Source organism: Schistocerca gregaria, chromosome 5 (assembly GCF_023897955.1).
Source record: "Schistocerca gregaria isolate iqSchGreg1 chromosome 5, iqSchGreg1.2, whole genome shotgun sequence".
Classification (NCBI taxonomy): domain Eukaryota; kingdom Metazoa; phylum Arthropoda; class Insecta; order Orthoptera; family Acrididae; genus Schistocerca; species Schistocerca gregaria.
The window spans coordinates 162,522,138-162,594,226 of NC_064924.1; the positions used below are offsets into that span (position 1 = coordinate 162,522,138).

Below are 72,089 nucleotides of genomic sequence, written 5' to 3' on the forward strand. Positions count from 1 at the left end.
ACGCAGAAAGGCACAGCTACTAAAAATAGCGCACCTTAGCCTCGGGGCTTTAATGCAAACAAAGCGAGGCGGAAGTCCGCCTTCGTCCATATTTATAAGCGCTGAGTCGCTCGTTGATACGCTGGTTCACGACTTTAATATTTCTCAGCGCGGCGCCAGTCGTGCGTTCCATTAATCAGCGTTTGCACTTAACCAAGCGTGGCAAGCGAGGAAATTTATTAGGCCAAATTAAGCGCATGTCCCGAAGGCGGAACGAAAGCAGTTTATCTCGAGATCGATCACCACTTCCCGGAAAGCTCCAAATGTTTTACGTTGATCTACGTCCCTCTCCAGGAACCGGCGGTTCACGTTCAGGGCCAAGGGAAGTAGCTGTCCTGCATTTAATTCTTAAAATCACAGTCGCGATACTATTACACTGAAGCGCCAAAGAAACTGGTAGGCATGCGTGCTCAAATACAGAGATTTGTAAACAGTCAGAATACGGTGCTGAGGTCGGCAACGCCTGTATAAGACAAGAGCCTGGTGCAGTTGTCAGATCGGTTACTGCTGCTACAATAGCAGGTTATCGAATGGGACAAATGGCTCTGAGCACTATGGGACTTAACTTCTGAGGTCATCAGTCCCCTAGAGCTTAGAACTACTGAAACCTAGCTAACCTAAGGACATCACACACATCCATACCCGAGGCAGGATTCGAACCTGTTACCGTAGCGGTCGCGCCGTTCCAGACTGTAGCGCATAGAACCACTCGGCCACTCCGGCCTGCGCAGGTTACCAAGATTTAAGTGAGTTTGAACGTCGCACGAGCGATGGGACACAGCACCTCTGAGGCAGCAGTGAATTGGGGATTTTCCCATACGAACATTTCACGACTGTATCATGAATATCAAGAATCCGGTAAAACACCAAATCTCCTACATCGCTGCGACCGGAAAAGATCCTGCAAGGACGGGACCAACGACGACTGAAATGAACCATTCAATGTGACAGAAGTGCAACCCTTCTGCAAATTGCTGCAGATTTCGATGCTGGGCCATCAAGAAGTGTCGGCGTGCGGACCATTCAATGAAACATCATTACGCTTCGACTGCGCCCTTCGACACCGCCATTGGACTGTTGATCACTGGATACATGTTGCCCTGTCTGACGAGTCTCGTTTCAAAGTGTATCGAGCGGATGGACGTGTACGGGTATGGAGACAAGCTCATGAATCAATCGAACCTGCATGTCATCTGGGGACTGTTCAAGCTAGTGGAGGCTCTGTAATGATGTGGGGGCTGTGCAGCTTGAATGAGGTGGGACTCCTGATACGTCTAGATACGACTCTGACAGGTGACATGTACGTAAGCAGGCGATCACCTGCATCCATTCATGTCCATTGTGAATTCCGACGGGGTTGGGCAATTCCAGCAGGAAAATGCGACACCCTTCACATCCAGAATTTCTGCAGAGCGGCTCCAGAAACACTCTTCTGTGTTTAAACATTTCCGCTGGCCGCCAAACACCTCAGACATGAACATGATTGAGCATACCTGGGAGGCCTTGCAACGTGCTGTTCAGAAGAGATCTCCACCCCTCCTACTCTTACAGATTTATGGATAGACGTGCAGTATTGATGGTGTCAATTCCCTCCAGCACTACCTCAGACATTAGTCGAGTCCACGCCACGGCGTGTTGCGGCACTTCTGCGTGCTTGCGGGGGGCCCTACACGGCATTAGGTAGGTGTACCGGTTTCCTTGGATCTTCAGTGTATTTCAGTGTACAGTGTACAAGGGGTGCTCATAGGGAGGGCCTTATCAGGTTTAGGCCAGTCTAGGAAATGTCAAATGTGTGTGAATTCCTAAGGGACCAAACTGCTGAGTTCATCAGTCCCTAGAGGTACACACTACTTAAACTAGCTTGTATTCACTTATGCTAAGAACACACACACACACACTCCATACCGGAGGGAGGACTCGAACCTCCGGCGGGAGGGATCGCGCAATCCGTGACATGGCGCCTCTAACCGGGCAGCCACTCCGCGCGGCCAGTCTAAGAGGACGAACAACTAAATAAGGGGGCAACGGAACGGGAGGCGGTTCACGTTAAGCTATGTTGGTGGCCATAGGCTCTGCCTCCCAAAAAAGACACCTGCGCTAGTCCAGGTCTGGATCACAAAGAGAGAGAAGCAACTGAGTTCTGCGCTGCACAATCCTACACTGTCCACACACGTGACCTGTATCCCACGCACGCAATTGGCTAAAACTGATGGCGTGAATTCACTACCAGTTTCAGCAGAGGACTCATGCCTCTCCTGTCAGCAGCTTACTGAAAGGCAGGATACTTGGATCACGTAGGCAGAGCCAAAGGTGCTGTGGGCGAAAACTTACAAAGATATGACGGAGCCTTTGAAATAAATTTTTAATGGTATTCCTTAAATACTCCTTGACTGGTGCCACCCTATTTAGCGGCCCTCGAGTCATCATGTGCCATTGGTGTCATATGGATGCGGCATGGATGGGCATGGGCTCAGCACACCACTATCCCGGCGGTTGTCTTCTTCCCAGCCCTTAGAGCAACTGCTTCTCACTCAAGTAGCTCCTCAGTTGACAACACGATGCTGGAAGCACTCCCTTCCCGTCCTCCCCGCTCTCCAAGGGAAAATCCCAGACAGTATCGGGATTGAAGCCGGGTCTTCCACATAGCAGTCAGACACGTTGACGACTTCACTACGGAGGAGGACGCCGAAAGCAAGTCCAGAGATCAAACTTCCAATTCTAATGCGCTCACAACAGTGATCCACATATACTTCAGAATGTATGACGTCGAATACATAATCACTTACAATTTTATATGTTGCGCTTGTGACCATGGGCAACGGCCTTGCCGCAGTGGATACACCGGTTCCCGTCAGATCACCGAAGTTAAGCGCTGTCAGGCGTGGCCGGTACTTGGATGGGTGACCATCTGGGCCGTCATGAGTTGTTGCCATTTTTCGGGATGCACTCAGCCTCGAGATGCTAACTGAGGAGCTACTCGACCGAATAGTAGCGGCTCCGGTCAAAGAAAACCATCATAACGACTGGGAGAGCGGTGCGTTGACCACACGCCCCTCCTATCCGCAGGATGACGCGGCGGTCAGATGGTCCCGATGGGCCGCTTGTGGCCTGAAGACGGAGTGCTGCTTTTTTGTAACCATGGGCAGTTAAATAGAAAACTTCAAAAGACTGTAAAAAATTTGAACTACGTTTTACTTCTCTGTAATTCTTGTCAGTGTAGCGCTCTGCATTACATACGGGAGCATGCTGAAAAGAAACACTTTTTAAATAAGACAATCGTTATTAACATTTTACATATTTATTTTTCATATCTGCACATTTACTTTTCAACATAGTCACCAAGGCGACGAACACATTTCTCTCAAAATGGTTCAAATGGCTCTAGGCACTATGGGACTTAACAGCGGAGGTCATCAGTCCCCTAGACTTAGAACTACATCTACATCCATACTCCGCAAGCCACCTGTCGGTGTGTGGCGGACTGTACCCTGAGTACCTCTATTGGTTCTCCCTTCTATTCCAGTCTCGTATTGTACGTGGAAAGAAGGATTGTCGGTATGCTTCTGTGTGGGCTCTAATCTCTCTGATTTTATCCTCATGGTCTCTTCGCAAGATATACGTAGGAGGGAGCAATATACTGCTTGACTCTTCGGTGAAGGTATGTTCTCGGAGCTTTAACAAAAGCCCGTACCGAGCTACTGTGCGTCTCTCCTGCAGAGTCTTCCACTGGAGTTTATCTATCATCGCGCGCTGCTCTCCGTTGGATCTTCTCTATCTCTTCTATCAACCCTATCTGGTGCGGATCCCACACTGCTGAGAAGTATTCAAGCAGTGGGCGAACAAGCGTACTGTAACCTACTTCCTTTGTTGTCGGATTGCATTTTCTTAGGATTCTTCCAATGAATCTCAGTCTGGCATCTGCTTTACCGACGATCAACTTCATATGATCATTCCAAACCTAAGGACACCACACACATCCATGCCCGAGCCAGGATTCGAACCTACGACCATAGCTGCCGCGTGGTTTTGGACAGAAGCGTGTAGAATCGCTCGGCCACCACGGCCGGCTACATTTCTCACAACGAGAGACCACTTTTTGTTGATAGCATCACTGTAGAGTGTAGAATGTCTGACTTTGTTGACGGAGTCACAACCTGAGCTCAGCTTGCACTGTTTCATCATTGTCAAAGTGAAGTCCTCGAAGGTGTTATTTAAGTTATGGAAACATATGAAAATCGGATGGGGCCAAGTCGTGAGTGTATGGAGGTTGATTGATGACAGTGAACCCAAGGCGCCGGATTGTTTCAAAAGTCGCCGCTTTCGTGTGTGGTCTGGTTCAAATGGCTCTGAGCACTATGGGACTGAATAGCTGAGGTCATCAGTCCCCTAGAACTTAGAACTACTTAAACCTAACTAACCTAAGGACATCGCACACATCCATGCCCGAGGGAGGATTCGAACCTGCGACCGTAGCAGTCGCACGGTTCCGGACTGCGCTCCTAGAACCGCGAGACCACCGCGGCCGGCTTTGACAACATAATAACAGTTGTCAGGATAATGCATCTTGCCAACATCAAAAAGTTAAATAATGCTATACAATACAATATTAAATATTAACTCTCAGAAAGAATATTAACCCTAAACACAACAATATTAGAGTTTAATTAGAAGTTTCTTTACAAAATTGTTCCTACACATACATTATGATGTTTGTAAGCACTACGAAAATCGTCCGATTCCGCTTCAAAGTTCGAAACTACACTCCTGGAAATTGAAATAAGAACACAGTGAATTCATTGTCCCAGGAAGGGGAAACTTTATTGACACATTCCTGGGGTCCGATACATCACATGATCACACTGACAGAACCACAGGCACTTAGACACAGGCAACAGAGCATGCACAACGTCGGCACTAGTACAGTGTATATCCACCTTTCGCAGCAATGCAGGCTGCTATTCTCCCATGGAGACGATCGTAGAGATGCTGGATGTAGTCCTGTGGAACGGCTTGCCATGCCATTTCCACCTGGTGCCTCAGTTGGACCAGCGTTCGTGCTGGACGTGCAGACCGCGTGAGACGACGCTTCATCCAGTCCCAAACATGCTCAATGGGGGACAGATCCGGAGATCTTGCTGGCCAGGGTAGTTGACTTACACCTTCTAGAGCACGTTGGGTGACACGGGATACATGCGGACGTGCATTGTCCTGTTGGAACAGCAAGTTCCCTTGCCGGTCTAGGAATGGTAGAACGATGGGTTCGATGACGGTTTGGATGTACCGTGCACTATTCAGTGTCCCCTCGACGATCACCAGAGGTGTACGGCCAGTGTAGGAGATCGCTCCCCACACCATGATGCCGGGTGTTGGCGCTGTGTGCCTCGGTCGTATGCAGTCCTGATTGTGGCGCTCACCTGCACGGCGCCAAACACGCATACGACCATCATTGGCACCAAGGCAGAAGCGACTCTCATCGCTGAAGACGACACGTCTCCATTCGTCCCTCCATTCACGCCTGTCGCGACACCACTGGAGGCGGGCTGCACGATGTTGGGGCGTGAGCAGAAGACGGCCTAACGGTGTGCGGGACCGTAGCCCTGCTTCATGGAGACGGTTGCGAATGGTCCTCGCCGATACCCCAGGAGCAACAGTGTCCCTAATTTGCTGGGAAGTGGCGGTGCGGTCCCCTACGGCACTGCGTAGGATCCTACGGTCTTGGCGTGCATCCGTGCGTCGCTGCGGTCCGGTCCCAGGTCGACGGGCACGTGCACCTTCCGCCGACCACTGGCGACAACATCGATGTACTGTGGAGACCTCACGCCCCACGTGTTGAGCAATTCGGCGGTACGTCCACCCGGCCTCCCGCATGCCCACTATACGCCCTCGCTCAAAGTCCGTCAACTGCACAAACGGTTCACGTCCACGCTGTTGCGGCATGCTACCAGTGTTAAAGACTGCGATGGAGCTCCGTATGCCACGGCAAACTGGCTGACACTGACGGCGGCGGTGCACAAATGCTGCGCAGCTAGCGCCATTCGACGGCCAACACCGCGGTTCCTGGTGTGTCCGCTGTGCCGTGCGTGTGATCATTGCTTGTACAGCCCTCTCGCAGTGTCCGGAGCAAGTATGGTGGGTCTGACACACCGGTGTCAATGTGTTCTTTTTTCCATTTTCAGGAGTGTACGTACCACCAAGTCACAGCTCTATCTTATTGAGAGGTTTGCAGCATCCCATGTAGGTAACTTTAAGATTTAGATTTTTAACTCTGGTCACTTCTGTTAACTATCTACATGGCTACTCTGTAAATTACACTTAAATAGCTGCCTGAGGGTTCATCGAACCACCTTCACACTAATTCTCCATTATTCTTCTCTCGAACAGCACACGGAAAAAGAGAACACCTATATCTTTCCGTGCGGGCTCTGATTTCCCTTTTTTTTTATTATGATGATCGTTTCTCCCTATTTAATTCGCCGCCAATAAAATATTTTCACATTCGGAGGAGAAAGTTGGTGACTGAAACTTTATGAGAAGATGCTGCCGCCAAGAAAAAGTCTTTGTTATAATGATTTACATCCCCCGTATTATGTCCGTGACACTCTCTCCCCTATTTCTCGATCATACAAAACGTACTGTCCTCCTTTGAAGCTTCTCGACGTGCTACGTTAATCCTGTCTGATAAAGATCCCACACCACGCAGCAGTACTCCAAAAGAGGATGTGCAAGTGTAGCGTAGGCACTCTCTTTAGTATATCAGTTGCATCTACATACACACTTCGCAATCCACCACACGGTGCGTGGCGGAGGGTACCTCGTACCACAACTAGTATCTTCTCTCCCTGTTCCACTCTCAAACAGAATGAGGGTAAAATTACTGCCTGTATGCCTCTGTACGAGCCCTAATCTCTCTTATCTTACCTTTCTGGTCTCTCCGCGAAATATAAGTTGGTGGCAGTAAAATTGTACTGCAGTCAGCCTCAAATGCTGGTTCTCTAAATTTCCTCAGTAGCGATTCACGAAAAGAACGCCTCCTTTCCTCCAGAGACTCCCACCCGAGTTCCTGAAGCATTTCCGTAACACTCGCGTGATGATCAAACCTACCAGTAACAAATCTAGCAGCCCGCCTCTGAATTGCTTCTATTGCCTTCCTCAATCCGACCTTATAGGGATCCCAAACGCTCGAGCAGTACTCAAGAATAGGTCGTATAAGTATTTTATAAGTGGTCTCCTTTACAGATGGATCACATCTTCCCAAAATTCTACCAATGAACCGAAGACGACTATCCGCCTTCCCCACAACTGCCATTACATGCCTGTCCCACTTCATATCGCTCTGCAATGTTACGCCCAAATATTTAATCGACGTGACTGTGTCAAGCACTACACTACTAATGGAGAATTCAAACATTACGGGATTCTTTTTCCTATTCATCTGCATTAATTTACATTCATCTATATTTAGAGTTAGCTGCCATTCTTTACACCAATCACAAATCCTGTACAAGTCATCTTGTATCCTCCTACATTCACTCAACGACGACACCTTCCCACACATCACAGCATCATCAGCAAATTGCCGCAGATTGCTATCAACCCTATCCAAAAGATCATTTGTGTGGATAGAAAACAACAGCGGACCTACCACACTTCCCTGGGGCACTCCAGATGATACCCTCACCTCCGATGAACACTCACCATCGAGGACAACGTACTGAGTTCTATTACTTAAGAAGTCTTCGAGCCACTCACATATTTGGGAACCAATCCCATATGCTCGTACCTTAGTTAGGAGTCTGCAGTGGGGCACCGAGTCAAACGCTTTCCGGAAGTCAAGGTATATGGCATCCGTCTGATACCCTTCATCCATATCATCTGAAAAAAGGGTGAGTTGCGTTTCGCAGGAACAATGCTTTCTATAAGCCGTGCTGATGCATGGACAGCAACTTCTCTGTCTCAAGGAAATTGATTATATTCGCACTGAGAATATGTTCGAGAATCCTGCAACAAACCGATGTTCAGGATATTGGTCTGTAATTTTGAGGATCCGTCCTTCTACCCTTCTTATATACAGGCGTCACCTGCGCTTTTTTCCAGTCGCTCGGGACTTTACGTTGGTCAAGAGATTCGCGATAAATCCAAGCTAAGTAAGGAGCCAATGCAGTAGAGTACTCTCTGCAAAACCGAATTGGAATCCCATCAGGACCTAGAGATTTATTTTCAATCCATTCAGCTGCTTGACAACCCCAGGGATGTCTATCACTATGTCCTCCATACGGGAATCTGTACGAGACTAAAACGGCGGTATGTTTGTACGGTCCTACTGCGTGAAAGATTTCTCAAATGCTAAATTTAAAATTTCAGCTTTCATTTTGCTGTCTTCCGTTGCCAGGCCAGACTGATCAGTGAGTGACTGGATGGAAGCCTTCGACCCGCTTACCGATTTTACTAAGACCAGAATTTCCTTGGGTTTTCAGCAAGATCTTTTACTAAGGTATGACGGCGGTAGTGATTGTATGCTTCGCGCATCGCTCTTTTTACAGCAGCACGAAGCTCTACTAACTTTTGCCTGTCCTCATTCTCCCGATCTTTCTTGTACCGCGAGTGCAACTGTCTTTGCTTCCTGAGCATTCTCCGAATTACGCTGTTAAATCAGGGTGGGTCTTTTCCGTCCGTAACCTACTTTTTCAGCACATACTTCTCCAATGCCTGATTTACAATGTGTTTAAAATTTGCCCATAATTCTTCCACGTCCATCGTAAGTGTTCTGCCATTATAACGCAGTCTTTGGTTCGCCTTCCCACATCTTCAGTGTGTTCTTTCCAGTTTAAGTTGTTCGTAACTGTAATTCCTGGGTATTTAGTTGGCTTTACGGTCTTTAAATTTGATTGATTTAACGTGTAGCTGAAGTTTAACGTATTCCCTTTAGCATTGACGAGGATGACCTCACATTTCTCATTATTTGGGGTCAATAGCTACTTTTCGCTCCATACAGATATCTTGTCTAAGTTGTCCTGCAAATAATGATTTTACTAGACGATAAACGGCGTCATCATTTGCAAACAAGCTAAGACGGCAGCTGAGATTGTTTCATAAATCGTTTATAAGGATAAGGAACGGGGACGCCAGAAATCACTTCTGTTTTACTCGATGACTTTCCGTCAATTTATACGAACTGTGACCTCCCTGACAGGAAATTATGAATCCAGTTGCATAAATGAAACGATATACCATAAACATGCAATTTGATTACAAGCCGCTTGTGAGGTACGGTGTCAAAAGCCTTCTGGAAATACGAAATCAATTTGAAATCCCTTGACGATAGCATAAGTGCTAAGTGTTAAGCACTTCGTGTGAGGAAAGAGCTAGTCGTGTTTCACAAGCACGATGTTTTCTAAACCCGTGTTGACAACCTGTCAACAGACTGTTCTCTTCGAGGTAATTCATAAAGTTCTAAGACAATGCATGTCCCGAAATTCTGCTGCATGCCGATGTTAATGATATGATCCTGTAATTTAGTGAATTACTTCTATTGCCTTTTTTAAATATTGGTGTGGCCTGTGCGACTTTCCAGTCTTTCAGTAAGGATCATTAGTGTGTTTTCATTTGGCGACTGTCCGCCCCCGGTAGCTGAGTGGTCAGTGCCTCAGATCGTCAATCCTAAGGGCCCGGGTTCGATTCCCGGCTAGGTCGGAGATTTTCTTCGCTCAGGGGCTGGGTGTTGTGTTGTCCTAATCATCATCATTTCATCCCCATCGACACGCAAGTCGCCGAAGTGGCGTCAAATCGAAAGACTAGCACCAGGCGAATGGTCTACCCGACGGAAGGCCCTAGTCACACGACATTATTTGGTGACTGACTGCCGAATGCTTGAAAATGAACATATGCCGAAATCGCAATAAATAATATTTTTACAGCCTAAAGTGGAATTAACTCACTGAAATATTTTACGAAGGCCGTGGTCCTCATCAAAATTCTTCGTCCTAGAATATTGCTCAAGTGTGTCGGACACATAGCAAATACGACTTGTAGAGGATGCTGAACGATTACAAAAAACGACAGCACGAATGGTTGTAGGTTTGTTTGACGAGTGTAAGAGTGTCACGAAGACAGTGCAAGAACTGAATTGGAAGACGCTTGAAGTAGTAAGTGCAAACTATCCCTTTTGAAAGTCTACTTACAAAGTTTCAATAACCAGCTATGTATACTACAGCCTCCTAATTACCGCTCCCGTAGGTATCGCGAAGGCAAGTTTAGTCTACGTATGTTACAGAGTTGCCAGAGGCGTGTAAGCAGCCGTTCTCCCCGTGCTCCACACGTGAATGGGTGGGGAAAAGGCATTAGTAGCATGGAACGTATCTTCTGCCTAGTACTTCACCGTAGTTTGCAGAGTATGGATGTAGAGGCGCAGCAGTTTGTATTAGCTACCGCCAACGCTACTGCCCGCTTGGGCACGGCAGTCACAGTTCTTTGAATGAACATATGCCGAAATCGGAATCGCTATAAATAATATTCAAAGAACTGTGACTGACACCCGAACAACAGGAACTTGCATTGAGAACAGAAAATAGTGCACTGAGAACGGCTAGCTACTAGCCGAAATCTGGATTTCCGTAATAAAATCTAAAAAAGGACGACTGATTGCTGCACTCTAATTTATGTCACATTGCAGTCGCTGAGTGCACCCACTTTCCGAATGAAAGGTAACCTGACTCTTTTCAGATATTTATATTAAGGTATCTTTTTTTTTTTAGGTATTTGGCCACACGGTGTTCAGTTGGGACATTAAGCTACGATTATAAAATTGGCAAATCTACTGCGGCGACTATAATACCACATGTATGTGAAAATATTTGGAGAAAATTGAGACCCATTGTCATGAGTGAACCAACGAAAGGAAAGTGATGTGAAATATCCACGATATTTGAAAAGAACTCTAAGTTTCCCAATTGTTTGGGGGCCTTGGACGGGAAACATATAGGTTAATCCAACCTGAACACACAGGGGCAATGTATTATAACTAAAAAAATTAGTTTTCGCTAGTTTTATAGGAGCTAGCGGATGCAAACTACTGTTTTGTATGGGTTGAGATTGGTGCCTACGGTAGAAACGGTGACTCAGGTATATTCAAGAATTCATCACTGTACAAGAATCTGACAGAAAGATCAATGAGACATACCTGAGCCAAAGGCGTTGTTAATACAAAATAGACCAAGAGTGTTGCCATATGTGGCAGTGGCTGGTGAAGCTTTTGCATGATGGAGAATTTAATGCGGCCTTACGGGGGAGTGTCACTAACATATGCTTAAAAATATATTTAATACCGGTTGACATTAGCACGCCGGTATATCGAATGTACTTTCGGCATAATGTGCAATAAATGGCGTATTTAACATAGGTCATTAGATGTTAACAACGGTTTCGCAGAAAATATCGTAAAATCGACATGTGCACTACTACACAACTATGTCAGAATGAGGGATGGCTACAATTGTGAAGATACTCTTCATATTACACCACCGGAAAATCTAGTCTCGCATTATAAGGGCGTGCTGTGCGACAGGCAGACAACGTTCGACTACATTTAACAAATTATTTCGTCAACGATTGGTTGGATCGCAATACTTAATTTGTCACACAGACTTATTAAAAATATAAATATATGTACTCACATAATAATTTCTTCTGTTCTTCATGGTCACCTCCTTCACAGAATATGAGAACGAGTTCTTCCCAAGCCCTTGTCCTTAAGTTCTTATCTGAATAACTGCTACTTGTCATGTTCCATATCGCAGGACGTTTCTCTGTTTCATCTATAAATAAATCGGTATTAAAAGCTTCCGTTTCCACTTCGGACGACTTCTGAATGAACGTAGCGAACCCTAAAACACGTCTATCCCCGTCAAAAGCTCGCGATCAACTGAACGGTAACATAGAAAACCAATAACCTCAAAGCGCAGGTTGACGTGCGCTGACAACAGTAAAGTGCTAGCGCAACGTTCATCGCGCGCTTTATTAAAACGCTCGTTAGCATGTGTACGGCCTGAATGAAATGTATGTAGTTGTAAGCACGCCTTACCAAAACGCGCGTTAAGCGCTCGTCACAGTGAACCTGCTCTAACTACACTACAAGGGCGGCTTTACACTAGCCACCTGGAAGCCCAACTCTGCAGAGCATGTAGGCGCTGCACGGCGCCACTTGAAAGGGAAGTGGCTCCTTTGTCGTCACACAGCGCCGCTTTCATTCGCAGCTGCTGCCACGCCGCAGGGTTTCCGTTCCCTCATGGAGGACTTAACAATTCATTTTGAATTGCCCTTTTTTATTAGTTCCTCTTTTACTACTCTTACTAAGAAAATCAAAAGGAGATAATTTGAAAGTAAATCCTTGGTGGCACTATTTGCAGAAGGGAGAAAAAAATGGTTCAAATGGCTCTGAGCACTATGGGACTTAACATCTTTGGTCATCAGTCCCCTAGAACTTAGAACTACTTAAACCTAACTAACCTAAGGACATCGCACACATCCATGCCCGAGGCAGGATTCGAACCCGCGACCGTGGCGGTCACTCGGCTCCAGACTGTAGCACCTAGAACCGCACGGCCACCGCGGCCGGCGCCGGAGAGAGAGTGGTTAAGGTTTACTAAACAGGCAGCCAATATACCCAACTGCATGGTGGCTACAAGTGGCAGACTTACAGGAGTCATCAAGGCATATGACTTCGGGTGACTTTATCGCAACAACAAAAACATTTTCTCGAAATTGTTGATGGCGTGACTCGGAAGGATGGAAGTCTAAGCATCCCGTGTAAGAAAGGTGGATTTACTTTCTTAAGGAAATCGAAAAATCCTGAACGAAAATGCCATCTGCTAAAATTATGCGAGTATTTGTTTTCTATCCCTGCACACAACGCCCCTGTGCAAACAGTTTTCTCGCTGATGTCGGCCCAGTGTACAGATGAAAGACATCGACAGCTGCCAGGAATCAGTCTTACAGTGCCAGTTTAACTACAAGCTGACATGGATGGAGTCTTACAAATATGTAAAAAGGGGAAAAGACTGCTGAAAAAAGGTGAAATCTTCCGAAAAATGTGATGTACCAATCACTTCTGCAGCAACAAGTTCCGTGGTAGAGCACTATCCCGCGAAAGCCAAAGGTCCCGAGTTCGAGTCTCGGTCTGGCATACACTTTTAATCTGCCAGGAAGTTTCATATCAACACACATATCAGCGCACACCCTGTTGCAGAAAGAGGTGACATCTTCCGAAATTCTGGAAAGCTGCATGTAACTAAGTTCTGCACAAAAAGTAATTGTGTTAAATAAATGTTTTACTTCATTTCTACGCTCCATATCAAAATGTCTCGGGGACGTCCCAGCTAGACACGGCAACCCTAGAAAGCGCCCATTTAAACCAATGCTTCACCGGCGGCAGCGCCATTGAGAAAAGCGCTTCTCAGTGGCTCCTTGTGAAGGCAGATTAAGAATGGAGCGACTAACGTTCGCCGCTAGGATTTCGCTACTCTTGTTGCGGATGCGCACAGGGCTCCATGCTCCTCACCCTTTGGACAACCGACGTCTTCTAGTAAGAGCGACCGTTGTCGCTAAACAATTATTTGAAAGGTATTTAAACCATCGTTGCAATTACTAAAAATGTACACATATTTTATCATACGTACATAAATACGTAACACTGAATTAAACTGCAGTTGTCCAATATTTCGTCTTTTTTTTACGTCAAGAAATGTCTAGTGCTTGCGAGACTCGTGAACTTGAATCAGAAATAGTGGATTTCAGCACAGAGCCGATTTTTCCGTGCAACTCATATGTTACATGCTGTGTACCTGGCTATCTTAGGAACCCTTCACCGCACTGTCTATTTTTTGTCAAAATAAGTTTCAGCAACCATCAGAAACATCGAGAATTTGGCAACGAACGCTGACGACACTGCCTATTGGTGCATGCCCCATCGACAACCATTATTCGAAGACAGACCATGGAATACCTAGAACGACTTCAAAACTGTGTGAAACCATGGAGAATCAAGCCGAACCCAATTTAAATTCAGAAACCTCCACAGCAAATCCAGACAAAGCCCACAACAACTCAACCACTACTTATGGAACTCCATAGACTCAACCTCTCAAGACACTTCAAAATACATAGGAGTACGCTTAGACAAATAGCTGAAGTGGAAGACACACGTAAAACATACAGTAGACAAAGTACGAAAAAGACGGAATCAAATCAGACTTGTCCATGGACGACTTCTTAGATGCAGCGCTATCACAGCAATCAATCATCTACGAGACGTTCATCAGACCAGTAACTCAATACACATCAGCTCCGCTCTTAGGTATGACTCGACTCTCCAGTGAAAGACTCTGCTCCACTGAAAGACGACTCCTACGCAGTATACTTCTGTTTCAATGAACCACCCCCAGAGCAGCAAAACATCTTCCCTTTAAAAACCAGACTGACAGAACTTCCTGCCAGATACGGTCGACAAATCCTCAAAACAGACCTGACATGCAACACAAGCTTGCACAAAAGCCCAGACACATAGCCAGACCCAAACATAAATACATGTACCCTCCCCTTGTGATAGCACTCAACATCAAGGATACGTAAAAGGACATCAGTGACGAGATGGACGAACTTATTCGAAACTTCACAATCCCACCTCACCTCACACCCATAATCTCAGACGAACCATACCCTTGTATTTAACGCCCAGAATGAACTTCCCAGAATCGATGTGACACCACAAATATACCTGTCTATGGCGCTGGTGACGTCTTAAGAAAACTGTAGTGGATCTTTACAACTCCACAATTTTTCAATACTGTTTACCACAAACCAAGCATTGCAACTTCCCAAAAGATAGAACTGCAACAATAACCATCGCCATCACAACATTGTACTTGAAATTTTAGAAATTAGAAAATAATCCCTATTTGTAAATACACCCGAAGTGGCATAAACTCTCCCTTATTATAAGCAGTTACTGTGCGACATTCTGACGCATAGTGGTCGCAACATCTAGAAACAAAGGCAAAGAAAGTGACTTACTTGTAAATATTTCTCCAAGTACCACAAGCACCTCCTTAGCATAAGTAATAGTGAAAGAAATTACTGTAAGACACTGTGTTTCAGAGTGGTTACAACATATAGAACAAAAAACTAAAGAAAAGACCAACAAATCTAAAAATGGTTCAAATGGCTCTGAGCACTATGGGACTCAACTGCTGTGGTCATTAGTCCCCTAGAACTTAAAACTACTTAAACGTAACTAACCTAAGGACATCACACACATCCATGCCCGAGGCAGGATTCGAACCTACGACCGTAGCAGTCGCACGGTTCCGGACTGCGCGCCTAGAACCGCGACCAACAAATCTATTGTAACTAAATATAAGCTTACTATACGGGACAATGTATACTTTAAAATTGTCAATAAAGGAAAGAAAATCCTAGGTTAAAGCATTGGAAATAATACACTTTTACGTACGTTTTCAAATATACGAAGAATGCATTCGACCTAATTTATGTTTTATTAAGTTATATTTTAGATATAACAAAATGGCGCAAGAAATGAAACAAAGGAAATGAGCGCATAGTTTTTGTGGCCGGGAGGCCGTTCAGTGGAGTTCGGCCGCCCGTTGCGAGCCTGTTTATTTAACGCAACTTCGGCAACTTGCGCGTCGATTATGACGAAATGGTGATGAGGACAGAATCTACGGCGAAATGATGATCAGGACAACATGCACATACAGTCCCAAGTGGAGAAAATCTAACACCGGGCCTTGAATCGAACCTGGGACCCCCAGATCGAGGGTCAGCAAAGCTAACCAGAAGACGTTGAAGAATTGCTCTTTCACAGTGGGAAGCAAGAAGTTGCTTCAAACATCAATGTAGGCCTGATCTTTGACAGTGTCACGCAAAGCAACAAGGGGTGCAAGCCCCCTCCATGAAAAACACCACCACGCCGGCCGGAGTGGCCGTGCGGTTCTAGGCGCTATAGTCTGGAGCCTAGCGACCGCTACGGTCGCAGGTTCGAATCCTGCCTCGGGCATGGATGTGTGTGATGTCCTTAGGTTAGTTAGGTTTAATTAGCTCGAAGTTCTAGGCGACTGATGACCTCAGAAGTTAAGTCGCATAGTGCTCAGAGCCATTTGAACCATTTGAACACCACCACACGATAACACCAACGCCTCCCAATTTTACTGTTGGCACTACACACGCTGGCAGATGACATACACCGCCTGTTCGCCATATGCACATACTGCCATCGGATCGCCACATTATGTTCTGTGATTCGTCATTCCACACAACGTTTTTTCGCTGTTCTATCGTCCAATGTTTACGCTCCTTACACCAAGCGAGGCGTCGTTTGGCATTTACCAGCGTGATATGTGGCTTATGAGCAGCCGCTCGACCATGAGATCCAAGTTTTCTCACCTCCCGACTAACTGTCATAGTACTTGCGGCGGATCCTGATGCAGTCTGGAATTCCTGTGTGATGGTCTGGATAGATGTCGGCCTATTACACATTACGAATCTCTTCAACTTTCGGCAGTCTCTTGTCAGTCAACAGACGAGGCCGGCCTGTACGTTTTTGTGCTGTTTCTGTCCCTTCACGTTTCCACTTTACTTTCACATCGTTAACAATGGACCTAGGTATGTTTAGTGATGTGGAAATCTCGCATACAGACGTATGACTCAAGTGACACCGAATCACCTGACCACGTTCGAAGTCCGTGAGTTCCGCAGAGGGCCACATTCTGCTGTCTCATAATGTCTAATGACTACTGAGGTCGCTAATAGGCGTACCTGGCAGTAGGCGGCAGCACAATGCACCATTAGGTGCACTGTTTTTGGGGGTGTCCGGATACTTTCCATCAAATAGTGTATGTAGCACTATTCGGTCACTGTGCATAATGCCTGCCCAAACCATAACGCCTAGACCTCCCAACGAATTTCATGAAGTTTTGAGTTTTGTGGTATGTAACGTGTTCCCCTCCCCCTTCTTACTAACTGATGGCCACATTCACTCCAACAGTGAAGCGGGATTCATCAGCGAACATCACTTTGGACCACTGCTGCTCAAATCAGCCGAAACATCACTTACATCTGGACGATAGCGTGTTTGAAATTGAATGCATTTAAGAGACTTATCAACACACAAACCAGGCTGATTTAACCGCGGCGGAGTGGTTCAGGCAGATACACAATTATTGGTATTGGTTGCAAGGTCTGTAGCGATCTACCTAGGAATGAGATATCTGTTCCTTTTCGCCACTTGGGTCATGTATCGATCCTCTTGCAGTGTGCTGCTCCATCTACGACCAGCGGCACGGTTCCGCGTAGCATTCCCATCTTCAGTGGCCTTTTTCAATTGCGACATGAATCTTTTGGACACGCCCATTAATGTGGGCACAGTAGTTATACTTTGACTGGCTTCGAGTTGTCCAGCTGCTCGTCCACGATCGTAAGCACCCAGATGATATCTTTCAGACATGTAGCCGTACCACACGGGAAGTCGCACTAATCAGTTTCGTAACAACCTTAATCTTCCAGTGCATACAGAGAGTTCGTGCAAAAGCTTCGCTGCAGTTAATCATGTCCCGCCCTCTACATTTCCTTTTACTATCGTTCGTCGAGTGTTCCGTAGCAGTTATTAGTTTTTCCGTAGTAACTGGCACATGTTCCTTTGTCAAGTATTACTTGTTCCTTAACAACTGTCAAGCATTGCAGTTCACGTAGTGCTCTGTGAATCCATTTAATGTTCCTTCCATTAATTTCTTAGTTTAGCCACAGTGTACCTTGACGTTAAGTTTGTCTACTACGCTTCAACGCATTCCTGTAAAATTTTGATGCACGCATTAGTATTTAACCCATTGAGAACGCCGGTATGCTCATTCTCTGACGCCAAATATCAGTGTTAGGCTTCCTGCTTCCAACACAGGGCGCAACGTAGACGAGTCCTTTCCAGCTAGTGTGTACCGACGTCTCAGTACGTGGCGCGCAACAATGAAGTGCGTTGCGAAACAGTGTTCTATCCAGACGTCTAAACTTTATACACATCTGAAACTTCGCGTTTTGCTTTTTAACGTGAGCTGTGATAATTCGTGATCACTTTCGACACGATCTGCGCTAATCAGCTACTGCATCGGATCAGTTCTTATTACTGGGAATTCGAGTGGTAGTAAAAATCTCCAACATCGGTTGCCGCATTCTTCTCACTTGGTGGACACAAGTAAGTTGGTCAGTGTCAGTGTATGTATGACCTAAATTGTCCTAAAATTTTGTTTCAGTTGCTATTCGTAAATAGTGATTTCTCCATCTTATGAGAACGGAGCTAATAAGAGAATGCTGTGACGGGTAATTTTAAAAAGGAAGGAAGATTAGAATTTAACGTTGTGATATAATTATACTCAACCCACCGCGCTTTTCGTAAGTCCGAGAAACAATGCGAGCAATCTATCTATTCCAAATCGACTCTTCAGATGAAAACTACTGTGTTCGTCATAACATAAACGCTACGTAGTAAAAGATGTTTTCGATCAGTGACGACTCGTGCTGTATTTTACCAGTGTGCTACTATGTAGTGGCCTACAGCCTTTTCACTTACAAAGCTAGTAGAATAACTAAATTGAATACATTAATTTGACTTTATAAATTGGAATGTTTCAATATATTCAAATTTTGTAATTAATAGTTTAACGTAGCGAGGAATGAAATGAAATGAACAAAGTAATTAATAACTGTGGGAATTGAATGGGGTCCACGAACTACCTGACTGTGCGTTAAACCATTTTTTTTTAATTCTTTGGAGGCTAGGTGAAAATGAAGACTGAAAGATCTGTGGTTTGACCGACATTCGATCGCGCGAACTCTTGGTTTCGAGACAAGCGCTTGCTTTACCGCCGGACCACCAGACGCCATGTCACGAACTGCGCAGCCTTCCTCTCTCTGAGGCTCGAATCCACTCTCGGGCATGGGAATGTGTGTTCCCAGAATGAAATTTTCACTATGCAGCGGTGTGTGCGCTGATATGACAACTTCCTGGCAGTTTAAAAGTGTGTGCCGGACCGAGACTCGAACTCGGGACTTTCGCCTTTCTCGGGCAAGTGCTCTGCCGTCTGAGCTACCCAAGCACTACTCACGACTCGTCCTCACAGCTTCACTTGTGCCAGTAACTTCGTCTCCTATCTTCCAAACTTCACAGAACCTCTCCTGCCAAACTTGTAGAACTAGCGCTCCCGGAGGAAAGTACATTGCGGAGACATGGCTTTGCCACATCCTGGGGGATATTTCCAAAATGAAATTTTCACTCTGCAGCGGATTATGCGCTGATATGAAACTTCCTGGCAGACTAAAACTCTGTACCGGACCGAGACTCGAACTTAGGAGTTCATGCATTGAAGGCTGCAATTCGTCGTTGCGTCTGTGTGAACAGAGTCATAAATATAAAAACCCTATGCAGTAATGCGGCATAGTGTTGAGGTTAGCGTATAAGCGTGCATGTAGATGGTCGTGGGTTCGAATATTGTCAATTATTTTTATTCAGTTAATTAGTTTAAATGTTTTGTTTATTTCTAATACTCTGCTGCGTCATTTTCATCATCGTATTGACTATTTATTTACTTTTATTTTTCCTCATATTATTGCTTTTGTACGTCTACATTTCGTTTGGAATCTGCCTGGGTCGCCTATTATCTGCAAGCAAGTTTCAATCAGGACAGCTCGTCAGTTGGTAACGCGTTGAGGATAGTTTCAGGTAAGTAATGACAGCGAGAAATTACAGTTTGTTTTTAGCGCTGAAACTGAAATTTTTCTGTCTTGCTCGTAGTGGTTATCTTTGATCGCTGTGAACAAAACGATAGTGATTTTAGATCTGCCACAGATTGTTGACCGCCGTTTTCTCGGAAACGTTGCACATCATGAGGTTGTGGTTAGGTTAGAACACGAGTTTAAAATCAGGGCTACAAAACGCGTCGTCTCCCGCAGTTCAGACGTTGGCCATTTAAAATCAGCTGCCGACAGAGCATCTTTCATTTCCGTCATACCTCGCGGTGGCCGCTTCCAACGTTACTCCGCATTACACAGTAGCAGCAGTTGTTAAGTGACCCTACAGAAAACCAGACTACCAGAAGTGCAACCAACGCCCTTGTTATGACACGGAAACAGACAACGACGGCAGTGCTCCGTGTGGCGTGGCATTGAATTTTGAATAGGAGAAATGTGGTGCCGAAATATGTCTTTTAGAAATACGAGTACTAAATGATAATATTTTTCATTTATACTTGATGGTTGGTACTGGTACTCTGGTGGTGAAAAGCACACATAAAAAAAAAGTTTTGCATCACCCCGGTTCCCAGAACTCCTGAAGATAGACGTTGACTGTGGATATTGTATCAGAGACACAGTCCCTTTGTTCAGAGATGTCACTAAACCCGCCCAAAGATATAAACAACAATCCATGAGCAGCGCGTGTTAGACGGAGGGGGTCCGAGAGGGGATCAGTTCCAGTCATTCCACCAGCAAGCAGGAACACGGCTCGTGTTGTCTGTAGTTCAACCATGCATAGACGGTCAATAACGCGGTTCGATCGCGTCCGCATTGTTACTTTGTGGAGGAAGGGCTCTCAACAAGCGAAGTGTCCAGGCTCTCGGAGTGAACCAAAGAAGCGTTGTTGTTCGGACATGGAGGAGATACAGAGAGATAGGAACTGTCGATGACACGCCTCGCTCAGGCCGCCCAAGGACTACTACTGCGGTGGATGGCCGCTACCTACGGATAATGGTTCGGAGGAACCATGACAGCAACGCCACCATGTTGAATAATGCTTTTCGCGAAGCCACAGGACTCAAACCGTGCACAATAGGCTGCACGATGCGTAATTTCACTCCCGACGTCCATGGCGAGGTCCACCTTTGCAACCACGACACCATGAAGCGTGGTACAGATGGGCCCAACAATATGCCGAATGGACCGCTCAGGAATGGCGTCACGTTCTCTTCACCAATGAGTGTCACATATGCCTTCAACCAGACAATCGTCGGAGACGTGTTTGGAGGCAACCCGGTAAGGTTGAACGCCTTAGACCCACTGGTCCAGCGAGTGCAGCTAGGTGGAGACTCCCTGCTGTTTTGGGGTGGCATTATGTGGGACCGAAGTAAGCCGCTCATGGTCATGGAAGGCCCTGTAAACGGCTGCACGAAACGTGAGTGCCATCCTTCGACCGAGAGTGCAACATATCAGCAGCATATTGGCGAGGCATTCGCCTTCATGGACGACAATTCGCGCCTCCATCAAGCACATCTTGTGAATGACTTGCTCGACTAGAGTGCCCAGCATTTTCTGCAGACATGAACCCTATCGAACATGCCTGGGACAGATTGAAAAATGCTGTTTATGGAAGACGTGAGCCACGTACCATTCTGAGGGATCTATGCCCGAATCGCCATTGAGGAGTGGGAAAATCTGGACCAACAGTGCCTTGATAAACTTGTGGATAGTATTCCACGACGAATACAGGCATGCATCAATGCAAGAGGACGTGCTACTGGGTATCAGAGGTACCGGTGTGTACAGCCATCTGGACCACCACCACCTCTGAAGGTCTCGCTGTATGGTGGTACAACGTGCAAAGTGTGGTTTTCATGAGCAATAAAAAGGGTGGAACTCCTGTTTACGTTGATCTCTATTCCATTTTTCAGTACAGGCTCCGGAACTCTCGGAACGGAGTTAATGCAAAACTTTCTTAGATGTGTGTATATTTATTTGTAAACCCAATATTGCAATTTCGACCATGTGCCTGTTATCAAGTGGAAATTATGTTCCTGGTTACGACCATCTGTGCATATGGCACTCTTTGAATTGCACGGAAATATATTGCTCGTATTTTAGCTCTCATCTGTAATACTTCATGGGGTAAATGATTCCATATTTGTTTTTGTTTCATATGGAACAGAGACTGGTTTCGTCACATGGTATTCTGTGGACTCAATGTCTGTTTGTTGCTGCTTACGACTACGTGTATGAATTGCTTATTTTAAATGTACTGTAAGTTTATTGCTCGTATTCTACGTAATTTTTGTTACCAACTGTTTTTCGTGCTCTCACATTTAATGGAGACCACCGGAATTTTAATTGACTTCTGCTGAAATGTTCTGTTTGTAGTACCGTACCTATTAATAACGTGTAAATCATGTGCTAACTATTGTTGCTTTTTTTTGCATTTGGAAGGAAGAATGCTGTAATGACAAAGGCTACAAAGCACGGGGCCTATTCATCTGCATCTGCATCCATACTCCGCAAGTCACGGTGAAATGCAAGGCACTCAGTGGCAAGAAGGAACGCCAGTCAAAGCAGAATTACATGCTCGTTCCGTGGCAAGATATAATAAGTTGAATACCAAATAATCACAAAGCACACTGCGATGCAACCAGCTTCTTTTAACTAGAGCGGAGCCAACGATACTGGCGTTCGAAAGGGCTGGAGATTTCCCGAGACGCTACAGCGTTTACTACAGTCAGTATGGAGATTGTTCGAACAATAACATGGCATTTGATTCGGGTGGAGGGAGGACAAGGGCCACATAAGAAGCTACGACCTAGCACCAACAATAAGTTGTGGCTCCGCTTAAAATTTGACAATTTTGTGAAACACTGGAGGAAATAGCTTTAAATCCTACCCACTGCACAAACTCCTATTATGTTTAAACAAATTTACAATACTAGTTGTCATACAGTACCAATATGTGTGGAAATACAAACTTTTATGCTGGTTTTTAAGTAAAGGTAACAGACAAAAGACGAAAATTTTGTCTTCCAGAAACTAATACTATACTGAACACAGTAGAACGTTTTATTTGTTTATGGGAGAGGTTAATGATTTACGAAGTATATTGCAACTGACAGTCCTTGTTTATACAGTAGAATAACAGATAAAAACGTCACCAGATGTTAATAAGTTGGAAAACAGAATGGCAACATTCAAATGAAACAATGTAGACTAATAACTAAGGAAAATTTTTTTAAAATATCGTAGTGAAGTGACTAATTTTTATCGCGAGAATGAATTACAGTGGACAGATCCATCTTGGAGGTAGTACCATTAGACGTCGCTAGATGGCTGGACGATTGAAATCTTGAGAGTTGTAAGGAATCATGATCGCAATCTTTTATTTATCTATTGCCATTGTTAGGCATAACCTGCACTCTGGAAGATATTTCAGACACTGTTTCACAATTATTTTTATTATTAAAATCCATAGTGCATTTAAAACCCTCAGACAGCTCAATGCAATGATACCAACAAAGTCACTAGATCGCGGGTAGATCAAAAGATCGAACAGCACCCGAGATCTCCCGAACTGTGACGTAAACTGTTTGAACAGTTCGAGTCGTGTTCAAACACAAGCCTACTGTTTACTACGAAACGAAAACAAATGTGTAAGACTCAAAATCAGCCAATAACAAAGCGAAATGATGGACTGTTAAACTTACAGCGCTCCAAGTGGCGTGGCAGCGAACCAAGGGTGTGTTACTATCAGTGGCATCCAATATGGGAGCAGTGTAGCGGCAAATGACAGACGTCAAATAGCAAGTAACTGTAAACGGACTATAGCAGCCGCACGCTGTTGTCACAGTGCCATATCTGCAATGGAATTTCGGCGCATTTACGGTCGCGGACCGGCGGAAAGGTTTCTTCTCGTAGGCAGAAGACAAAAATGTACCTATCTCGGTTATTTCCAAATATGTCTTTCTATCTTGTTTTCCTCGTGTTTTTGAGCACCCTCTCCTCCCCTCCCCTCTCCTCTTTAAGCCGCGATGTTTGGTTGAGGGGGAGGGGGGGGGACAGTCTCGCTACGCTCTCATTATGACCTTTTTTGACGCCAGTTGACGACAATTTGTACATTACGTTGCCCACGCGAAGTTTGTTAGTGCCGCTCTTGATTTAAAGGCTGCCTATAGCGTGTTGCTCTACTATCGTGCATTCAAGACGATGCAGCAGATGCGCCAGAGCGTCATCTGCTCGTGGAGCCGGCCCCCAAAGCGGCGTCGTGAGCTGAGCTGCGGCCGCTTGCCGTCGTAAATCTGCATCCGCGGCGAGATTCCTCCCTACGCGTTTATGTAATTTACGTCTGGGCGGCCGAGTAGGAGAGGCACGCGTTAACGCAACCGATGATTTATCGTAAGAGCGTAATTCGACGTTGAAGGCCGACCGGCCCGGCAGTAATGACTCTATTATGGCGGCCGAGCTGGACATATTTATGGCAGTGAACCTATGAATACGCAGTAATACCAGGGACACCTGCGTGCTCCAATTAAAAACAGCCGCCTCCGCGGCTGCATAATTACCGGGATCCACCCTAAAATTCACCTCGGACCGCCGAGCAAATTGCCGGACGTATGTTTTGCTCTGTCTCCTCAAAACTAGAATCACTGACGCTACCTAGGTATCTCGAATAGAACCAGCATCGAACCCGAACACGTCGATCATGTGAAACCCAACTGGAGCTTCTCACAAATGTAACTCTAAAAGCCACCAATCAAGGCAGTCAGGTAAACGAAGTTTTTCTTGACTTCCAAAAAGCTTTTGATTCATAAGGAACCCCTTGAATGCGAGGTCGCGAAAGGCCAACGATGTTTATGGCATTCGATGCCCCACGTATTGTATACCATGCAACCGCAATATTGGCTGCTAATGGTAACAGAGGACGGCACTTGAGGTATCGAATGGCGAGCACGGCATGGGGCTGTGGAGTGTAGTTGAACTGCTTAGTCGACGAGTAACTCACAACAGTACTTAGTGGTACGGGTGATAATACGAAGCAGTACAATGGCAACGATAATCAAGCAAACATTTCGGCAGAAAGGAACCCAAGGAATTTCGCACAATGAGAAACAATTGGCAGATGAGATATTAGCGTTTCTGCCAGATGAGTCAATGGGAAGTGTGGTGTCGTATACACGCACAGATTGCGTGCAATAACGAGTACAATGATGTCGACACGTGCTAAACAGGTGAGAGTGGTATTAAAACATGTGTCGAGCAGGTTCGAATTCTGCCTCGGGCATGAATGTATGTGATGTCCTTAAGTTAGTTAGGTTTAAGTAGTTCTAAGTTCTAGGGGACTGATGTTAAGTCCCATAGTGCTCAGACCCATTTGAACCATGGTGGTGGTGGTGGTTAGTGTTTAACGTCCCGTCAACAACGAGGTCATTAGAGACGGAGCGCAAGCTCGGGTTAGGGAAGGATTGGGAAGGAAATCGGCCGTGCCCTTTCAAAGGAACCATCCCGGCATTTGCCTGAAGCGATTTAGGGAAATCACGGAAAACCTAAATCAGGATGGCCGGAGACGGGATTGAACCGTCGTCCTCCCGAATGCGAGTCCAGTGTGCTAACCACTGCGCCACCTCGCTCGGTTTGAGCCATGTGTCGAGCCATATAGCTCATCATCCTTCTCGGATAGGGAGCCACAAATCCCGTCTCCAGTGAAACATAGTAAAGGACAATCATTGTCCAAGGATAAACAGAATTGTGTACATGGAAGCTCATCTGTGAACAGATTTCGAAAAAGTCCGCAATAATATGATCGTTTAGTGCATAAGAAACAGTACAGATATTCAAGGGAGGACAAAAACTAGTGTTTGCGCGTTTCAAGGATGCTCGATACAATTTACAGGATACGCATAATATTGACCTACAATGTTATGCACATCAAACTGCGCGCGAAATAGGTTACAGTGATTTCGAGAGCAGCAGTGGATGGTTGTGCAACTTCAAACAGTGCTATAGGTTTGAAAGACGGAAGATAGCGAAATATCAGATAAAGTGACAACTTGATGAAGCACAGTACTGCCAAGATGAGAAACATAGAAGTAGATATCCTCGGAGTAATGAAGCAGCTTAAATCACTTAATAAAGGCAAGGCCTCCGGGCAAGATTGTATACCAGTCAGATTCCTGTCAGAGTATGCTGATAAAACAACTCCATATTTAACAATTATATACAACCACTCGCTTACAGAAAGATCCGTACCTAGAGACTGGAAAACTGCTCACGTCACACCAATACCCAAAAAGGGAAGTAGGAGTAGCTGAATTGTAGGCCTATATCACTAACGTCGATTTGCAGTAGGGTTTTGGAACATATACTGTATGTACCTCGAAGAAAACGATTTACTGACACATAGTCAGGACGGTTTCAGAAAATATTGTTCTTGTGAAACACAACTAGCTCTTTATACTCATGAGGTAATAAGTGCTATCGACAGAGGATGTCAAATTGATTCCATATTTTTAGATTTCCAGAAGGCTTTCAACACCGTTCCTCACAAGCGTCTTATAACCAAACTGCGTGCCTAGGGAGTACCGCCTCAGTTGTGCGACTGGATTAGTGATTTCCTCTAAGAAAGGTCACAGTTCGTAATAATAGACGGAAAGTCATCGAGTAAAACAGAAGTAATATCCGAGGTTCCCTAAAGAAGTGTTATGGGCCCTCTATTGTTCCTGATCTATATTAAGGACATAGGAGACAATTGAGTACCCGTTTTAGATTGTTTGCAGATGATGCTGCCATTTACCGTCTTGTAAAGTCATCATATGATCAAAACGCCTTGCAAAATGATTTAGATAAGATATCTGTATGGTGCGAAAAGTGGCAGTTGACCCTGAAAAAGGAAAAGTGTGAAGTTATTCGCATGAGTACTAAAAAAAATTGTGACTGATCACCTCAGATGTTAAGTCCCATAGTGCTCAGACCTATTTGAACTAAAAGAAATCAGCTAAATTTCGATTACACGTTAAGTCACACAAATCTGAAGTCTGTAAATTCAACTAAATACTTAGGGATTACAATTATAAATAACCTAAATTGGAACGATCACATAGATAATATTGTGGGTAGAGCAAACCAAAGACAGAACACTTAGAAGGTGCAACAGGTCTACTAAAGAGACTGCTTACACCACGCTTGACCGCCCTATTCTGGAGTATTGCTGTGCGGTGAGGAATCCGCATCAGGTGAGACTGACGGATGACATCGAAAAAGTACAAAGAAGGGCACCTCGTTTTGTATTATCGCGAAATAGGGGAGACAGTGTCACCGACATGATACGTGAATTGGAGTGGCAATCATTAAAACAAACGCGTTTTTCGTTGCGACGGGATCTTCTCATGAGATTTCAATCACCAGTTTTCTCCTCCGATTGCGAAAACATCTGTTGGCACCCACCAACATAGGGAGAAATGGTCATCACGATAAAATAAGAGAAATCAGGGCTCACACAGAAAAATTTAAGTGCTCGTTTCCCGCGTGCCTTTCGAGAGTGGAACGGTAGAGAGACAGCTTGAAGGTGGCTCATTGAACCCTCTGCCAGGCACTTTATTGTGAATAGCAGAGTAATCACGTAGATGTAGCACACTGCAGAACTTCGACTGCTCTGCCGCCTACGATTCTTTCTCGTGCGCGTGAGCTTGCAAGGACAGTACGGAATATTTACATCACCAAGGAAGAGTGGGAAAATAGGCGGAAGAGTGGTACAACGACGGTATGAGCACTGCTTCTGGCCAATATCTGTTCAAAATAACTCGTTTTTGCTTGATTCCTGGTCTGCGAGTAAAAATTTTTCTCCTTCAGAGCAATCTATCCGACTTGAAAATTGTGAAATATTGCAGCTCACACGACCTGGAACAACTGGACGAATTCAACCTCCGAATGTTTGTTTTTTCCGTACCTATAAAACATATTATCGCACGACCTGCAACTAAGCCTTAAAGGATAGCCTATTTCACGATAAGCTTTATGACAGACTGTTTTGCATTCGGTTACATGCCACAACATTCAATCAGTTCTCATCACCCCGTTACAACAATATGGTTTTATATGCATTCCTTAAGAGTGGATACTTGGTTGAACATACCACACGACTTGTAACTTCCAAGGAGTTAACTTTTGATGTTGATGATGCGAAACTTTGTGATCACTGTGGGGTGCCGTTTATCATTCGGTATTCGTGGTGCAAGTTAATGGTTTGTTTTGAACATTTCTTGAATGTCAAATAAAGACATCCATTTTGTGAAGTGTAAAATATACATCCTATAGAAGACTGATCTCTGCACCTGCTGGACACTCATTTTCTGTAATCCTTCTGATACAGATGGTGAGTCACTAACAGCTAATATTTTTCTTGACATAACACTTTCAAGTGAGCCCTACTAAAGATTGAACTTGTGACTTCACACTCCTTGTCAGTACCACACAAATGAGTATTACAGAAAGTATGTTCATATGAGATATCAAGCGAAATTTGTGACTGGACTGCTGATTTCTTGATAGAGAGAATGAAGGATATTAATGGGATGGAGAGTTACCGACAGATGTAGAAGTAACTTGAGGTGTGCCCCAGGGAACTGTCTTGGGATGCTTTCTATTCTTTTTGTATAATAATGATACTGCTGACATAATTAATTCTAGCCTCAGACGTTTCACAGATGATGCAGTTATCTATAAAAAGAAGTACTGTCTGAGAAAAGCTGCACAAATATTCAGCCAGACCTGGATAAGATTTGAAAGTGGTGCAAAGACTGGCAAATTGCTTTAAATGTGCAGAAGTGTGAAATTATACACTTCACAAAATAAAAAACCCTAGTATCCTATGACTACAACATCAATGGATGAAGTTGAAATTGGTCAACTCATACAAATTCCTGAGTGTAGTAATTAGTAGGGATATTAAATGGAACAATCACGTAGGCTCAATCATAGGTAATGCAGTTGGCAGACTACGCTTCATTGGGACGACAGCAGGGAAATGCCTACAAAGGAAATTATTTATGGAATACTCCCGGGCCCAGTCCTGGAATATTGCTTAAATATGCGGTACCTTTACTATATGGGAGTAATACGGGATATTGGCAGTATACACAGAAGAGTAGCATAAATGGTCACAAGTTTGTTTGACACATGGGAGATACTAAAAGATCTGAGCTAGAAAATACTTGAAAACAAAGACAGCGAATCAAATCCCCAGCTGGCCATTCTGAATAGATTTCTCGTGATTTCCTTACCTCAGTTAAGGCAACTGCCAGGATGGCTCCGTTGAATAGGACAGGTCCAATTTTCTTCTCCATTCTTCGTTCAGTCTGAGACATTTCTAATTACCTCGTCACTGACAGGAAATGATGAAATAGACGCACATGTACTGCAACCCATTGGTATGGGTGTACAACAATGAGTCGTACTGGGGATGACAGAGCTGTCTTGGCGTAATTCTGGGCTGTTAAAGGTCGATTTTACCTGCAAACGTGAGTGTGGTTTAGGAGGTTTACGACATTAATTAAGATGAATTCACAATGTTGGTAATAGCAATACATCATCAACCTGTAGCTTACAACACATATATATTCAATTTAAATTCGTCAGTGTTAAAAACAGAAGACAGTGAAATAATCAAAATATCCATTAATATGGTCAGGCTTGAATTATTGTAAATAAACTAATTATTATACAGTGTGACAGGAATACTTCTAAGAACATTGGAGAAAGGGGTAGGATTTCTCACACCAAGAGAGCAAACATTCGACATAAACAGAAAGTGTACAATTAAAGATTTCCTTGATTACTTATGGAGAAACTGCTGCAGTATGGAATTAGGAGAAAATCTAATTACTGATTTAGATCATATGTCTCAGAAAGAGTACATACAGTTGTAATCACATCAAAAATGTTACAATCATACAGTCATAAGACAAGGCATTCCTCAAGGCTGCATATTGATCTACTTCTGTATATTTTATTTGTAAATGATCCGCTCCAAAACATTCCGAAGGATCTACCAGTAATGTTCGCCCATGACACCAGTACATTGTAATCAAATCACTATCTTAATGAATTCCATGACATAACCTGTGATACAAGTATCAAGTTGGTAAATTGGTTAAACACTGACAAACTGGATAAAGACAAAAATGTGTGATATAAATTTTCTGTCATCACCCAAAGTTTCATCGAGGATATATGATGCCAGATTTGATAATGTGATTATAAATCATGAGGTAACTTTTAAATTTCTTGTACTGTGGATAGCTGACATTCTACAGTGAGACATACATTTAAAAAAATAGTAGATAGACTGAGCAGTTTCAGCAATGTATTTAGTGTCTGAGACACTGACTATTATAAACTTTGTATTTGTACACTCAGTACTCACACACTGCTTTCCATTTGGGGGTGTCTCACACACAGAGACATACATTTTGCACATGAGCCTAGTTAAAATAAGTGCTTCTCTCCCCCACCACTAAACAACTATTTCTGGAACTCAGTACACATTTTTGAAAAAAGTGTGATTTATTCATGTAAATTTACATATTTTTACTTAGTCTAAAGATATTCACCATCTTCCAATCTGCTTTTCCAATTATGTGTCTATAGTTAGTAGCTGGCTATGCAAAGGGCACAGCAATACAAGGCTCGTGAAAGTTCTTCTATGCAACAAGCTACCCAAGAGCTCAATACCAAATACAAAAGCATTCAGAATAAAAATAAAGATTTTCACTCAGAAGAGCTGCTTCCATACAGCAAAATAATTTGTGAATGCCAGTCTAAAATATCCAAGTTAAAAACTATCTTCTGCTCCATAAGTTCATAGCTGATGTAGTGCATTTCACAGATCCAACTGTTAATTTTCTCATTATGAGACTAAAAGCAACCAATTTAAATATTTTCTTATTATGAGTCTAAAACAACAAAGTTAAATGTTTTCTTAAATATCATAACATTTTAGCCAACTCACTTCATTTGACAGATGAAAGTACTGTTCATCTTATTATGAGTTAATTATAATATTTATACAAATTATAATTGTGATGTGTTACATATTCGCGTGTAAGAGCACACAACTGGATTCCTAGGACCAATAAAAATCAAATATAGTCAATGTATTCGAAAATCTTACACTTTTAGTTACTGAAGAAAGAATTTAGCCAAAATTTCAAATCATAAACTAAAAACACATGCTAAAAATGTTCTGTGCTTGACTCAACACATGTGTGTATTTGTCAAACAGACCTGAATGCTGTCAAATAGTTTTCATGGTTTCCACGAGACTATGATGATGCATCTCTGCATTGGGATGACTGCTGCATACACCATGGCTGTACCAGCAATACTAGAAATGAGTGAGGTCAGGAAAATCTACTGACTATGACACTGCTCCTCCCTCCCCTATCAACATGTGATCAAAGGTATTATCTAGTGCATTGTGAATAATGTGACTGAAATATGCTGATGCCCTGCCACACATAACTGATATACTTCCATTTATTTTCAGGAGCTTATATTGTAGCAAGCCTATTTCAAAAATTAGACTAGTTTTTCGAATTCCTCAATCAGTCCTATCTGGTAAGGATACCCTGGAAGAAGACACGCAAGTGTATTTGTAGCACTTTCTAAGTGTTCTACCTGCTGATATACTCAGTATCTGGTTCACTTTCCCACAACATTCTCTGTTAAGATTCCATTATAAGTTGTTCATAATTGTACTCCTTAGATGAATTGATAGTCTTTCAATTTGTGTGATTTATTGTGTAACAGAAATTTAATGGCATTGGTTTTTAGTGCTCATGTGGAAGTCCTCACATGTTTTATTGTTCACAGTCAATTTTCACTTTTACACTGTACAGAAATAATTTTTAATTTGTTTTGATCTTCTGATGATTTTACTGGATGCTTAATGATATCATCTGCAAACAAACTAAGAGAGCTGCTCAGATATTTCCTAAATATGTATTAATAGCTGCAAAGGACCTGTAACACGTTCTTGAGGAACATCGGATATAGTTGATTTCACTTGATGACTTTGTTGACAATGTACTGGCACATTTCTGACATGAAATAGTGAGACAAGTTGCACAGCTGAAAGGGTAATCTATTGGCAAGTAATTTCATTAGAAGGTGCTTGTGGCAAATTATTTAAAAATCTCTTTAAATGTATGCGTTTTTGTGTTTATTTTTGGTGCATTTAAATGTTATGGTATTCATCTTACTACCTTGTGGACACTAATTCCTGAATCCATCATTCTGCTCTCTGTTTGCTCCCCTTCTACATTGTATGTAGGCTTCTTTTCTAATTGCTCAAAGAATTTTTAAATTTTTCTCCTCTTCCTATTGGTTTCCTTCCCAACAACTTTTCCTTACAACATGTTTTTAGTTGCTTTCTGTGTCTAAATAAATGTCTAAAAGGGTTCTTTTTAGTTATTGTAGAGTCTCTGAAGTTTCTCTTGTAATTGATCTCTTTAAAAAATCTTCATAATCATCTTGCTCCTCATCAGTGTTCTCCAAAAAAATAGTTTCATCGCTTCTAAGTGTTTTCTTCAAAAGTGCCCAGCTTCACAGCTGTAGAGGCACTCTATATGTGAACATTTTAATAAGGTTTTTTTTCTTTGTGTTCCCCAGTACTAGATAAATATTTCATTAATAGTTGCTTCTTTCACTTTAATCTTGTTTCCTGTAACCACCCTTTTCTTCATTTCTTTTCTGCTTCTGTTGTCTTTTGTAATTAATATGCGAAGAGAACAATTTTTTCTATTTTATTCCTTTCAGTTTTTATGCAAGGTTTCCTTGGCACTTTTGATTTGCTTACTTTCACAAATTTGTTCTTTTGAATCAGCTATTAAGTAAATTTAATCTCCAAATTTTGTTCAGTAAACGTTAACACCAAGTAGTTTTGCACCAAAAATCTTTATAGATCACTCAGCGGAAAAGTTACACTAACATGATGACGATGAGTATCCTTGTCTTACCACTTTTTCTAACTTTAGCTTTACATTGCCCTTCATTAATCTCTGTCCTCCCACTTCAGGTTTTGTGTATTATATGATTTCATATGTATAGTTTTAGAGTCTAAGAGAGTATATTTCAAGAGTTTTATTTGGTCTGTTCTTACAATGCAGTTTAAATTAAATTTTCATGATTTGTGGACCAGCTTCATCTTGTTCTTCTTCTTGCACTGCTTCTCTTTCTTTGATGTATCTTCTACCATAGTGATGTATTTTCCTTCACAAAGTAATTCAAAACATTAATCTTATCTGTTCGCTACTTCATTGGCTTCCAGTAATATGTTTCACATTTTATGTTCTACGGCAGATGATTATGTGCTTGTCTCGAACTGTAAGTTCTTAATCTTTCTGTATACTTCATCACTCATTCCATTTTTCTGTTGTAATCTTCTGTCAGAAGACTAGATTGTATGTGTGAAATCTTATGGGACTTAAATGCTAAAGTCATCAGTCCCTAAGCTTACACACTACCTAACCTAAATTATCCTAAGGACAAACACACACACTCATGCCCGAGGGAGGACAGAAGACTAGTTTGATGCAGCCCTCCATGTTTGTGTACCCTGTGCATGCCTCCTCATATTTGCACAACTACTGTAACATACAACCATTTGAACCTGCATACCTGATCTACCTGAACAATTTTTAATTCCCACACTTCCCTTCACTAGCACATCTCAGGATGTATCGTACCAACTGATCTTATCATTAGATTGAGTTATGCCATAAAATTTTTCTTCACAGTTTGAATCAGTATCCCTTCATTAGTTATTCAATCCACCCATCTACACCATTTTTTCTGTAGCACAGCATTTAAAATGCTTCTATTCTCTTCTTGTTCACATGTTATCGTCCATATTTCACTTCCACATACTACTGCACTCCATATGAATATAAAAATATATTTCCTAACATTAAAATTTAAATTCATTGATAATGTATTTCTCTTTATGAGGAAAGCTTTTCTTGCCTTTTCCTGTCTACATTTTATATCTCTTCTAATTCGCCATCATTCTTTACTTTGCTCCCAAACTATCAAAACTCCTTCACTACTTTTGTCACGAATGGGTGAAAGAAATACAGTAGAAGAAGAATGGGTAGCTCTGAGGGATGAAGTAGTGAAGGCAGCAGAGGAAGTAGGTAAAAAGACGAGGGCTGGTAGAAATCCTTGGGTGACAGAAGAAATATTGAATTTAATTGATGAAAGGAGAAAATACAAAAATGCATTAAATGAAGCAGGCAAAAAGGAATACAAACGTCTCAAAAATGAGACCGACAGGAAGTGCAAAATGGTTAAGTAGGAATGACTAGAGGACAAATGTACGGCTGTAGAGGCTTATCTCACTAGGGGTAAGATAGTTAGTGCCTACAGGAAAATTAAAGAGACCTTTGGAGAAAAGAGAACCACTTGAATGAATATCAAGAGCTCAGATGGAAACCGAGTTCTAAGCAAGGAAGGGAAAGCAGAAAGGTGGAAGCAGTATAGAGGGGTCTATACAAGGGCGATGTACTTGAGGTCAATATTATGGAAATGGAAGAGGATGTAGATGAAGATGAAATGGGAGATACGATTCTGCATGAAGAGTTTGACAGAGCACTGAAAGACCTAAGTCGAGACAAGGCCCCGGGAGTGGACAACATTCCATTAGAGCTACTGACGGCCTTAGGAGAGCCAGTCCTGACAAAACTCTACCATATGGTGAGCAAGATGTATGAGACAGGCGAAATACCCTCAGATTTCAAGAAGAATATAATAATTACAATCCCAAAGAAAGCAGATGTTGACAGATGTGAAATAACCAAACTATCAGTTTAATAAGCCACGGCCCCAAAATACTAACACGAATTCTTTACAGACGAGTGGAAAAACTGGTAGAAGCCGATCTCGGGGAAGATCAGTTTGGATTACGTAGAAATGTTGGAATATGTGAGACAATACAGACTCTACGATTTATCTTAGAAGAAAGATTAAGGAAAGGCAAACCTACATTTCTAGCATTTGTAGACTTAGAGAAAGCTTTTGACAATGTTGACTGGAATACTCTCTTTCAAATTCTAAAGGTGGCAGGGGTAAAATACAGAGAGCGAAAGGTTATTTACAATTTGTACAGAAACTAGATGGCAGTTATAAGAGTCGAGGGGCATGAAAGGGAAGCAGTGGTTGGGAAGGGAGTGAGACAGGGTTGTAGCCTCTCCCCAACGTTATTCAATCTGTAGACTGAGCAAGCAGTAAAGGGACCAAAAGAAAAATTCGTAGTAGGTATTAAAATCAATGGAGAAGAAATAAAAACTTTGAGGTTCGCCAATGACATTGTAATTCTGTCAGAGACAGCTAGGGACTTGGAAGAGCAGTTGAATGGAATGGATAGTGTCTTGAAAGGATGGTATAAGATGAATACCAACAAAAGCAAAACGAGGATAATGGAATGTAGTCAAATTAAATCGGGTGATGCTGAGGGAATTAGATTAGGAAATGAGACACTTGAAGTAGTAACGGAGTTTTGCTATTTGGGGAGTAAAATAACTGATGACGGTCGAAGTAGAGAGGATATAAAATGTAGACTGGCAATGGCAAGGAAAGCGTTTCTGAAGAAGAGAAATTTGTTAACATCGAGTATAGATTTAAGTGTCAGGAAGTCATTTCTGAAAGTATTTGTGTGGAGTGTAGCCATGTATGGAAGTGAAACATGGACGATAAATAGTTTGGACAAGAAGAGAATAGAAGCTTTTGAAATGTGGTGCTACAGACGAATGCTGAAGATTAGATTTGTAGATCACATAACTAATGAGTAGGTATTGAACAGAATTGGGGAGGAGAGGAGTTTGTGGCACAACTTGATTAGAAGAAGGGATCGGTTGGTAGGACATGTTCTGACGCATCAAGGGTTCACCAATGTAGTATTGGAGGGCAGCGTTGAGGGTAAAAATCGTAGAGGGAGATCAAGAAATGAATAAACTAAGTAGATTCAGAAGGATGTAGGTTGTAGTAAGGATCTTGCACAGGATAGAGTAGCATGGAGAGCTGATTCAAACCAGTCTCAGGCCTAAGACTACAACAACAAACAATATTCTGTTAACCTTGTTTACTTTTGTTGATGTTCATTTTGTAACCTTGTTGATAACATTATTCATTGTGTACAACTGCCATTCCAAGTCCATCTTCACAATAATGATTTTTACACTCTCGAGCATCGCCCAAAAAAAGACGCTTATACCTTTCCAAGTGAACTCTGATTTCCCTTAATTTGTTATGATGATCGTTTCTCCCTATGTAGGTCAACGTCAACAAAATATTTTCGCATTCGAATGAGAAAGTTGGTGATTGAATTTTGTGAGAAGATCCCACCGCAATGAGAAACGCCTTTGTTTGAACGATGTCGATGCCAAATCCGGTGTCTTGTTTCCCATATTTCTCACTAATACAAAACGTGCTGCCCTTCTTTGAACCTTCTCCATGTATTCCGTCAATACTATCTGGTAAGGATCCCACACCATGCAGCAGCACTCTAAAAGACGATGGACAAGTGTATTGTAGATAGTTTCTTTAATAGATCTGTTGCACCTTCTAAGTGTTCTGTCACTAAAACGCATTCTTAGGTTCGCCTTCCCCACAATATTTTCGACGTGTTCTTTCCAATTTAAGTTGTTCGTATTTGAAATTCCTGGGTATTTAACTGAATTTATGGCTTTTAGATTTGATAGATACACTCCTGGAAATTGAAATAAGAACACCGTGAATTCATTGTCCCAGGAAGGGGAAACTTTATTGACACATTCCTGGGGTCAGATACATCACATGATCACACTGACAGAACCACAGGCACATAGACACAGGCAGCAGAGCATGCACAATGTCGGCACTAGTACAGTGTATATCCACCTTTCGCAACAATGCAGGCTGCTATTCTCCCATGGAGACGATCGTAGAGATGCTAGATGTAGTCCTGTGGAACGGCTTGCCATGCCATTTCCACCTGGCGCGTCAGTTGGACCAGCGTTCGTGCTGGACGTGCAGACCGCATGAGACGACGCTTCATCCAGTCCCAAACATGCTCAATGGTGGACAGATCCGGAGATCTTGCTGGCCAGGGTAGTTGACTTACACCTTCTAGAGCACGTTGGGTGGCGCCGGATACATGTGGACGTGCATTGTCCTGTTGGAACAGCAAGTTCCCTTGCCGGTCTAGGAATGGTAGAACGATGGGTTCGATGACGGTTTGGATGTACCGTGCACTATTCAGTGTCCCCTCGACGATCACCAGAGGTGTACGGCCAGTGTAGGAGATCGCTCCCCACACCATGATGCCGGGTGTTGGCCCTGTGTGCCTCGGTCGTATGCAGTCCTGATTGTGGCGCTCACCTGCACGGCGCCAAACATGCATACGACCATCATTGGGGCCAAGGCAGAAGCGACTCTCTTCGCTGAAGACGACACGTCTCCATTCGTCCCTCCATTCACGCCTGTCGCGACACCACTGGAGGCGGGCTGCACTATGTTGGGGTGTGAGCGGAAGACGGCCTAACGGTGTGCGGGACCGTAGCCCAGCTTCATGGAGACGGTTGCGAATGGTCCTCGCCGATACCCCAGGAGCAACAGTGTCCCTAATTTGCTGGGAAGTGGCGGTGCGGTCCTCTACGGCACTGCGTAGGATCCTACGGTCTTGGCGTGCATCCGTGCGTCGCTGCGGTCCGGTCCCAGGTCGACGGGCACGTGCACCTTCCGCCGACCACTGGCGACAACATCGATGTACTGTGGAGACCTCACGCCCCACGTGTTGAGCAATTCGGCGGTACGTCCACCCGGCCTCCCGCATGCCCACTATACGCCCTCGGTCAAAGTCCGTCAACTGCACATACGGTTCACATCCACGCTGTCGCGGCATACTACCAGTGTTAAAGACTGCGATGGAGCTCCGTATGCCACGGCAAGCTGGCTGACACTGACGATGGCGGTGCACAAATGCTGCGCAGCTAGCGCCATTCGACGGTCAACACCGCGGTTCCTGGTGTGTCCGCTGTGCCGTGCGTGTGATCATTGCTTGTACAGCCCTCTCACAGTGTCCGGAGCAAGTATGGTGGGTCTGACACACCGGTGTCAATGTGTTCTTTTTTCCATTTCCAGGAGTGTACATCGTTTAGCCGAAGTGGAACAGATTTCTTTTAGCACACATGTGTATGACCTCAAACTTTTTATTATTTAGGGTCAACTGCCAATTTTCGCATCATGCACATAACCTTTCTAAATAGTTTTGCAATTTGTTCGATAAACGATAGCCTCATCTACGAACAAGCTAATACGGCTACTCAGATTGTCTAGTTAATCATTTATGTAGATAAGGAACGACACATGACCTGTGACACTAACCTGGGAAACGCCAGAAAACACTTCCGCCTTACTCGATAACTTTCAGTCAGTTACTATGAACTGTGACCTCTTAGAGAGAAAATTACGAATCCAGTCACATAACTGAGACGATGTTCTGTACGCGTGCAATTTGATTACAAACAGCTTCTGAGGTACAGTGTCAAAAGCCTTCTGGATATCCAGAAATAACGGAACAAAATTGAAATCCCTTGTCGATAGCACTCAAAACTACATATGAGTAGAGCTAGTTGTGTTTCACAGGAACAGTGTTTTCTAAGTCCATGTCTCTTCGAGATAATTCGCAGTGTTCGAACACAATATATGTTCCAAAACCCTGCAGCATATCGACGTTAATGATATGGTCTTGTACGTTAGTGGTTTACTCCTACTACCTTTCTTCAATAGTGGTGTGGCCTGTGCAACTTTCCAGTCTGTGGGTAGGGATGTTCGTCGAGCGAGCGGTTGTATACGATTGTTAAGTATGGAGCTATTGCATCAACATACCCTGAAAGGAAAAAAAATTGTATACAGTCTCGATTGGAAGACTTAATTTTAGTAAGTGAATTAAGTTGCTTCACTACTCCGAGGATGTCTACTTCTAAGTTACTCATGTTGGCAATTGTTCTTGATTCGAATTTTGGATTAATTATTTCGTCTTCTTTGGGTAGCAATTTCGCAAGGCTCTGTTTAGCGTAGTAAGTCCGCTTTTGCAGCACTGTCATCGACAGTATTTCCATTTCCATCGCACAGAGAAGCCAACGACTGTGCATTTTCCTACTGCTACGATATTTTTCGTACGATTTTATGCCAGATTTCGAGATCAAGTTTCGTTGCGGCTGTTGTAAGCACTTAAGTTCGAGTTTCTGTAGAAGTTCGCCAATCTTGAGAATTCTGCGTTTGCTTGAATCACGCATGCTTTTTTCGTTGCGTATGCATCAGTGTTGCGAGCTCTTTGGTGTATCACGCAAGATCAGTTCCGTCGTTTGTTAATTTGGTTCGTAGATATTACTTCTTTAGATTCAAGTCACATCTGGTCTAAACTTACATTTTTTATTTGGGAGGAGTGGAGATTGTCTCTCAGGAAGGCGATAAGCCAATTTTTATCTACTTTTTTGAATAGGTATATTTTTCGTTAATTTTTTGAGGATTTCAAAGTTTTTGTATTCGGTCTCGCTACGACAACTCTGTGTTCACTAATTCCTGTATCCGATTTGATGCTCGTTATTGGCTAAGGTGTATTTGCTACTAAGAGGTCAAGTATGTTTCAACAACCGAATAATTTTCAGAGAAAGCGTTTATCACAATTTCGGATGATGTTTTATTGATACTTCCGGATTTAAACATGTATTTTCGCCAACGTGTCGACGATAAATTGTCAAAGATTTGATCAAAGATGTGATCCAATATTCCATCAAATATATTTGACAAAGATCTTTGACGTAGCGGTAGAAGGTGTATTACACTGTCGTCAAATTTTTCGTCAAAGTTCAAGATGGCTGACAACTACAAATTGTTATTAACCGCACAGCTGCTTGTACCACAATTGCAATGTGTGCACAAGTGATACAGAGGCGAGGGAAAAAAAAAGGAAACGTACCTGGGTGAAGCCGTGGGTTTCACGACGAGACGATAAAAGCATTCAACAAAACTTGTTACGTGAGTTAATAGTGGAGGACGTCAAGTTGTACATCAATTACTTACGAATGGATGGGCATACATTTCAGTATGTGCTCAGTGAAGTGATTCCTCATATCTCAAAACACAATACTCACTTAAGAACTGCTATATCTGCAGAAGACAGGCTCACTGTAACACTTCGATTCCTTGCTACAGGAGAAAGTTACTCCGCCTTACAGTACAGCACTCGAATTCCACAGTGCACATTAAGTAAAATACCTGAAACGTGTTAAGCAATTTATAAAGCACTAAAGGACCAATGCCTGAAGGTAAATAAATGTTCAATACTCTTTATGTTCATTAAGATCACTTTTTATTTTTATTTATTAACATAGTATGTATCAATTGGTGTCCGAAACTACAAAATTAATAGAGATGTATGAAGCGGATGGGGAGCTTTAAAATATGAGGCACCCTGATTATAAAAATAGATTACGAAGATTGGAGAGATACAAAAAATTATATAAAATCGAATCTTGCTCCTCTATTCCAGTCTGCTGCAAGGCACGGTGGATATACCCAGAGGCGGACGGTTGTGCTTGTTGAGTTGTCGCAAGCAGCAAATCCCACCTGTCCATTAAACATCGCTGCAGACCGTATATTGTAGCCGTTGTGAATTACCTGCCACCCATGTCACGCAGTTCTGCTGCGATGTGGGTGCCAAGGGTACCGTAGCGGTCTTCTTGGACAGGCAGAGTTTGGCAAATCAGCCACAGCCTTCAGTGTCCTGCTGGCCTCCACCATGACGTCTGTTGTGCATTTCCTTCTTTTTGTGGGAGGCCGCTCTTGATGCTGGGCTGTGGCTGTGGCTCGCTACATGCGACAGAAGGCTCTTGCATTTCATGCTATAAAATAAGAGATGAAAGCCATTAGTTACATACTTCCTTGCACATACATAAATCTTATTTACTTACAGGTACCCACAAGCAGAGGAGAATGGGAGCAAATTGCATAGGATTTCTAGAAGAAGTGGAACTGTTATAACACTATAGGAGCAATGGACGGAAAGCATATTCGTATTAAATGTCCACAAGCTAGTGGATCTCACTTTTTCACTTACAAATCCTTCAACAGTATCATTTTATTTGCCATTGTAGTTGCTTCCTGTAAATCTTTGTATGTTGATGTAGGAACTAATGGGCGTGTTGGTGATGCTGGAGTGTTTTCAAAACGCAAACTACGTGAGTGTCTCATTGACCGATCTATTCTCAACATTCCTGAAGGTAGAAGCTTGGGAACACAAACATTACAACTCCAATGGTTGTACTGGCAGATGACGCTTTTCCTCTGAGTTATAACATTATGAAGCCATACCCCTTAAAAGGAATAACAAAAGAAGAAAAGGTTTTCAATTACAGACTGTCACGAGGAAGAAGATTATTGCAGCTTTGGCATTCTTGCAAGTCGTTTCAGGATTTTTCTTACTACCATTAATCTGCCTCCAGAAAAAGTTACCACAATTACACTGGCTGCCTGCACACTGCACAACTTGTTAACTGAGAGAAGAAAACACTTTTACACTCGCCAGGAAACAGTGTCTGCCGTAGTAGGAGACTGCACTTATCTTGAGACACAAAGCACTGAGAACCTACAGCGAATGGAACCAATAGCTTGCCAAGCTGCTTCTGGACGTGCAGTACACGGGAGAGCAGTTAGTGAATGCTTTAAGACATTTTACAATGTTGCTGGGAAAGAGCCCTGGCAAAACAATCACATTTAGTTATGTGAAATGTAAACAAATATACATACGTCAAACATTTCTTCGAGTGTTGGTCTAGCACGTTCACTTTCACTGCTTTCGATGTTACAGATACTTGTCCGCCTCTGTCGCCTGGTCCAGAAACTTCAGCATGTGGAACCAGTACACTTGCGGAGTATATGTCGCCTGTACACTGGCTCCACTTTTGCTTTTATGCATCTGCAATAACAGTAATGAAAATAATGTAAACTACTTATAGGTTACGTAAACATTATTGTATGCTTCAAGTCGCTGCAGTGAACAAATTAATGCTAATCATTTGTATGACATGTTAACTTTACTTGCATAAATAAAAAGAAAGAAATATGTCGATACGTACTTTCGCTTTCTCGTAGGAGTAACTTGTGCGGAGGCCATTAATTTTCTTTTTTATGTCTTCAGCCATACAACTACGCCTTATGTCACGGCTAATAACCTCCACAATATTTTTGTAACTCTTCAATCTTCGTAATCTATTTTTATAATCAGGTTGCCTCACATTGTAAAGCGCCTCATCCGCTTCATACATCTCTATTAATTTTGTGGTAGACGCCACACACCAATTGCACTTTCCGGACATGTTTACAAACACACTAAAGATGACAGAACGCTTCAACGATGCTAGCGCTCCACGTGGTAACATATCGCATTGCAGTGAATAGAAGACAAGCGACTTCTTTGATCAAATCTACGGCGAGGCCCTAGATTTGGTTGGTTGGTTGGTTTAAAGATTAAAGGGACTAAACTGCAAAGGTCATCGGTCCCTTGTTTCATAAAAACAGAGAGCACAGTAAAACTATCCACCAGTCAGGCGAAGCACTAAAATAAAAATTCCGGGGGAAGAAAAGCCCCAAGGTCAATGGTAAGACAACACAGGAAACTGAGCACAGCAACAAAAACAACACAGAGCAGAAAGGCAGAAGGAATTAAAACTACAGCAGAGGTCTGTGACTGGCTGATCACGAAAATAATAGGATGAGCCAGCCACTCTGCAACACGTTAAAACCTCCAGCCTAAAAGATTAGGGTGGAGTCGAATTACAACACAAGACAAAGTAAAATATACAGTACAAAAGAGGGTGACGCAATAAAATTAGAGGGACCTATAAAAGCCACTTGATCGAATAAAATTTTAAACACGATCTTCCATAGATTAAAAGTTCGCCTGAGGGCGGTTAAAAAGAGGACATTCCAACAATATATGGGCCACCGTCATGTTTTCACCACAGCGACAATGAGGGGGGGATCGTCTCGACGCAGCAGATGACCATGCGTCAGCCAAGAGTGACCAATGCAGAGCCTACACAGAACAACAGAATCTCTGTGAGAGGCCTGCATGGAGGAACCCCACACAGTCATGGTCTCCTTTACTTGCTGCAGCTTATTGGGTGCAGACAGAGTGCGCCATTCGTCTCCCCACATCCCAAAGACCCGACGGTGCAAAACCTTTCAGAGATCAGTTGCTGGTAGGCCGATCTCCAGCATCTGTTTGCGGGTAGCCTCTTTGGCTAACTCGTCGGCAAGTTCGTTTCCCGCATAGATTTGATCAAATATTTGACGACATTAGTCAAAGTTCCCTATTACACCACCAAATATATTTGACAAAGATATTGGACAAAGAAATTTGATAATGTAACATCAGCCTTACCGCTATCTATAATTGTATGAGTCGGGTACATGTTGAAAAGAAACTGCTAAGCAAAAACAAAAATTATTAATTAATTAACTAACTTGCTCTTTGACTTTTTGTCTTCGACAAAGATAAGATAGGTACTGCATAAAAAACTCTCTTTTGAATGTTTTGCCTAGATGCATACATTACCTGTCTAATGTAAACAATATGAGAAAAAATTTGACTAAAGATGAATGTGTTTTTCTTCGTGGCTGCTGTAAGGAGAGAACGGGTTAGGTACAGGATGAGATGGCGGTCGGAGGTTCCTGCTTCTCCGGTTCTCAGAGAACGCCAAGCAAAACTGCTACAACTCGCTATGAAAATGCCGTCTCCTTTGGCAGCTACGATATTCACAGTTGCTGTATGATTTTCTTTTCCGGAAACACTTTCAGAATGATAAGGTTGAACAACAGTGGAAGTATGATATCTTCTAACTAACAAACTGGTCGCTTAGGGAACGTCTTGAACATACAAGCTGACGGCGAAATACTGCGCGTTGTTCAGGCTGTGGTAGTAGCAGATTCGCCCAGTATTGTTAATTCCTGAAAAAATCACTATGCACTGTATTGCTGAACACAATATTTCTTATGAATGTCGGAGAATCCAACAGCGAATAAAGGTTTATAAAGGTATTTACCTCCCTTTTTTCCACAAATTCAATTTTTATTTGTGATAATTACGATTACATGTTGACCTCTGCACTTCAAATTACTTCTATATGCAAACTTATCTGACATCAAAAAGGCACAATGTCCAGTCGGCATTTCTTACCTCCAATAATTACAACAAAACATAGATGCTCCTCTTTTTTTCAGCAAAGAGCTTTGTCGTCAGAGCAAAGAGCATTGTATCAAATTCCGGTAGCGCATCACTGCTGGTACTCGCAGCGGGAATATTACAATCATATTAAGTAGGGACATTGCAGTGAAGTTTTCTTTGAACATTTGAGAAATTATACGGGTATGATCCGAGTTGGGTGGTCGGTAAAAGGGTCCAATTATTATATTATTCCGGCTGCCTGCTTCTGACTCAGCAAGAACTATCCATTCCAGTTTCGCAGTGAAATAAACTAGGTACTTCTAACAGCAACAAACGCCACCGTCAACATATTTAGCCTGTCTTTTCTGAACATTCGCCAAAATTTCAGCTGAACTTATCTCGGGCTGTAGCCAGCTTTCAGTGTCTATAACTATTTGAGCATCAGTACTTTCTATTAACACTTGGAGCTCTGGTACTTTCCCAGCACAGCTCTGATAATTTACAACTGCTATACGAATGGTTCCTAGATCTACATTCTTCCTGTGTCTGATCTGCTCCTTTTGAGACTAAGCCCTTTTTGAGCTCCCCTGAGAGCCTCTAATCTAAAGCACCGCCCAGTCCACGTCACACAGCACCTGCTACCTGTTTAATGTACTCCTGACCTATTTATCAAAACCCGAAACCCCACCACCCTATGGTGCAAGTCGAGGAATCTGCAGTCTACATGGTCACGGGGAACCGTGTGAGCCTCTTGATTCACGAGTACCAGAGATTTAGAGTCTGCCCTCCTTGACAGCCATGTTCCTAAGCGAACCCATAACATGCCTAACATTGGATCTCTCAGCTACCAATAATCCCACTCTCTATGACTGCCTTGATCTTGCAGACTTAGAGTTTCCTCTGAAATAGGACAAGCAACTTTTGAGAGGTTTCCTCTGAAACAGGACAAGCGACTGTATCTCGCTCAGGGACACTATCAGCCACAGACAGCACCTGGGACCTGTGTGTCAGGCTAATTGGGGATGCCTTATGTAGCCTGTCATGCCCTGAAATGACCTCTGACTTGACCACTTGATCACAATCTCAGTGCAAGCAGTAAATGGGCTGGCCATTGGTGAGGACCGATTGGTGAGCTCGTGGGTCATGCTGGACATGTGTTGGATTATCACTGCCAGCCCACAATAGTGATGCCCATCCACTGCAGCCTCAAGTTTTGTGGACTAGATAGTTTTAATCAGTTGCTGCGTAAGTTTGTTTTCAGTAAATGTTGTTTGCCCTAAAGGGAGCATTACAATGAATATCATCAGCAATTCTCAAACTATTCACTTCTTCACTCTGAAGTTTCTCATTTTCCCCGTTTCCTTTTGTTTTCTTCACTGGTTCTTTAACGTACCAACTGAATAGCATATAAGACAGGCTACAACAATATCTAATTAAACTCTAAATTCCATCCGAACAGGACTTGGAAGACCCAACAGTACCGGCCAGCCGCCGTGTCATCCTCAGCCCACTGGCGTCACTAGATGCTGATATGGAGGAGTGTGTGGTCAGCACACTGCTCTTCCAGCCTTATATCAGTTTAGCAGACTGAAGCCGCAGCTTCTCAATCCAGTAGCTCGTCAGTTTGCCTCACAAGGACTAAGCCCACCCCACTTGCCAACAGCACTCAGCAGACCAGATGTCACCCATTCAGGTGCCAGCCCAGCCAACAGCGCTTAACTTCGATGATCCGATGGAAACTGGTGTTACCACTGTGGCAAGGCTGTTGGCACAATATCCCACACACTTCTCAATTACTGCCTCCCTTTTCTGTCCTTTAACTCTTTTAAGTGCAATCTGGCCTCTGTACAAATTTTTATCTGAAAAGGTATCTAGTTGTGGTATAGGTGTGAAGATTCCAGGCTTTGTTGCCGATGAACAGTAGTCAGCATGGGTGAATGAGCCAGTCAATCCCTGAAGAGGCCCATAAGCAGTAATGTTCACTGACTGGTCATTGAAGAGTTAATAGCCTCTTGCTTCATGTTGGCTGTTCAACAGTTGCATGTCTGTTTGATTGTACATATCTCCTTAGCTGTCACTCACCCTTGTCATTCATGGCCTGTTTCCACCACAGTTGCCTCAGCATCAGTTTTTGACAGCTCTGTTTTGACATGCACAGTATACTTTTAACTGGAGCAGCACACAAACAGTTTACAAACTTAGCCATTTCCAAAATGCTTCCACCGTTGGCCCGAAAGCCAATGATCATACCCTTTTGGACAGCAGATAAATGGCTCCATTTCCATAGTACAATACTGACTGTACTTTTTTCAACATCCTCGTGACATGCTAGTGCTGTCATCTGCCATCTGTCATTGTTTATTACACATTGACTTCAAACATAGATGCTGGTTGCATCAATGTCACTGAAGTATATATATATAACTAAATAAAAGAAATGAAAAAATAAAATATATATGGCTGCCTGCTGGTCATTTACAGGTGCTTTTCTGTTTGATTGTACATATCTCCTTAGCTATCACTCACCCTTGTCATTCATGGCCTGTTTCCACCACAGTTGCCTCAGCATCAGTTTTTGACAGCTCTGTTTTGACATGCACAGTATACTTTTAACTGGAGCAGCACACAAACAGTTTACAAACTTAGCCATTTCCAAAATGCTTCCACCGTTGGCCCGAAAGCCAATGATCATACCCTTTTGGACAGCAGATAAATGGCTCCATTTCCATAGTACAATACTGACTGTACTTTTTTCAACATCCTCGTGACATGCTAGTGCTGTCATCTGCCATCTGTCATTGTTTATTACACATTGACTTCAAACATAGGTGCTGGTTGCATTAATGTCACTGGAGTATATATATACAACTAAATAAAAGAAATGAAAAAATAAAATATATATGGCTGCCTGCTGGTCATTTACAGGTGCTTTTCTGTTTGTTTGTACATATCTCCTTAGCTGTCACTCACCCTTGTCATTCATGGCCTGTTTCCACCACAGTTGCCTCAGCATCAGTTTTTGACAGCTCTGTTTTGACATGCACAGTATACTTTTAACTGGAGCAGCACACAAACAGTTTACAAACTTAGCCATTTCCAAAATGCTTCCACCGTTGGCCCGAAAGCCAATGATCATACCCTTTTGGACAGCAGATAAATGGCTCCATTTCCATAGTACAATACTGACTGTACTTTTTTCAACATCCTCGTGACATGCTAGTGCTGTCATCTGCCATCTGTCATTGTTTATTACACATTGACTTCAAACATAGGTGCTGGTTGCATTAATGTCACTGGAGTATATATATACAACTAAATAAAAGAAATGAAAAAATAAAATATATATGGCTGCCTGCTGGTCATTTACAGGTGCTTTTCTGTTTGTTTGTACATATCTCCTTAGCTGTCACTCACCCTTGTCATTCATGGCCTGTTTCCACCACAGTTGCCTCAGCATCAGTTTTTGACAGCTCTGTTTTGACATGCACAGTATACTTTTAACTGGAGCAGCACACAAACAGTTTACAAACTTAGCCATTTCCAAAATGCTTCCACTGTTGGCCCGAAAGCCAATGATCATACCCTTTTGGACAGCAGATAAATGGCTCCATTTCCATAGTACAATACTGACTGTACTTTTTTCAACATCCTCGTGACATGCTAGTGCTGTCATCTGCCATCTGTCATTGTTTATTACACATTGACTTCAAACATAGGTGCTGGTTGCATTAATGTCACTGGAGTATATATATACAACTAAATAAAAGAAATGAAAAAAATAAAATATATATGGCTGCCTGCTGGTCATTTACAGGTGCTTTTCTATTAATTTCTTATGTCTGATTATCTCTACTCAAGAATTTCCTTGTTGTATACAAGAAGTTGTTAAAGAAAACCTCTTTAACTTACATTTGAAAGCACTTCTGCTTTCTACACTTTATTTCACGCTTTTCTGTGTCACAATTAGATTCATTAAAGGGTAATGCAGATCATTTTTCCTGCTAGTGATGTAGTTGTGGATATCTCTGACTGTAAACTTGGGGATGACATCAGCACACTGCTGAGAATGCTCCCCACACTACTGTGAAGGTTCTGTCATTCCTCGAGCAGTTTGATAAGACCTGAAGAGGAATTCTTGGAACATGTTTATGCAGAGCTTGCGAAATAACTCAGGACAGAAGTACATTCACATATGAGAATGACTTATGCATAGCCTCCTCCTATCCCCCCCCCCCCCCCCGACCCCCCACCCCCCAACCTCCACTCAATCACATCATACAGGGTGTTTCAAAAATGACCGGTATATTTGAAACGGCAATAAAAACTGAACGAGCAGCGATAGAAATACACCGTTTGTTGCAATATGCTTGGGACAACAGTATATTTTGTGGCGGACAAACTTTCGAAATTACAGTAGTTACAATTTTCAACAACAGATGGCGCTGCAAGTGATGTGAAAGAAATAGCAGACAACGCAGTCTGTGGGTGCGCCATTCTGTACGTCGTCTTTCTGCTGTAAGCGTGTGCTGTTCACAACGTGCAAGTGTGCTGTGGACAACATGGTTTATTCCTTAGAACAAAGGATTTTTCTGGTGTTGGAATTCCACCGCCTAGAACACAGTGTTGTTGCAACAAGACGAAGTTTTCAATGGAGGTTTAATGTAACCAAAGGACCGAAAAGCGATACAATAAAGGATCTGTTTGAAAAATTTCAACACACTGGGAACGTGACGAATGAACGTGCTGGAAAGGTAAGGCGACCGCGTACGGCAACCACAGAGGGCAACGGACAGCTCGTGCAGCAGGTGATCCAACAGCGGCCTCGGGTTTTCGTTCGCCGTGTTGCAGCTGCGGTCCAAATGACACCAACGTCCACGTATCGTCTCATGCGCCAGAGTTTACACCTCTATCCATACAAAATTCAAACACGGCAACCCCTCAGCGCCGCTACCATTGCTGCACGAGAGACATTCGCTAACGATGTAGTGCACAGGATTGATGACGGCGATATGCATGTGGGCAGCATTTGGTTTACTGACTAAGCTTATTTTTACCTGGACGGCTTCGTCAATAAACAGAACTGGCGCATATGGGGAACCGAAAAGCTTCATGTTGCAGTCCCATAGTCCCTGCATCCTCAAAAAGTACTGGTCTGGGCCGCCATTTCTTCCAAAGGAATCATTGGCCCATTTTTCAGATCCGAAACGATTACTGCATCACGCTATCTGGACATTCTTCGTGAATTTGTGGTGGTACAAACTGCCTTAGACGACACTGCGAACACCTCGTGGTTTATGCAAGATGGTGCCCGGCCACATCGCACGGCCGACGTCTTTAATTTCCTGAATGCATATTTCGATGATCGTGTGATTGCATGGGCATTCCGAAAGATACAGGAGGCGGCGTGGATTGGCCTCCCTATTCGCCAGACATGAACCCCTGTGACTTCTTTCTGTGGGGACACTTGAAAGACCAGGTGTACCGCCAGAATCCAGAAACAATTGAACAGCTGAAGCAGTACATCTCATCTGCATGTGAAGCCATTCCGCCAGACACGTTGTCAAAGGTTTTGGGTAATTTCATTCAGAGACTACGCCAGATATCGTACTATAGAGTTTCCCAGACTGTAGCGCCATCTGTTGTTGACAATTGTAACTACTGTAATTTCGAAAGTTTGTCTGCCTGAAAATGTACTGTTGTCCCAAGCATATTGCAACAAACAGTGTATTTCTATCGCTGCTCGTTTAGTTTGTATTGCCGTTTCAAATATCCCGTTCATTTTTGAAACACTCTGTACATCATACACAACTTGGTTTGCATATGAATGTTTATGAGGCTACTTGCATGGTTAATTGCCCGAAACAGTATTCATCCTACCTCAATTTTGTGTTCTGTACATCGTTTTTAAGGTAAATTTGTCCAAAACACAGAGCTGCAAATTAAATGTAATTGCAGTAGGAAAACAGGCTATTGTAGCTTGTAGAAGCCCAAGGACATTAAAGAAAATCCATTTAGCATTCTTCATAAAAGAACAGGAAGCTCACAAATAAAAAGATGAACTTCATTCATTTATTGAATAATTTTTGGGTCATTTAGCAGTGATGTGGGATTTCTCATTATTATGTAATGGAAATAAATAGCTCAAATTTATAAACACAAAGTATATAAAATGTTTTTATACAGATAGGACAGGTGGCAGATTGTGGTCTTCTGAAAAAACCAATCCCAGCATTTGCCTGAAATGATTTTAGAAAACCTAAATTGTGATGACCAGACAACTACCTCCATCCTCCAAAATACTGAGTCAGCTTCTTAACAACTGCACTGTGTCATCTGATATTCCATATTATACAATGTTCTTTTGAGTATACACAATTTGTATCACGCAAAAATAATATAAATGAGGTTTTACACTGTTTCTTCACATCTCTCTACATTACCACTGCAACACTATAGACAGTGATTGGCAGTTCTGAGCCTATGAACATGCTGCTGTCTCCATTCCATTCTATTCTGTCTTTCCAGAAAACTGCTTCCAGATCCATAAACATGGTATTATGCATGTCTCCATGCTCTCCCTTCAGTCCACATGGAAAACTGAGTCAGCATCCCACATGGTGAGTGACATGTTGATTGAGCTCAGGAAAATGACAAGATGTTTTCAACATGCACTGTACATCTTGCCATATCATTTTCTTGTCAAACCATTATATTTATTGTAATATAGTGGTGTGCTGTAGCTGCCCCTTCATATTAACCCCTACTCACTAGGTTAATCTGTAATTGTTTAGTATCTATTACACATGAAGAAAGTTTCAGCTGCCATTTGTTAAATAGATGTATTTAGTAATCTTTTGGCAATTTGTTATTCAATTTCGTTCCCTGACCGTGACTCTTGTTCCACGATTATATGTACAACCATTAGTGAAATACTAATGTTTTCCTTGATATGCACAGCAGATCCGTACATGTACTTGATTGATGCAGTAAGGAAATCCAGTTTTCAAAACAACTCTTTACAGTGAGCCTGAGTGCTACTTTTAGTTATTATTCTTACAGCCCTTTTATGCAGTTTAAAAACTGTGTCCATGTTTTGTGCCTGTATGTCCACAGAGAAGAAACTCATACCTAAGAACTGAGTTCATGTAAGAATAGCACATCAGTACAAGACACTGGCTGTTACAAAATAATGGCAGAGCACTATGAGCATAATATTCTGATAACATTATTTTTGCCAGTTTTATTTTTTATTTTATTTTATATATATATATATATATATATATATATATATATATATATATATATATATATATATATATATATATATATATATATATATATTGCACTCGTTCTGTGTTAACTGACGATTAATAATCTCATATTTGCACTGGAAAATAAAAGAATTGACAGAAATTCAGCATACAAACTGTGCATGTCATATCACATAAAGAGATAATTGAAATTGAGGCAATTTGTCTTGATGGATACAAGCTAATGTCAATCAAACATCCAACTAATAAGAAAGAAGGGAGAGTGGCTACCTAAGCAAAACATAAGCTTGTACCATGGGCAGTTTTATAATATTGACGGAGGAGACACAGAATAATTGTTATCTGTCTTTATATTATTTTACACAGTGTGATTCCCAACAAGGATTGAAAGATCAAGTGTAACAGCTATTGAAAATAGGTATTTAGACCCAATAGCCTGCAGTGACCATCTGCAAAACCAATAGTCTATGGCTTATCTGACCACTGTGGTCAATGTTAACAGTTCAGTTACATACAGATTATAAAACAAAAGTAACGTGTTGAATAATAATAAACAGTTACTCAATTACAGTGCTTATGAGCAAATTATGTGAAGAATACTGGGGAGAAATACACAAATCAAACAGTGCTGGTGGCAAATCTAACAATTTCTGAACCATATTCTTACAGTACTTTGGTTCTTGTTTTCCCCTAAAACAAATAGGGGCAACACTGAACAGAAGCAATGCTAAGAGATGGGTCACTCATGATGCTGAACTATATTGTGCTAGGAAGACAGAGCTCTAACTAACTCAGAAGATATGTTGTAGTCAAGAGTCAAAATGCCACTACCATCTACCAGTTTTGTAAAATGCTTCAATATGTCATTAAAAAAGCAAAACTCACATACCTTATTCAATAAATATAACACTCCAATAATAGATACAACACTCCAAAAATAACTATAACACTCCAAGAATATGGCAAAAACCATTTGGATATATATATATATATATATATATATATATATATAAAATAGAAAGAAACTTCCACATGGGAAAAATATATTAAAAACAAAGATTCCAAGACTTACCAAGCTTTCGCATCCCGCAACTACCCTCCCAACCTGGTACAGAAGCAGATAACCAGAGCCACTTCCTCACCCCCTCAAACCCAGAACCTCTCACAGAAGAACCCCAAAAGTGCCCCACTTGTGACAGAATACTTCCCGGGACTGGATCAGACCTTGAATGTGGCTCTCCAGCAGGGATACGACTTCCTAAAATCCTGCCCCGAAATGAGATCCATCCTTCATGAAATCCTCCCCACTCCACCAAGAGTGTCTTTCCGCCGTCCACCTAACCTTCGTAACCTCTTGGTTCATCCCTATGAAATCCCCAAACCACCTTCCCTACCCTCTGGCTCCTACCCTTGCAACCGCCCCCGGTGTAAAACCTGTCCTATGCACCCTCCCACCACCACCTACTCCAGTCCTGTAACCCGGAAGGTGTACACGATCAAAGGGAGAGCCACATGTGAAAGCACCCACGTGATTTACCAACTGACCTGCCTGCACTGTGACGCTTTCTATGTGGGAATGACCAGCAACAAACTGTCCATTCGCATGAATGGACACAGGCAGACAGTGTTTGTTGGTAATGAGGATCACCGTGTGGCTAAACATGCCTTGATGCACGGCCAGCACATCTTGGCACAGTGTTACACCGTCCGAGTTATCTGGATACTTCCCACCAACACCAACCTATCCGAACTCCGGAGATGGGAACTCGCCCTTCAGTATATCCTCTCTTCTCGATATCCGCCAGGTCTCAACCTCCGCTAATTTCAAGTTGCCACCGCTCATACCTCACCTGTCTTTCAACAACTTCTTTGCCTCTGTACTTCCGCCTCGACTGACATCTCTGCCCTTACTCTTTGCCTTTAAATATGTCTGCTTGTGTCTGTGTATGTGCGGATGGATATGTGTGTGTGTGTGCGAGTGTACACCTGTCCTTTTTTTCCCCTAAGGGAAGTCTTTCCGCTCCCGGGATTGGAATGACTCCTTACCCTCTCCCTTAAAACCCACATCCTTTCATTTTTCCCTCTCCTTCCCTCTTTCCTGACGAAGCAACTGCCAGTTGCGAAAGCTCGTAATTCTGTGTGTGTGTTTGTGTGTTTTGTTCATGTGCCTGTCTGCCGGCGCTTTCCCGCTTGGTATATATATATATATATATATATACCAAGCGGGAAAGCGCCCTCTGGCTCCTACCCTTGCAACCGCCCCCGGTGTAAAACCTGTCCTATGCACCCTCCCACCACCACCTACTCCAGTCCTGTAACCCGGAAGGTGTACACGATCAAAGGGAGAGCCACATGTGAAAGCACCCACGTGATTTACCAACTGACCTGCCTGCACTGTGATGCTTTCTATGTGGGAATGACCAGCAACAAACTGTCCATTCGCATGAATGGACACAGACAGACAGTGTTTGTTGGTAATGAGGATCACCCTGTGGCTAAACATGCCTTGATGCACGGCCAGCACATCTTGGCACAGTGTTACACCGTCCGAGTTATCTGGATACTTCCCACCAACACCAACCTATCCGAACTCCGGAGATGGGAACTCGCCCTTCAGTATATCCTCTCTTCTCGATATCCGCCAGGCCTCAACCTCCGCTAATTTCAAGTTGCCGCCGCTCATACCTCACCTGTCTTTCAACAACTTCTTTGCCTCTGTACTTCCGCCTCGAATGACATCTCTGCCCTTAACTCTTTGCCTTTAAATATGTCTGCTTGTGTCTGTGTATGTGCGGATGGATATGTGTGTGTGTGTGCGAGTGTACACCTGTCCTTTTTTTCCCCTAAGGGAAGTCTTTCCGCTCCCGGGATTGGAATGACTCCTTACCCTCTCCCTTAAAACCCACATCCTTTCATTTTTCCCTCTCCTTCCCTCTTTCCTGACGAAGCAACTGCCAGTTGCGAAAGCTTGTAATTCTGTGTGTGTGTTTGTGTGTTTTGTTCATGTGCCTGTCTGCCGGCGCTTTCCCGCTTGGTAAGTCTTGGAATCTTTGTTTTTAATATATTTTTCCCATGTGGAAGTTTCTTTCTGTTTTATTTATATATATATATATATATATATATATATATATATATATATATATATATATATATATATATATATAATAGAGGGAAACATTCCACATGGGAAAAATATATCTAAAAACAAAGTTGATGTGACTTACCAAACAAAAGCGCTGGCAGGTCGATAGATACACAAACATACACACAAAATTCAAGCTTTCGCAACCAATGGTTGCTTCTTCAGGGAAGACGGAAGGAGAGGAAAAGACGAAAGGATGTGGGTTTTAAGGGAGAGGGTAAGGAGTCATTCCAATCCCTGGAGTGGAAAGACTTATCTTAAGGGGAAAAAAGGACAGGTATTCACTCGCACACACACACATATCCATCGGCACATACACAGACACAAGCAGACATTTGTAAAGGCAAAGATTTTGGGCAGAGATGTCAGTTGAGGTGGAAGTACACAGGCAAAGATGTTGTTGAAAGATAGGTGAGGTATGAGCGGCGGCAACTTGAAATTAGCACAGGTTGAGGCCTGGCGGATAACGAGAAGAGAGGATATACTGAAGGGCAAGTTCCCATCTCCAGAGTTCTGACAGGTTGGTGTTAGTGGGAAGTATCCAGATAACCCGGACGGTGTAACAATGTGCCAAGATGTGCTGGCCGTGCACCAAGGCATGTTTAGCCACAGGGTGATCCTCATTACCAACAAACACTGTCTGCCTGTGTCCATTCACGCAAATGGACAGTTTGTTGCTGGTCATTCCCACATTGAAAGCTTCACAGTGTAGGCAGGTCAGTTGGTAAATCATGTGGGTGCTTTCACACGTGGCTCTGCCTTTGATCGTGTACACCTTCCGGGTTACAGGACTGGAGTAGGTGGTGGTGGGAGGGTGCATGGGACAGGTTTTACACCGGGGGCGGTTACAAGGGTAGGAGCCAGAGGGTAGGGAAGGTGGTTTGGGGATTTCATAGGGATGAACCAAGAGGTTACGAAGGTTAGGTGGACGGTGGAAAGACACTCTTGGTGGAGTGGGGAGGATTTCGTGAAGGATGGATCTCAACTCTGGGCAGGATTTGTGGAAGTCATATCCCTGCTGGAGAGTCACATTCAGAGTCTGATCCAGTACCGGAAAGTATCCTGTCACAAGTGGGGCACTTTTGTGGTTCTTCTGTGGGAGGTTCTGGGTTTGAGGGGATGAGGAAGTGGGTCTGGTTATTTGCTTCTGTACCAGGTTGGGAGGGTAGTTGTGGGATGCGAAAGCTGTTTTCAGGTTGTTGGGGTAATGGTTGAGGGATTCCTGACTGGAATAGATTCGTTTGCCACGAAGATCTAGGCTGTAGGGAAGGGACCGTTTGATGTGGAATGGGTGGCAGCTGTCATAATGGAGGTATTTTTGCTTGTTGGTGGGTCTGATGTGGATGGACGAGTGAAGCTGGCCATTTGACAGATGGAGGTCAACGTCAAGGAAAGTGGCATGGGATTTGGAGTAGGACCAGGTGAATCCTTTTTTCCCCTTAAGGTAAGTCTTTCCGCTCCCGTGATTGGAATGACTCCTTACCCTCTCCCTTAAAACCCACACCCTTTTGGCTTTTCCTCTCCTTCCCTCTTACCTGAAGAAGCAACCGTTGGTTGCGAAAACTTGAGTTTTGTGTGTATGTTTGTGTTTGTTTGTGTATCTATCGACCTGCCAGCGCTTTTGTTTGTTAATTCACATCAACTTTGTTGTTAGATATATTTTTCCCACGTGGAATGTTACCCTCTATTATATTCATCATTAATTTGAACCCAACAATTACGTTTGTTATTGTCACTGTCGTCTTATTTTCGCTTTCTGTTTTTGCCAGTAGTTTCACTTTGTATTCATCTTCTCCTTTTTACCGTAATCTACTATACGATTTTATGCCGCTTATATATACTCAATAATACGTAACCCACTTCCAAACCACAACCAAAAAAAATTTTTTTTTCTTCTTTCAGCACTACCGCTGCTATAAAATCCACCGTTTCTAGTTCACAAACAGTTCCTTTCACCTATTAAACAACCATTTCGGCTAGTTCTAATAACTTTCGCTTTATTTCCATTTCCGTTTTTCCCACATCACTGATCATTTTTAGCCGCTTCCCACAGGTTTTAACGTCATTATTTCTTCCTCAGACAATTGTTAACCTCATTTTCATAATTTACCACTACAAAACCACTCCTTTCAATACATTTACACGTAGTTTTTCGAAATTTTCCCGAATTTCTCCACCCTTCGTGTTTTGGCGGCAACACAACTACCTAACCTTTATGCACATCGTTGTCTACCAACCCAAATTCACCACAGGATCAACATAGCCCAGCTTTAGCCAACAATTTTTCGCCTTTTTTCACACCAGATGTCCAGTTTCTTTCTAGTTCACTTTTATCTCTCCCCATATATTTTTTTTATTTTCATTTTCATTTCAGCCTCCCGACCTGGTACAGAAGCAAATAACCAGAGCCACTTCCTCATCCCCTCAAACCCAGAACCTCCCACAGAAGAACCACAAAAGTGCCCCACTTGTGACAGGATACTTTCCGGGACTGGATCAGACTCTGAATGTGGGTCTCCAGCAGGGATACGACTTTCTCAAATCCTGCCCTGAAATAAGATCCATCCTTCACGAAATCCTCCCCACTCCACCAAGAGTGTCTTTCCATCATCCACCTAACCTTCGTAACCTCTTAGTTCATCCCTATGAAATCCCCAAACCACCTTCCCTACCCTCTGGCTCCTACCCTTGTAACTGCCCCCGGTGTAAAACCAGTCCCATGCACCCTCCCACCACCACCTACTGCAGTCCTGTAACCCGGAAGGTGTACACGATCAAAGGCAGAGCCATGTGTGAAAGCACCCACATGATTTACCAACTGACCTGCCTACACTGTGAAGCTTTCAATGTGGGAATGACCAGCAACAAACTGTCCATTTGCGTGAATGGACACAGGCAGACAGTGTTTGTTGGTAATGAGGATCACCCTGTGGCTAAACATGCCTTGGTGCACGGCCAGCACATCTTGGCACATTGTTACACCGTCCGGGTTATCTGGATACTTCCCACTAACACCAACCTGTCAGAACTCCGGAGATGGGAACTTGCCCTTCAGTATATCCTCTCTTCTCGTTATCCGCCAGGCCTCAACCTGTGCTAATTTCAAGTTGCCGCCGCTCATACCTCACCTATCTTTCAACAACATCTTTGCCTGTGTACTTCCGCCTCAACTGACATCTCTGCCCAAAGTCTTTGCCTTTACAAATGTCTGCTTGTGTCTGTGTATGTGCAGATGGATATGTGTGTGTGTGTGGGAAAAATATATTAAAACTTACCAAGCGGGAAAGCGCTGGTAGACAGGCACAATAAATAAAACACACACACAGAATTTCTAGTTTTCGCAACCAACGGTTGCTTCTTTAGGAAAGAGGGAAGTCGAGGGAAAGACGAAAGGATGTGGGTTTTAAGGGAGAGGGTAAGGAGTCATTCCAATCCCGGGAGCAGAAAGACTTCCCTTAGGGGGAAAAAAGGACAGGTGTACCCTCGCACACACACACATATCCATCCGCACATACACAGACACAAGCAGACATATTTAAAGGCAAAGAATATATATATATATATATATATATATATATATATATATATATATATATATATATATATATATATATATATGCCAAAATCAGCCTTGGTGGAAAATGTACTTCGAAATTATTGGTCATTAGTGGTAAGTTCACTGATTACTTTCTCATAGCAGCAGTAAATATGCACCCACTAATAAACAACCAAATATATGTGCATTAGAGTCACTTGTGAAGACACTGCATGCATCATCAACGGGAATTAGATTAAAAAATGTGCCTAACAAGATTACAAAATTCATAGGGTTGCTATAATTAATAATTCTGTGTGGATCAACAGCTTGATGCAGCGCACCACGAATTCTTCTCCTGCGCCATCCTCTTCATCTCAGAGTAGCACTTGCAGCCTATGTTCTCTTATTATTTGCTAGATGTATTCCAGTCTCTGTCTTCCTCTACAGCTCCCTCTAGGACCATGGTGGTTATTCCCTGATGCCTTAACAGATGTCCTATCACTCTGACCCTTCTTCTTGTCAGTATTATGCATTTGTTCCTTTCCTCAACAATTCTCTGGAGAACCACCTCATTCCTTACCTTATCAGTCCAATTTTCAACATCTGTCTGTAGCACCACATCTCTAATGCTTCAATACTCACCTGTTTCGGTTTTCGCACAGTCCATGTTTCACTACCATACAATGCTGTGCTCCAAATATACATTCTCAGAAAGCTCTTCCTCAAATTAAGGCCCATGTTTGATACTAGTACACTTCTCTTAGCCAGGAATGCCCTTTTTGACAATGCAAGAGGCTATTTTTCTGCATGGGTAGTAGAATACCTTAACTTCATGACCATCAGTCCTAATGTTAAGTTTCTCACTGTTGTCATTTCTTCTACTTCTCATTACTTTTGTCTTTCTTCGATTTACTATCAATCCATATTCTGTACTCCTTAGGCTGTTCTTACCATTCAGCAGTCTGTGCATTTTTTTTTCACTTTCACCATCATTAATATCCTTCCACTTTGAATTTTAATTCCACTTCTGAACCTTTTTTTTTTTTTTTTTTTTTTTTATTTCCATCCTTGCTTCTTCAATGTGTAAATTGAATAGCAGGGGTGAAAGACTACATCCCTATCTTACTGCCATTAATCTCTAAAAGATCAGTAAAATTAGCAATTTCTGTTAGCTATAATGATCATTCTAGCATAATCTTGTGCTGACTTCATAGGATTACCATTTATAATCAATCGATGACTCAGAGATTATTTCCCAACAGACTTAAACATGCTGTGGTAACAACCACCTATAAAACCAGAGATAAGGAAACCACCTGTAATTGCAAACCTGTTCACACCACGTAGTCTTTTGAAAAGTGTTTGCGTTTTTGTAAAGGATTCTCCACAGGGAAAGAAATATAAGACATCACAAGTGCTAGAAGTGCTAAACTAGAGAAACTACCCTGCTTTTATATTTTGTGACTTTGTCAAAGCATTTGATTGTGTAGATTACAAAATTCCACTTGGCAAAAAAGTATTATGCCATTTATCACACTCTTCTTACATAGACAGAGAAAGCAGAGGGCCTCATTGACAGACTGGATCAGAGGCATGAAACTAACCTCAGAACGGGGGAACATACTGTATGTGAGCGAATAATGCACACCACCAAGTAATTTGCACAACCTAATTAAAAAAAAAGAAAATATGGCGTTGCTTTGTGTTTTATTTATAAAAAAATCTGACTTAATGATTCTATTCACCATCAATTTTGTCGCCATCACTAGCAGAAGAATCATTGTTTTCATGGTCATCTTCTCACAGAGAGTTGTCCTCCGTTCCATCCAGTGAATTAGTGATGCCGCACTTTTTTGAAGGACATTTCTGCCAGTGGTGGTGGAATGGAAGCCCATGAATATTTCGCCCACTCACAAATATGGAACAAATGTGGCCACTTGATCTTTACACTTGGTGTGAACTTGTGGTTTCTGTTGCCCGTCAATTGTGTATGTCGCTGTTTAAGAGCAGCTTTGAAAGGCCAATTTATACATAAGTCTAGCAGCTGCAGGATGGATGTTAGGCTTCCTGGTATAATGACAAAGTCAGTTTTTCCTTTTTGTAACTTGTCTCACATTTCCTCTGGTGTATGTCTGCATATGCTGTTCATGACCAATATGCTACATAAATTCAGTAATGCACCAGGGTGAGATTGCCAAACATGCAATCAATCAAAAGGTTATTGTGTATCCATGCTTTTGGATTTGCTCTCACCAATATGCCTTTCACTCATGTTTTCAGAATAGTTTTCCTTTTATATATAGTGTAAAGTGGTGGCTTTTCTCCATTGCCGGTTACACATAGCGTCACTGTGCACCTTTGCTTCCCATTGCCACCAGTTTATATCATGATGATGGATTCCCCTTTCCTGTTCACAGTGTTGTTGAGTAGCATCTCAAAATAGACTGGTATTTGATCTGCATTACCAACTTGTGAAAATATATAGGGATGTTTGCTGTACAAATTTATCATGTAGCAATGAAAATGTACTACTTTTCTCTGGAAGCCATTGTGCGATGGTAGTTTTCCTCCAGAAGCCTAATACATTTCAATTGAAAAATCTCAATAGCCAGTCCCAGCTAGTTTTGAGACTGGTGACACCTAGGTTTTTGGATGAAGCCAATGCTTTGAGTTGGCACATTTCACTAGTCACTGCACTACCATACTGTTGATCCTCTTCTACGTAAGCACAGAGCATAGGAGTCCATATACTAGTTTCTGGGCTCCAAAATGCGCGGCAGTTACCGTATGTTTCTTGGAGCTCTGATTTGGTTTTTCCCAAGCCATGAATACAACTATCCTCATATTGTACTTTCTTCAAACTGCATGATTTCCAACACTCTCCACTTCTTTAATACTTTGAGTTTTTCTTTAGCTCTGTACAAGTGACAAAAAGAATTTGTAGTCACAATTCACAAGTTAACATGTGATATAATACTTCACTTCTTGTGTGCTACTGATCTATCACAGATCGGGGGCACAACGACACTATAGTGCAAGAGTTCTATTGTTTGAGGCATAGCAGTAGCAACTTTATTACAATTAATCTCTGCACCCCAGTTTCTCATCCTTAAATTTGGGAACTACATGCGCTGATTATTTGTGTGTGTAGGGTATTGTGTAAGGTGGCACAAGGATCAGTACTGTGCCCCCTCATGCTCTAAAACTACACAAATAATTTTCTGGTGGCTTTAAAGTGCAATTCAAAAATCATAGTGATGACACAAACACGTTAACCCAGGATTCAAACTCAACCTTAGCAGATCAGCTCAGATGATAGATGAACTGACTTACAAGTGTTTCACAGCTAATGGTCATACACTGAATGAAACACACTCTGTAAAATTCCTGGGGCTCCAGTTGGATAAAAAGTTAAAGTTGAATCAACACATACATAGTCTAGAAGCTCAATTCAGGATGTTAAGCTCTTTGAAGCATCTCTCATTATTTTGATCTAAAGACAAGTCTGTCAACCTATTTTCCATATTTTCACCCCCTGTTGTCTTAAGAATTATGTTCTGTGGCAGGGAAAAAAATATTCATTCAAAAAATGTGAGCAGAATATTGTGTGAAGCAGATAATCATACATCTTGCCAAATCCTTTTTAATGATCTTGAAATTCTTATATCCACTTTCCATATGGTTACTCCTTGAATATTTTCATTGCTGGGAATAAAAATCAGTATAAGCTGAACCATGATTTAAAAAGTCACAATACAATACACAAAAATAATTTGTGTGTGGACTTCACCTCCTTGTCTATAATTCAGAGTCGAGTTGAATACTTTGATGGGAAATATGACCATTTAACATAAAACAAGAAACTGGGAATCCCAATTCAAAAGAAAATTAAAAACATGATTTATTAACAATTCTTTCTACAAATTATCTGGATATCTATATGCAGAGCTTTAAGGCTTCTGTTAGCTACATGCAAGTAACTGTTTATTGAACGGCTGTGACAGGTGGTATTCTGCTGTAAGTAGGACTCATTTTCCTTGAATAACACTATTGCACTCAAGTAATTCTAAGCTACCAACAGCAGATAAATAGCAGGTACATGGTATAACTGAGAAGGCAGCAGCTTTTTTTTAATGTAGTGGCTTGCCATCTAACTTATTAAATTTAATTTATCTGTTGGTATTGTGAATAGTATTAAGCAGTATAGAGAGTTTTCTGTTATTACCATAAACAGATAAAGATTGTATAATATTCTTGTCTTTGATTATCCTATATCTTGACTTGTTCCACTCCCTGAACATTCATCATCTTCATGGGATCTATAGAACACAGTTAATGAATTAACAGTTCTAAAATTGAGCTTTCCTAAGATCGACTCCTTACAGAATTTCCATCCTTCTGTTGTGGCCATATTTTGTCAAAGGTTTGTCAATTTTTGAAAATATAATGTAATTGGATAGATAAAAAAACTTATCTGTTCACCAAGAAGTAGCATAAGAAAACACATACAAAGGTTAAAGAAATGTGAAGCTCCAGCTTCTGGCAAAAGAGTTGAAGGAGAAGGAAGTATGATGAAGGAAAACATCTGGAAAGGTTTAGGAAATGGGGAGAGTTCTGAAAAGTCACCCAGAACCCAGGGTCAAAGGAGACTTACTGCACAGCATGAGCAAGAAAGACTGATTATTGGGGGCCTCAAATATCTTCCAGTGCAGTCTCCAACAGCCTGTCTTTTTTTCTCATCATGTCCAGTAAACTTCTCCTAATCTCATGTTCTAGGCAACTGTTCCGAACTCTCCTCATTTCCTAAACCTCACCAGTCCTTTTCCTTCATGTCCCTTTCTTTCCCTTCAGTCCTTCTGCCGAAAGTAGGAGCCACTGGCTCTGAAAGTTTATCCGTTTCTTTAACCTTGTGGCGACTATCGACCAGGTCGCGTGTAGTATCTTTGTTTTTGGCAAGATCTTGGCTTGAGTCTGTGGTCGCCCCCGAAAGAGTACAGACGTGTACTGAGAATTCAGAATGTAAACAACTGTATATGTGTGCTTACAAGAAATAAAATAGTGTTTATTACATGTGGTGTAGTGTGCATCATTGGATTCGGCAATCCTACAACGCTAAACCCATACTGGTGACCCCGAATTTTGTTCGCGAGTGCTACAACGAAATCTTATACCGTCGAGCAGTACACAATGGATCACTTGCTGCCTGCTACACCGAACACGTACCAACTAAGTGTTCCAATGGACGCTTCAGCATGGTTTTCCAATTATCCACCTGGCGTCCGCAATAGTTCTACGCCATTTCCGAACACATCGACTAGCTGTACTCAACAGGACAGTGTTTATACAATTCCACAGCCACGTGTGCCGGCATCATGTACGAACAATAACTTTCCGTTACCGTACATGAGTCAGCCGTCGTGTGACAGTGTTCCGTACCATCAGAACGTTTTTCGTGCCCAAAACTTTGAATATGAACGTATTACGTCCAATATGAACTTTCCACATATTCCGAGTGCTCAACGGCTGACACAATGTGCTCAAACCCCAGTGACTATGTTTACAGGTTTCCCAAGTGCAAGTGTGAATTTTCCACCTGAATCAGTGACTGTACAAATCGAGCCGGACGCTCAAGACAGGAGAGTTCATATTTCTGCCGGAACTCCGGATTTTGCACCAACCCCCCCTACACCACCAGCGTCCGCTTTACGAGTGTTTCCGACAGCACACGCCGTTCCTGCCACGTGTGTTCCACAAACATTAGGTGATTTTAACTATTTTAATGCACCTGCAGGGGGGGGGGGGCCCGGAAACTGTATTCCGTCGTTTGCCGCACATCGGTCGACTACGGTCGATTCTACCTCGCCGGTCCATTCTACGCCTGTTGGCGTTACTCCGTCGACCGCTCGATTCGTTGATTTCTCGACCAAAGTCGAGTCAGCCGCGCCTACCGTGCCGCGTGCCACTGACAGTGGCGGAAGCTGGTGCACTGCTACTGCACCTGAGACAATTATGTTGCAGAACTATGGACAGGGAGTGACAGTTTCTGATAAGCATTTATGTCAAGACTTTCCCACCCATTGGCTGAAGCTACCACCCCTTTGCAAGGATCACCCACGCACATGGTTTGCCTTGGTCGACCACATCCTGCAGCTACACGGCGTCGCCGACGACAATTCAAAGTTCCTATGCTTACTGTGTCACCTCCAGGACGAACTGGATCTGGTCTGCGACATTGTGGCTTCGCCCCCCGCTACAGACAAATATGCGTTCGCCCGACGCACCATCCTCGAGCGACTATCCACATCAACAGAGGAAGCTATCCGCCTCATCAGTCAGGAATCGCAGGGATCCAGGTCCCCGTCGCAACTCTGGCGTTATCTCCGCGCCATGATTGACACGCATCACATGCCGGACATTACACTTTGGACCATCTGGTTGCTGAAACGTCCCCCGCAAGTTCAACTTCACCTTCTACATGTAACTTCGGCCCCACTAGATGCCAAACTGAAGATCGCAGACCAGGTTTACAACATTCTGCCCCCCCCCCCCCCCCCCGCATACCCCTCCAGGGTGCCCTCAGGCCTCAGGGATTGGCACACCTGCATGGCAGTTTCCATCGTGCAGTACAGAGTGCGCACGACTCGCTCCACACATGCGCGCGGAGCCAACGCCGCCTGGCAACCGCCGCAGTAACTCCTCTCCTACCAGCACTACTGCAGGACTGCCATCGGAAGGAACTACAAACAAGTCCCCCTCCACTGCCGCTTCGACCTCAACCAGCGCGACGGACGATGGCACGGGCCGCCCCGCTTGGTGTTATTTCCACTCCCGCTTTGGTGATGCAGCTAAGAAATGTCGTTCTCCATGCGCGTTCCCAAACTAATAATGCGACCCAATTCAGGCGCTAAGGGCCGCGTTGCACCGCACAGACGCCTATCACTAAATACTTCTTCTCCTCACATGCCAGGACGCTTGTACGTGAAAGATACAGTGTCTTGCCTTTCATTTCTAGTCAACACGGGGGCCGAGGTTAGTGTGATACCTTTGTCCGCAGGTATTAAATTCGAGCTTCAGTCTTGCCCCCCACTTCGAGCTGCCAATAATTCCCTGATCCACTCTCATGGAATAACGAATTTAAGCCTTAAACTGCAGGACATTAATACGCCCTTACAGTGGACTTTCGTTATCGCGGATGTGGATGAACCCGTGCTTGGGGTAGATTTTCTCTTAGCCCACACACTGTCACCCAACCTACAACGAGGTACGCTAACCTTTAACTCGGGAGACCGTACCACCGGTTCAGATATCTTACCCCTCTCATCTGAAAGCGCCATTCTGCTGTGTGAGCTAGCGGAAACTGCTGTTGCAGTGCTTTCTCTTAGATCACACAACGACAAACTTCGGGACAGCAATCAGGCCCTCCGCTTATGCATCGCCGCCATGCAAGCCAAGCTACGGACGCGCGTAAGCAGACCGCCCAGCTGTCGCACACAGCCACGCCCCCAACCCCCGCACCACTTCCTCGCACCTGCAGCCGATGCCGCGTGACATTTCTACTGCTGGACGGAAGCTGTACCCGCGACGCTACCAGGTACCCCACCGAGCTCTTCGACAAGAACTACCAGTGGATCACCGCCACTGCTGCTGAACTGCCAGCCTTGGACACACACACGTGTGCATTACAGGTTAGTCACAGTGCATCGGTTGCTGGTCCAGCATCCCCATCGGTGTTCGCGATCAATAACAGTACTGTCCACAGAATAAATACCACAGAAGGCCCATCGGTATGTGCAAAGTCTAGGCGTTTAAATCCGGAAAAACTGAAACACGCCAAAGCTATTATTGTTCAGGAACTTTTAGATAATAACGCCAGAACAATTTTAGATAATTATCCCGTCCCAAATATTCAAGACTTTGCTTCCCAGCTGCATGGGGCACAAATTATCAGTGTAGTCGATTGTCGTAACGCATACCACCAACTGCCAATGGCACCTGAGGACGTTGTAAAGACCACTATCATCACCCTGTTCAGGTTGTTCCAGTATTTGTTTATGCCATTTGGTCTTAAAAATGCTGCACAGACGTGGCAACGGTTCATCGACTCGCTGGTTGGAAAACTGGACTTTGCATATGTGTACCTGGACGACTTGTTAATTATTTCTTCCTCCCTCGAGGAACATGAACTCCATTTAAATACAGTGTTCCAACTATTAAAAGCAAATGGTATCGCAGTGAACAATACTAAGTCACAACTCCACCGCACCAGTGTCACCTTTCTTGGCCACGGAGTTTCTGGTGACGGCATCCGCCCCCTAACTGAACGGGTCGAGGACATTAGTACGGTGCCTTTGCCCAAAGATTTTCAGGGCCTCCGCCGCTTCCTTGGAACGGTAAATTACTACCGTAAACATATTCCCCGCGCCACCAACATACAAGCCCCACTGACGGATGCCCTTGCAGGAAAAAACACATCAGGGTCTCGGGCGGTCACGTGGACTCCAGATATGCGTCGTGCATTTGATAATCTAAAGTCAGCCTTACAGACGGCTGTTACTCTTGCTCACCCCATTCCTCATGCTCCCATCTCACTTACTACAGACGCAAGTGATACAGCAGTGGGAGCAGTACTTCAGCAATCCGTGGGTTCTGTTGTACAGCCGCTCAGATTTTTCTCCCACAAACTGACCGCTTTCCAACGTAAATGGTCAACCTTCGACCAGGAACTGTTTGCTATTTATGCTGCTATCAAATATTTCCAAGACAATATCGAAGGCCGCCATCTCGTGGTATTTACCGACCACGAGCCATTGGTTTACGCTTTCCGTAACCCAGGTAAGGACTCATCCCCGAGACGTTTTAGGCATATGGACCTTATATGTCAGTTTATGAACGACATATGTTACGTCAGAGGCGCAGACAATGTCGTCGCTGATTTTCTGTCACGTGTGTCGGTTTTATCTTTACAACTGGACCTCAGTGAACTCCCTAAATTGCAGACAGAGGATACTGAACTCGCAGCATTGCGTTTCGATATCAAAACAGGACTCAAACTAGAGTTACGAACACTTTTTGGGTTTTCATCACCCATCTGGTGCGACATTTCAACAGGATGCATATGCCCGGTGATTCCTGCACCTCTCCGCCGGGACATTTTTAATAGTATCCACGACTTGGCACACCCTGGAATTCGCGCCTCCGCACGTCTGGTATCTGAACGTTTTGTTGGGCACAAGCATGTGTGGCTTGTCAGCACGCAAAAGTAGGACGTCATGCACAGCCCCCATGGGTACGTTCGATGTGGCGAAAAGATGATTCCACACATACACATCGATATCGTCGGGCCCTTACCCCCCTCAGGCCCCTTCCGTTACATACTGTCCGCAATTGACAGGTTTACCCGCTGGGTAGAGGTAATTCCTCTCACTACTATCACAGCCAATGCAGTGGCCCGAGCCCTGTTGTTAATGTGGATCTCGCGCTTCGGCTGCCCAGTCTCTGTCACCACTGACCAGGGCCGCCACTTCGAGTCTGCCCTCTTCCGACAGCTTTGTGAACTGTGTGGGGTGAAACGATTGAGGACTACAGCATACCACCCCCAGAGCAATGGGCTTGTGGAACGCTGGCACCGAACGCTTAAAGCTTCCCTGATGTGCCACGGAGGTGAGTGGGCCGATGCCTTACCATGGGTAATGTTAGGCATTCGGGCCGCGTACAAAGAGGACCTTGGCACATCCCTGGCAGAGGTACTGTATGGAGAACCCCTCACACTCCCAGCAGAGTTAGTCGAGCCTTCACTTCCTCCAGATCAAATCTGCGACTCGACATTCGTCGGGCAGGTCAAGGAGCTAATCGCTAACATCCGCGTGCCTCCTCCTCGACCACACACACCCCCTCCCATATTTCTTCATAAGGACTTGGCGTCTTGCACTCATGTCACGGTGCGTGATGACACCGTCTGACGGCACTCAGACCTCCATATACGGGCCCGCACAGAGTCATATCACGGCGTACCAACACGTTCGAAGTGCTCATTAACGGCACACCTCAAACGGTATCCGTCTGCCACCTCAAACCTGCATGGGCTCTGGGAAAACTGCCCGATACCCCACCCAGTCAGACCCCATCCCCTGCTGCACCCACCTCGCATGAGGCATCTACCGACAGTCCATGGATGAGCGACGCCCATTCCCGCACGTGTGACGTTCCCCACTCCCAGTCGTGTGACAGTGCTACAGGTGTGTGCGACATTCCTATGCAGAGTGAAGCGTGTGATGACTTACCCTCCTACAGACAGCCCCTCGCCTCTCCCCTGTTAGGATTCACTGATGTATCAGGGATCAGCCTCAGAGCGTGTGATGTCACCGATGACGATTCATGTGGAGATTCTGTCAACCCGTATAAGGAAGTGGTAGTGAATGTCAACACAGATTTTATTTGCAGCTCTAATGTGTTTTTTGTTATGCAGCCGGATAATGTGTACATATTTTATGAACAAGCCAGCTCCCCCAGTGAAAATTTAACTCACATTCATCTCCTCCAGTCTGTCCCCTTGCCTGTTGGTACTGACCCATCAATGGTCAAAGTCCTACGTACCGCCACAGGCATTCAGATCCGCTATCCCGGCCCCTCACAACTCACCATCCCCTCCCCAGATCCCTTAACTGCTGTACGAGGATTCACGCGGTCAGGCAGGACCATCCGCCCCCCTCGCTGGCTCGAAGACTTCAATTACTAATGTAGTGTAATGTAATATAAGGTATGGTTCCAGATTAAACATCCTCTCCCTCCCCCCTGGGTGTTCCCTTTACATGTATGCCCCAATATTTATGTTTGTGCTCCACACTCTAGGGGCGGGGGGTGGCTAATGTGGCGACTATTGACCAGGTCGCGTGTAGTATCTTTGTTTTTGGCAAGATCTTGGCTCGAGTCTGTGGTCGCGTGTGAAAGAGTACGGACGTGTACCGAGATTTCAGAATGTAAACAACTGTATATGTGTGCTTACGAGAAATAAAATAGTGTTTATTACATGTCGTGTAGCGTGCATCATTGGATTCGGCAATCCTACAATGCTAAACCCATAACCTTTATGTGTGTTTTCTTGTCTCATTTCCTGAGTAGATTTATTTTATCAGTCCAATTATATAGTAAATCACTAGTCTGATAATATTCACACCTGTCAGCACCTGCTTTCTTTGGAAATGGAATTATTACATTCTTCTTCAAGTCAAATGGTATTCCACCTGTCTTGCACATCTTGCATACCATGTGGAATAGTTCTGTCATGGTTGGTTCACGCAAAGATCTCAGTAATCTTGAAGGAATGTCAACTATTCCAGGGGCATTGTTTCACTTTAGATATCTCAATGCTCCATCAAATTCTTCTCACAGAATCACATCTGCCATCTCATGTCCATTTACTTCCTATTTTCTTTCCATAATACTGTCATCATCATCATCATCAATCATCACCACCTTTCTTTCAAGGATGAGGCTGTTGCGTGTTCTGAGCTCACAAATAGTCATCTTCAAGTTAGTTACTAAATTGGCAGGTTCATCTAGAATTCTTATCATTAATAATCTATTATGAGGGTGAACCAGAAAGTCTTTGTGTTTACTTTTTGATGAGCCAAAATAAGGAGCACACTGACAATTTCAATATTATGAAAAGGAAAATTGCCATTCACCATATAGCGGCAATGCTGAGTTGTAGATAGGCACAACAAAACGACTATCACAAATTATATGTATAATTACACATATACATTTTATTCTTTGTACAGACCTTATACTACTTTTCCACATAGTCCTCACACAGGTGCAGACATATGTTCCATCACTGTACTAAAGTTGAGATGCCCCTGTGGTGGAATTTGTCTGACTGACTGTGAAACAACAATCGGACTGCTGTCTTAGCTTCATCTTTGCATGTGAATCACTGTTCTGCTACCAGGAACATCCTGAGAAGACCAAAATGTGGAAATGACTAGGGGGCAAGGTTCAAACATATGGTAAGTGATCCAGTCTCTCCCAGTGAAATGACCAGAGCTTGTTGGTAGCTCTGATTGCCATATGTGGACTTTGCATTGTCGTGGAGGGTAACCATATTGTCCACATCGAGAATTCCTTGGTGCTTCTTACAGACATAACAGTGAGTAACAATAATTGTCAGCATTGGTGGTTGCACCTAGTGGCCTGAAATACAGTAGGGAAAGTCCATGGCAATCCCAGAAGACCACTATTATCCATTTTCCAACTAATTGCACAGAAGGAAGTGTCTGGTCAGCAGAACAAGGGCGACAATGTAAAGTCAGTTCGTAGTGAAAATATTTCTGTTACTGATAAATCAGATACATGTACAGTATTTAACAGTCATTTTCTGAGCATTGCTGGTGAATTGAATAAAAATTTAGTTTCTACAGAGAACCTTATAACTCTGTTGTCAAATGCCTTTCCAAGTCTGTGATACAGACAAGGGGGAGGTTGAGTCAATAATTAAATCACTGAAGACTAAGGACTCTCATGGATATGATGGAGTGCCTAGCAGAATATTAAAGTACTGTGCTGCACATGTCAGCCCTGTATTTAGCTGTGCTTTTAAGTTTTCCTTTAGGAATGGTCAGTTTCCTGAACAATGAAAGTACTCAGCAGTAAAGCCACTTTATAAAAAGTGAGAAATGGATAATGTAGACAATTTCAGACCTGTTTCTATTCCATCAGTGTTTGTTAAAGTTATTGAAAAGGCTTTGTATGTAAGGATAATTGATCATTTTATACCACACAATTTGCTATCAAATGCACAGTTCAGCTTCAGAAGACGTTTAACAACTGAAAATGCTATATTTTCTTTTCTTTGTGAGGTACTGGATGGGTTAAGCAAAAGGTTTCAAATGCTAGGCATATTTTTTGATTTATCTAAGGCGTTTGATTGTGTTGATAACAAAATATTGAGCCAGAAGTTGGACCATTACGGAATACGGGGAGTAGCTCACAATTGGGTCACCTCTTACTTTAGCAACAGACACCAAAAGATCATTGTTCACAGTGTTGAGAATGGCTGTGATGTGGGGTCTGAGTGGGTCATTGTCAAGTGGGGGTATCCCAGGGATCAGTGTTGGAGTCACTCATGTCCCTTATTTATATAAATGATATGCCCTCTAGTACGACAGGTTACTCTATATTTCTCTTTGCTGAAGGCACTAGCTTGGTAGTAAAGGATGTTGTGTGCAACATTGGCTTGGTTTCAAATAGTACAATTCATGACTTAAGTTCATGGCTTGTATAAAATAAACTAATGCTAAATCACAGTAAGATTCAGTTTTTACAGTTTCTAACACACAATTAAACAAAACCTGACATTTTAATTTCACAGAATGGGCATAAGTGAAACTGAACAGTTCAGATTTTTAGGTGCTCAGATAGATAGTAAACTGTCATGGAAAGCCCACATTCAGGATCTTGTTCAAAGACTTAATGCTGCCATTTTTACTATTCAAATGGTATCTGAAGTGAGTGATTTTTCGACATGAAAATTAGTCTACTTTGCTTATTTTCATTCACTTATGTCTTACAGTTCTATATTTTGGAGTAACTCTTTTAATTCTAAAAGGATATTTTTGACTCAGGAATGGGTGGTTTGGGCAAAAAGTGGTGTAAGTCCATGAACCTCTTGTTGACCCCTGTTCACGAGTCTGGGTATTTTGACATTGGCCTAACAATATATATATTCCTTACTGTCATTTCTTGTTAACAATATTAGCTCATGCCCAAGAATAATTAGCTTTCACTTGGTTAATACTTGGCAGAAATCAAACCTGCATTTGGATCGGACTTACTTAACTCTTGTGCAGAAATGTGTGCATTATACTGCTGCAACCATTTTCAATAAGCTACCACTAAAATTCAAAAATCTTAGCAATAATTCACGCACTTTCAAATCAAAACTAAAGAGTTTTCTCATGGGTCACTCCTATTCTGCTGAGGAGTTCCTTGAAAAATTAAGCTGTTTCTTGTCGTATGGTTGATTGCGTTTACTTAAACTTATGG

General features: G+C 43.1%; 1 long non-coding RNA gene and 1 pseudogene across 1 annotated transcript; one reads left to right on the forward strand and one right to left on the reverse strand.

Annotated features, from left to right (window-relative positions):
• Positions 1 to 2,853: 2,853 nt before the first annotated feature.
• LOC126274404 (5S ribosomal RNA) lies at positions 2,854 to 2,971 on the forward strand (annotated as a pseudogene).
• A 37,614-nt stretch (positions 2,972 to 40,585) lies between these two features.
• LOC126273148 (uncharacterized) lies at positions 40,586 to 42,158 on the reverse strand. The gene is made up of 3 exons (XR_007549311.1): positions 42,006 to 42,158; positions 41,677 to 41,845; positions 40,586 to 40,772 (listed from the first exon to the last, which is right to left on the reverse strand). It is a non-coding gene; the product is annotated as an uncharacterized LOC126273148 (long non-coding RNA).
• Positions 42,159 to 72,089: the final 29,931 nt, after the last annotated feature.